Raw genomic sequence first — 72,089 nt, forward strand, 5'->3', positions numbered from 1 at the left:
GAATGTAAATAGCGCCCTCCGTACCAGGCAGATGGAGAGAAGTTGAGCAGAAAAACACCCCACCCTGCAGCTTGCAGAAGCTTGTGGAAAAACACAGAACATTGCTTCACGCACAGAACCCGTCTCAACAAGATGGAGTCAGGAGCCAATGTAAAATGGAAGCAGAGGCCAATGGGCCATCGTATATTACCATGCATATTACTATGCATTATTTCATTGCCCTTAAACTGCACCACTGTTTACCTTGCACGTAGTGCATGTAGCAATACAGCATGGAACTCATACACTACCAATATATTGTCAGACAGTACCTAGATAAACTCATGGCCACTTCACATGTCAGCTCAGCTAAACCCACATGCCAGTGACACTATTCAGAAATATTCACATGAGGATGGCATTGTGAAATACCAATTTTGAACAAGGATTTTAGACAGCTAAGGGCAACATGACCTGGAAATACATGTCCCAAATACAATGGTAACTTTAAATGTGCATTGTGAGAAACACCAAGAAAAAGAACATCACAACAGTTTAAACTCCATTTCATATTTTGCATCAAAAGCTGGGCTATGTATTGCAAAGCAATGAATAACATGCCTGATAGTCATAGTCATAGAAAGACCCTTCTCAAACATCCATTATCCCACCATTACAGACCAAATACATAACAACACATACCTACATTCAGGTGAAGTGCTGATTGATGAGATCTTCCGGGATGGCACCACCTTCATACTTCTAATTGTCATTCTCACACGGTGGAACTGCTGGCTCCCCTTTGCCAGGAATGTATGAGATATGATGCGGTTGTGGAGTTTGCAGCAGGCTACAATGATCTGATACACTTTGGGGGGTGAGTAGAGGAGTGCTCCACCAGACTTATGAATGCTACGGAATCTTGACTTCCGGAGCCCAAAAGTCCGCTCCATGACACGCAGTGTCCTTCCCTGGGCCTCATTGAAGCAGACTTGCCCTGGCATAGTTGGATACCTCACTGGTTTCAACAACCAGGGACAGGTTGGGTAGACAGAGTCTCTTGTAAGGAATCATTACATGTGTGCAAACATAAATCTTGGACATCCTTACATTTGGCAGCAGACATAGGATACTATCTTATATGATATATGTGACTTACCAACAAGCTAGGCCCTCTCCGGGTAGTGTCGTGCTCTGGGATGACACTGTTCCACATGATGAAGGCATTATGGACTCAACCTAGGTACCATGCACATACTTGGATATGTAGAGGTCATCCAAACAGACTACGTGAACATTAATGGAGTAGACTTTCTTCCTGTTCCAATACACCTGATCATTGCCATGTGGGGAAACCAAGGCTACATGGGTACCATCAATGGCTCCCACTACATGTGGGATGTGTGATGTGTGCCAATGTATAATAATCTGTCTTCACATGAGTCAAATCCTCATGTTGTGGAAATCTGACGTAGCTGTCCAGGTGTTTTAACAATGCAGGTAGTACATTCTTCAAGACCAGACTAAACATAGACTGGGATATGCCTACAGTTAGGGCCACAGTATTCTGAAAGGACCCTGTGGCTAGGAAATTCAGCACTGACATGATTTGTACATGATTTGTACAATGGGAGGTATGCTATTTGGACGACCAATGGCAGGCACCAGATCTGGCTTTAACTGACAGCAGAGATTTAAAATTGCCTACCTATCCAGGCGGTAGATTTGAATGACATGTTCATCCTCCATGGTCTGCTGGGCCGCTAGTGGATAATATACTGGAGGTTGTCTGAACATTCTCATTTCAGGGTAACTATGTGAGTGAAAATAAGAAGATATATCCATCACATATCCCTCAATGATGACAAGGAAATGCAAACACATGATTCAGGGAGCCTCTGTTATATGGACATCCAACTATGCATTGCATAAAAAAGCAAAAAAAGTATCTAGCCAATTGCTATGAGAGTGCTGATTCTGCCACGAAAGATACCTTACTTTTAACTTATCACCATAACAACATGACACTTCAATCTGGACATTCATACATTGTTATTTAATGCCAACACTCAAGACAATGCGGTCAATATGTTTCCAATTTTGTGACACATCTTGAAATTAATTTTTCCGACCACCTAAGGGCCTTTAAATGAAGACTGCCTGACCTATTGTGCTGGACAATAGTAAACGACCTGTGACTGCCGGTGGAAGTTGTCATTGCAGTAGGTGGATACTACCACAGTGGACATTGTCATTGAAACACATTGCTGTCTGTGGCTGTCTAGGACCAATGGCGATGTCTGCTGGCTGTGATAGACTCTTACATGGTGGACGTGACGGCCATCTCATACTTCATGTCTCACTTGACTCCTGACACTGTTGCCAGCAAGACCTCCATGACCTAAACTGCTATGTACTGCCTCTGGGAGCAATCATGTATTGTTCTACAGGTAATAGGGCCGCTGCCTTCTCATTTGAGGAGCTGGAGAAACTGGTGGAGGAGGTCCTACCCCTGTATGAATGGCTCTATTGTGCACTGGAGGAACAGGTAGGTGCAACATGTGCATATCTGTCTCATTAGCTAGACTATTATTTGGTGTGCTAAGTAAAGGCTGATGGGCAATGTTTCGGACTGTGTCCTTAAAAGCCTTTGGATGCTAAAGTTGTGCTAGAATGGGTGACTTCCTGGGCATGTAGAAATGTTTGGTGACAGAGTTAGAGTCCTGAGAGATTGTGGAGAGTGTGTGATAAACATGACAGCTGGTGCTGGAGATGCCTGTTGTCTGTCTGTTTCCATATCACGTATGCCCTCACTGTATGTGCTCACTGTCAGAAGAGGTGGGAGGACCTGAGATGCTGGGCCTGGAAGACGCCAGAAACCCAGCTGGGAATGTCCTCCTAATGAGGATGGAGTGCCCGTCGGAACATGATCCCTTTAACCTTTAATGGCCCGCATTTGGGTGGTGGCCTACTCAGAGTTGGATGGGCGTTTGAAGGCAGTACAGCAGCCACACGGGGGTGTGTACACACCTAGCAATTTTCTGCCCCTTTATCAGGTGAATTAGTGGTGGAACAGATGGTTAGGTCTGACAATATGGTAAGTGCAAAGTGTCACAGATGTCATGTGAACACGTTGATGTACAGTAGCCATCTATTGCACACAGGTATGCATATCCAAATGTATATTGAAACATGTTATTCAACTATGTTGTCCACTCAGTACCATGACACATAATGGTGCACATATGGCTGTGTCATATGTATACCAAATATACTGCTTCTTCTACCCTATAGGTTGTCAGTTCCCACCAACAGGTCAATCCTCCCAATCTCAAAGGGGGTCATTACAACCCTGGCGGACGGTGTTAAAGCAGCGGTAAGACCGCCAACAGGCTTGCGGTCTTTTTTTGGGAATTATGACCATGGCGGTTACCGCCATGGTCATCCGCCGCCGCCGGTATTGTGACCTGGCTTACCGCCGTGGATTTCCAGCGGTAGGAACCGCCATGAAATCCATGGCGGTAAGCACTATCAGTGCCAGAGAATTCCTTCCCTGGCACTGATAGGGGTCTCACCCACCCCCCACCCCCACCCCGACTCTCTCTGCTACACCCCCACCACCCCTGCCACCCCCCAAGGGTGGCAGGACCCCCCTCCCCACCCCGACCCCCGACATTAACTTACACATACACACCCGACACGCACGCAGGCACCACCAACACACATACACGCACACACACCGACACACATGCCAACATCCACACACACAGTCAGACATGCACACCCACATTCAAACATACACGTGCACATCCATACAGGAATACCTAAAGACATACTGTACATGCACTCATTCCCAAAACACGCAACACCCCCGCAAGCATACACGCACTCACACACCCCCTCTACGTACACCCACGCACACCCCCATGCACGCACACAACACACAACACCCCCCACCCTCCTCCCCTAACGGACGATCAACTTACCTGTTCCGTCGATCCTCCGGGAGGGGACGAGAGCCATAGGGGCAGCTCCGCCGACACCACACCGCCAACAGAACACCGCCACGGCGAATCACAAGACGTGATTCGTTGGGCGGTGTTCTGTTGGCGTGGTGGTGGAGGTGGAGCAACCTCCACTTCCCCGCCGCCCGTTACTATGGCTGTTGGCGGCTCTCCGTCAGAAAAACGGCGTAGAGCTGCCAACAGTCATAATACACCGAGCGGAAAACCGCCACCACCGGCGGTCTTCAGCACGGCGGTCCCTCGGCGGTCTTGTAAAAAGACCGCCGAGGTTGTAATGACCCCCATAGTCTTATTGCATGTGCAGAAAACACTTGACCAACAGTAGATCACCAAAAATTACTATAAAATACAGTAGACCACACCTATTAGGTCCACAAACGATGCTTCAGCATTTCCAAGGCCACATGCATGCATGCTACATCAACTGTAAACAGTTGCCCACTGTAAATTCTGAATCACAGACAACTCCAATTGCATTAGTGAATGTGTGGAATCACAATATCGATGTAGGAAATCTTGTCATCTTGAATGATTTGGGTCTTGCAGCATACCCCAGTAATCTGTATCGCAATGCACAAGGTCCTGCAATCTGCAAATGTCCATATACCTCATGCCACATCATGATGAAATACAGATATGTTGCAGCAAGATGTACAGTAGCTGGAAGAAGGTGACATGGACAAACATGTGTCATACTATAGAAACTTCCCAAACGTAATTCCTAATATGGCTATCCTCAAAATAGTGTAATGAATGAAGTATTACTGTAGCTTTGCAACATAACGTGTCACACTGAAAGACACACTAGAGATAATCTGCTCAAAATATCTGGGAGATTTGCCTACACATACCCACAGCTAGGCCTAGGCAAATCACTAGTTGCAATTGGTACTGGTGAGAACTCCATTCTAGCATTGCATAGCTAAAAGCTAATAGTCCATTGAATGCTGTTGAGACTCATTGAAGCTCCATTACCTTAAGTGGAAGTTTAATCTCACAATGGAAAGACTCATCACTGCACTATACTGTACCTAATTTTCATGAAAACACAAATTCCAGAGTATTACTGAGTGTACACACTCACATGTGATTTACACATTTCTGCATCTCACTCCCTGATGCACGTCAACAGTCAGTTAATGATCCTTCACCAATGAACATGTGCAAATCACTAAGCTTAATACGTTCACATCAATGGCACGGAAATGCACATTGAGAATAAGTACTGTAGGTCTACCGATCATGGCCTTTATTGATTCAGCAATTGTACATGACAAATGACATTGAGGATGGATTAGGGTATGTGACCCACTAACCAATGCTGACACATTCCTGTCTTTAGTAGTACATGAACTGTATAGCCTTCACATACAACTATTTTCCATTAAATTCATGCATGCACACATATGTGAATCAGACATTATCCCTTGAAGACAGGTTGATCATGTGGGAAATAGTAGTGTAAATGATGCTACTAAAGTAAAAGGTGCACATACCAACATGTGGGCCCAAATATTGTTGGCATGAGAATAGAGAAATTGGATGAGACTAGCAGTGATATTAGCCAACTCATGGAACTGCACACCCCCACCTTACCAAGGGAAGGTATTGCTCAGTAACTGCACTCAAAGTGCACTACATACAACGTCACATGAATGACATACTGAAGACAAGTGGACTGTTGCTACAGCATGAAAGACCATGAGCTTATTGATCACTGTTCTCAATCATGTGTCTGCTCAATAGAGCATATTGTAATGGACTAGACTCTCTTGCATACTTGGGCCCATATTTATACTTGGTTTGCGCTGAATTAGTGTCATTTTGTTTTTACGATAATTCAACGCAAACCTAACTCCATATTTATACTTTGGCACTAGACACATCTAGCGCCACGGTTATGGAGTTTACATTGTTTTCTGGAGGGGAAAAACTATCTTACGTCAATGAGATGCAAGTTAGGGGTTCGCCTCCAGAAAAGGACGATATGGCCTTTGCGCTATATTTAACCCCCTGTGCTAAAATACAGCACAGGGGAGTGGGGGCCTTAAATAATGGCACTAAGCTTGCTTAGCACCATTATTTAACACCTGGGTCTGGGCAGGCATAAAGGGGACCTGGTGGAAGATTTCCATGGTCACAGACCATGGAAATTGCCTATAGGTGCCCTTCCCTCTCCCCAGGGATAACCCTACCCACCCCTACCAACACCAAGAGGTCACCTACGGATGGGGGACCCATCCAAGGTAAGTCCTGGTGATTTTTTTTTTTTTTTTGCCAAATGCCTCTCGGGGGCGCTGACTTGGGCCCCCCTGCACAGTGCTGGCCCCAATGACCATGCCCAGGGGACATTCATTCCCTGGGCATGGCCATTGGGGTGGTGGGCATGGCTCCTGTCTTTAATAAGACAGGAGCCATGTCCATGGGGTTTGTGCACCAGAAAATGGTGCTACACTGCTTAGAGGCAATTTTTTTGCCTCTAAAGAGTGTAGCGCCATAATTTGGCACACAAGCCCTGGTTCCCCCTACGCCTCCCCGGCCCTGCTAGCTTCCTTTCCAAGGACGCTAACAGGGCCTTAGTGCTGGCTAGTGCCATTCCATAATTATGGCACCCGGCGGGCATCTAGGAATTGAGCTAGCCGGTGTTATACTTTATGACGCAAACAGGTTAGCGCTAAAAAGTATAAATATGGGCCTTGGTTACTTCGACAATAGGCAAGGCATATTAGTATGCACCTACTACCAGACCTACACAAACATCAACTCTTCTTGTGCGTCGCACATGAGCCACCTCCAATATTTAGGGGTAGATGGTTACTTCTAACACATAAAGGTGACAATTTAACATGTATGAATCTGTCCAGGACTCACCCCCTTGTAGCTGCTGTGATTTCCTCAAATGCCCATCAAGCTCTGGGTAGGCCACCACCAGTATGGACCTCTCTGATCTTCCAGGCCCAGCATCTCCAGGTCCTCCCACCTTTTCCGACAATGGAGGCTATGTCAGAGGTAGACCCAGCCAGGGCCCACACCTTCTGGGCGATGGATGTCCAAATGGATTGCTTCTGATGGGCATTGACCTGTATGGTACAATAGATGATTGAAGAAATCATAATTGCACGATTTAAGATATCTGTTTGGTTGAACCACATTTTGTAGATCCAGGAACAAGACAGATAACATTGCCAAGACCCCCACCAGGAAATAAGACCCCCCTAAATGTCACCCTTCTGTCCCACTTTGACACCCTGTCCACCCGAAACTGCCATTGTCCACTTCCAATGCCCGATTGGACAATGCACCTGTGAAACAAATAGACTGGACTCTACCATGGACATTCCTCCACCATCACCCCAGCCCATTTTACACCCCCTCCACTTATTTGCACACAAATAAACACACTTGAATCACAAAACAAGCTGGAGTCAGTCCGTGCTTTCACAAATGTGTAATTGCAAAATCTCTGGAATATAGCAATGTCAATGTACTTGTTCACATACCACTGTAACACAGCTGTAGGCCAGCAGTAAACATAGCACAGGGCACAAAGTGGGAGCCAGTTCTGTGAAATGGAAAGCCAAAGGAACAAGTCAGGGTCCATACACTGAGTGAAAATGACAGAATTATACTAGCTCCAACAATAATATGAGATGTGGGAAGCAGTTATATCTTCTCACCTGTGTCTCACTGGAAGTATTGCATGATGATGTTGTTTCGGTTGTCGACATCTTCTTCTTCTGCCTCCTCGTCTTCACTGTCCACAGGCTCCACAGCTGCCACAAGACCACCATCTGGCCCATCCTCCTGCAGAAAAGGCACCTGGCGTCGCAAAGCCAGGTTGTGAGGCATACAGCAGGCCACGATTATCTGGCACACCTTCTTCGGTGAGTAGAATAGGGAGCCACCTGTCAGATGGAGGCACCGGAATCTGGCCTTCAGGAGGCCGAAGGTGCGCTCTATAATCCTCCTAGTCCACCCATGTGCCTCATTGTAGCGTTCCTCTGCCCTTTTCCTGAGATTCCTCACTGGGGTCAGTAGCCATGACAGGTTGGGGTAACCAGAGTCACCTGCAAATGTCGAGGGACAATTGTTAGACACACACTAACCCTTAGGGACAACCCCATACTTAGACACCTATGTCAACTGTGTTGGGACCTTGGCCTCACCTATTAGCCAGACACAGTGCCTCTGGAGTTGGCCCATCACATAAGGGACGCTGCTATTCCTCAAAATGTAAGCATCATGCACTGAGCCAGGATACTTGGCATTCACATGGGAGATGAACTGGTCTGCCAAACACACCATCTGCACATTCACCGAATGGTAGCTTTTCCGGTTTCTGTACACCTGTTCATTCCTGCGGGGGGGACAAATGCCACATGCCATAAATTGCACCAATGATGTTGGGGATATGTCCCAGGGCATAGAAGTCACCATTCACTGTGTGCAAATCCTCCACCTGAGAAAAAATGATGGGGGTCATTACAACCTCGGCGTTCTTTTTACAAGACCGCCGAGGGACCGCCGTGCTGAAGACCGCCAGTTTTCCGCTCTGCGTATTATGACTGTTGGCAGCTCTACGCCGTTTTTCCGATGGAGAGCCGCCAACAGCCATAGTGACGGGCGGCGGGGAAGTGGAGGTTGCTCCACCTCCACCGCCACGCCAAAAGAACACCGCCCAGCGAATCACGTCCTGTGATTCGCCGTGGCGGTGTTCTGTTGGCGGTGTGGTGTCTGCGGAGCTGCCCCCATGGTTCCCGTCCCCTCCCGGAGGATCGACGGAACAGGTAAGCCGATCGTCCGTTAGGGGAGGGGGGTGGCGGGGTGTTGTGTGTTGTGTGCATGCATGGGGGTGTGCGTGGGTGTATGTAGAGGGGGTGTGCGAGTGCGTGTATGCTTGCGGGGGGTGTTGCGTGTTTTGAGAATGAGTGCGTGTATGTCTGTAGGTATGTCTGTATGGATGTGCGCATGTATGTTTGAATGTGGGTGTGCATGTCTGACTGTGGGTGTGGATGTTGGCATGTGTGTCGGTGTGTGTGCGTGTATGAGTGTTGGTGGTGCCTGCGTGCGTGTCGGGTGTGTATGTGTAAGGTAATGTCGGGGGTTGGGGTGGGGAGGGGGGTCCTGCCACCCTTGGGGGGTGGCAGGGGTGGTGGGGGGTGTAGGAGAGGGAGTCGGGGTGGGGGTAGAGGGTGGGGGAGACCCCTATCAGTGCCAGGTAAGGAATTCCCTGGCACTGATAGTGCTTACCACCATGGATTTCATGGCGGTTCCTACTGCTGGAAATCCACGGCAGTAAGCCGGGTCACAATACCGGCGGCGGTATTGTCACCGCCGCCGGGATGGAGACCCAGGTCTCCAGCCCAGTGGTCGTCTCCGCCCTGGCGGGCAAAACGGAGAAGCGGCGGATGACCATGGCAGTAACCGCCATGGTCATAATTCCAAAAAAAGACCGCCAGCCTGTTGGCGGTCTACCGCCGCTTTAACACCGTCTGCCAGGGTTGTTATGACCCCCGATGTAGCTGCGCATGTGTTTCAGCAGGGCAGATAACACTCTGGCCACACGTTAGAGAACATTGGCTGGGACATCCCTGATGCCATGGCCACTGTTGTTTGAAAAGACCCACCGGCCAGGAAATGGAGTACAGACAGAACCTGCACTAGAGGAGGGATTCCTGTGGGATGGCGGATAGCTGAAATCAGGTCTGGCTCCAACTGGGCACACAGTTCCAGGATTGTTGCACAATCAAGTCTGTATGTGATTATGATGTGTCTTCCATTGTGGACAGGTCCACCAGGGTTCTGTACACCGGAGGATGCCGCCATCTCATCACCTGTCCCAGCAGACGTGCCCTATGGAGGAGAACAGTGAGCAGAGGGTCATCCAACATTTAGGTATCACAATGTGTTATTTGCTGAAATGTTGGTAATTCGCAATGTGCCAATATCTGTCTGTATTCCTGGCTGAGACAGATGTGACACAGTTTTTTTCCACCCATGTGGCCCCCTGAAATGGCGGCTGCCTGACCTGTAAGGTGGGACAAGGGGAAATGAGGTAACTGCGCTGGTGTTGTACCGTTGCGGTGGGCAGTCGAAGACCGTGGCTCAATTCAGCATTGGTTAACATTGGGCCCTATGGGTCCCAGGAGCCAATGACGATGTACGCCGGCAGTGACGGTATGCACCGCCGTGGATGTAACCGCCATTTTCTATCTGTTTCCTCACTTGATACCTGACCTTCAACAGGAGAGGACCTACACTTCAAGTGCTGCTGTGACCTCTGTCTGGAAGCGACGATTGCTACAGTGTCTGAGGAAAGGGCCCCTGCCTTCACTTCAGAGGAGTTGGAGAAACTAGTGGATGGGGTCCTACCCCAGTACACGCAACTGTACGGTCCTCCAGACAAACAGGTGAGTACACTGTGAGCATGCTGCATGGGCAATGCCTGTTTTGAGTGGTGTGGATGGAGGATACATGGTGGGGGGGGCTGAGTCCTGCATGTGCGGATGGTGAGTGAAAGTGTGTCAGGGCATGGGTGGAAAATGGTGGGCAATGAGTATGATGGTCCGGACGGGTGAGTAATTTTATTTCCTCCTGTACCTTTCCTCTAGGTCAGTGCCCACCAGAAGAAGGGTATTTGGCGTGCCATCGCCAGTGATGTCCGGACCCTGGAGGTCTACCACATATGATGCACCTACTGCCGTAAATGATGGGGGGACCTGCGCCGCTGGAGCAAGAAGACGGCGGACGCCCAGCTGGGGATGGCCTCCCAACGTGGAAGGGGTGCCCGTCCTACCATGACCCCCCTGATGTACCGGATCCTGGCGGTGGCCTATCCGGAGTTGGATGGGCGCTTGAGGGCATCACAGCAGCCACAAGGGGGTGAGTACACTCTCATTCATCTGACTCAGCGTGCATTACAAGGTGTCTGGGTGGGGGAGGTGGGCAGTGGGTTCCCCTAGGCCAGGGGGGACTTGGTAGGCAAAGTCCCTTGTTAGGCAGGCTCTGTGGCACCCCAACTCCACTAGTGGTAATAGCCATCTACACCTAGTCAGGCTCCTGTGACTTCCAGGTGTGCAGCAATTGGGCTTAGGCCTCCTACCCCATGGGCATGTTAATTTGCCAGGAACTGTTAGTGCATCGCGTAGTGGAGAGGGCTGCTCCCTGTGTGTTGTGTCCGCCAACGGTAGTGGTGGTGCATGCACTGAACATGTTTTTCTTCTGTCTCCCCCCCCCTTTTTGTTTTGTCTCCCTGTTCTTGTGTGCAATAGCATCATCTGGTGGAGGAGCAGTGGCACCGGAGCAGGAGGGAGCTGCAACCTCTTGGCCCTGGAGGGTGAAGCAACCACTGGGACGGAGGGCGAGGGGAGCTCCACGACGGGGACAGGAGCATACACCAGTGACAGCGACTCCTCCTCTGATGGGAGCTCCCTTGAGGTGGCGGGCACCTCTGTGCTCACCGCATCAACAGGCACAGCCGCCACCCCCCCTACCAGCACCGCCTTCCCAGCAGCCCCTCAGCGTGTGTCCCGTGCCTGCTCACCCAGGAGGGTGGGCATCTCCTTCGCCCCAGGCACCTCAGGCCCTGCCCCAGTCAGCCCTGCTGCCCTCATTGAGGAGGCTATTGACCTCCTGAGATCCCTCACTGTTGGGCAATCTACCATTTTGAATGCCATCCAGGGTGTTGAGGGGCATTTGCAACAAACAAATGCATACCTGGAGGGCATTTGTTCTGGGCAGGCGGCCCAACAGAGAGCATTTCAAGCTCTGGCCTCAGCACTGATGGCAACCATTGTCCCTTTGTCCAGCCTCCCCCCTCCAAATTCCTCCACCTGACCCAATCCCCTATACCTCAGCCTATCCCAAGCACACCATCAGACCAGCATGCTCACTCTTCAACACACAAGAGTGGACATGGCAAACATAAGCACCACACATCCCACAAGCACTCACACAAGCACCATCCCCATGCAGACACAGCAACATCCACTGCCTCCACTCTGTCCCCCTCCTCTACGTCCTCCTCCTCCCGCCCTGTCTCGTCTCCGCTCACACCTGCATGCACTATATTCTCAGCCACTACCTCCATCACCAGCACGCCCATCACCACACACCGCTCACGTGCAATCACCACCCCCACTACCATGCACACATCCCTAGTGTCCTCTCCCAGTGTGTCTGTGAGCCCTCCTCCCAAAGTACACAAACGTAGGCACACACCCACCCAACAGCCATCCACCTCACAACAGCCTCCGGCCCATGCACCTTCACCCAAATTCAGCAAAAGTACACCTCCTACAACCCTACCTCTTCCTCCACTCCCAAACCCCCTCCATCTTGCCGTCCCAGTGTGTCTAAAAAACTATTCCTGGCAAACCTTGACCTCTTCCCTTCACCTCTCCCTCCACCATCCTTCCCCAAGGGCCAGGCTTTCCAGGTCCCAGCCCAGCACCTCAGCCACCAAATCCCCAGGCACAGTGATGCGAGCAACTGCGGGGTCATCGAGTGTGCCACCCCTCAGGGCTGCCAGTGTGCCATGTAGCGAGGGCAAGGACATTCCTCCACCTGCCAAGGTGAAGAAGGTGCCCACATCCCGGAGGGAGAAGCCGCACCTACCAGCCACCAAAGGCTCTGCCAAAACAAAAGGGGACAGAGGCAAGACACCTGTGGCACCATCAAAGGTGGGGAAGGGACAAAAGCAGAAGAGCAGGTCAGGAGAGGGCACTGTGGCACCGACTGAGGGACTAGTGTCACCCCTTCCGTCCACGACTCCACCAACCTGTACGCGGCGAACACCGCAACCTGCACCACCCACTAGCACCACCGATCCGACCGCCACCTGCACCGCCACATGCACTGCCACCTGCATACCCACCGGCACGTCTGCAACCTCAGCAACAGTCCCCAGCATCTTCCCCAGTGGGCAGCTGTCCGAGGCTGCAGGAGATGTCCTGCTGTGTCCCTCAACAGGTGCTGACCCACGCACCACCGCCAGCACCGCTGCCACATGCACTACCGCCAGCACCGCTGCCACAGACACCGCCGCAAGCACCGCCACCAGCCCCGCAACATGCTCGGACAGGGGCACCACCGCTGACATGGCTACCATCCCTAGTGGTCAGTCATACGAGGCTGAAGGAAACTTCCTGGACCCTGCCCAGCTTCCATGAGGCATGACTTCCATCACTGTTTGCACCTGCAGGTGGAAGGCGAAGCCGCAGTAGTGTGGGGTATGTCTCTGCCTCCATGGCGTATCATGCTACCTGTTTGCTAGGCAATCACGTGGCACACACACCCAGGTGAGGTAATGGGACCGGCCACACTGCAGGTGGAGCACTCTGGGCACCATGCCCCCTCCAGAATCAGTGGAGATTGACATCCACTACCTCAGTCCTTGGCAGGATGATGCACTCTGGGCACCAGGCCCCCTCCAGAACCAGTGGAGATTGACATCCACTACCTCAGTCCTTGGTAGGATGAAGCACTCTGGGCACCAGGCCCCCTCCAGAACCAGTGGAGATTGACATCCACTATCTCAGTCCTTGGCAAGATGAAGCACTCTGCCCGCTCCAGAACCAGTGGAGACTGTTATCCACTTGAGAGGCATGTGGCTTTGCACTCCCCAGGATAAAGCAGTGGGCAAACCAGCTACTGGAAAGACTTGAGAGACTGTGGCTTTGCACTCCCCAAGATAAAGCAGTGGGCAAACCAGCCACTGGAAAGACTTGAGAGATTATGGCTTTGCACTCCCCAGGATACATCAATGGGCATGGAGCCCCCTCGTGCAGCAGTGGCGTTGTACATTCATCCGGCTGAGGTGCCCCCCTCTTCCCTTCCCCCTGAGGTACCTGTTTATTTTCAATCAGATGCCCCAGCAGTGTTCTCTCCATTTCGAGTCAGGTATCTCGTGTGGGCTTCGCCCATGCACTTTGGGACCACTGGTCCACGGACAATGATTGGTACACTATCTGGACTTGTGTAGTTGGTGTACACATTTGTATATACTGAATTTTGAACTTTCACCATCAGATTTTTCATGATTACAATCATTAGAATCATTTCCTTTTGTCCTTGCGTTCTTCCAGGGGGTGGGGGGGGGTGTATATGTAATGTTGCTGCATGTATTTGTGTGTATGTTGTTGTGGGTGAGGGAGGGGGTGGGGGTATTGCATGTTTCGTGTGTGTGTCACTCTCTTTTCCCTCCCCCCTCCCCTGTGTTGTAGGTGCCGTACTCACCATGGTCGTCAATGGCATCTGTCCTGCTCCTGATAGAGCAGGAGGAAGACCAGCATTGGTAACACCTGTAGTTCGGGCTCCATGGCATCCTGGTTCCTCGTTAAGTGTTGAGAGGTTAGTGGTTTCCCTTCTGTGTACTGTTTCCGCCATGCTTTTGAGAGCTTGGTTCCGCCCCGGAAAAGGTGGCGGATAGGCCAGTTGTGATAAGGTGGGCGGTACTTTGTCCTCCGCATGTCTGTTGGCAGTTACCGCTGCGGTGTTTGTTTCTACTGCCATGGCGGTCCGAGTGTTAAAGTGGCTGTCTATGTTGGTGGTGTCCGCCATGGTTGTGATTCCATTTTTTTTTTCCACTGGCCTGTTGCCGTTATTACTGCCGCTTTAACACCGACCGCCAGGGTAGTAATGAGGGCCTAAATGTGGAAATTGCATATGCTGATAAGTTCAGGGACATACATACCCACTTGTGTAGTCATCTGCAGACTATCCACATCACTAGTCATAAACTGCACTGACTAACCAAACCAACTAACATCATGTAGTCAGGGGCAAACGAACATGAACCTTGATGTGAGGCACTATGAACCATAACACACCATTGAGACCTTCTGAAGGGTAAACTACGTGCGCATGGCTGTACAGATACCTTTACATCCAGCACATTGATTTGTTACATATGGTCCATACAAGCTACTGCCATAGTCAAGACTACGCCCTAAGACTTAGGTCACAATGAAAAGACTGTCATGGGTGTCACTGAGAACTTCCTCTCTGTGGATGTGTGGACATGTGGACTATATAATGGAATCTATTGCTACATCTGATTGAGTTTATCTGTCTGGCACTCTTACAGAGATGACGTTCAACATACCAAGGCATGTTTGGTCTGATTGGTTCAATGTAACAAAGCATCACATGTAAAGATCTCTCCAGAACTAATCAACTATCTGCACGGTATGTTTGTCACTTGTGCAAGAGGCCTGTACAGTGCAAACATAACTTAGGGAAAAGTGACAATTGACCTGTGGGATTGTCAGTAGTAAATGTCACACATTGACAATGTAGGTCAGTTGAAAGACGTAGCAGGTCAGTAGCTTACCTCAGTCACCATTCCAAATGTATGTAGTGTAAAAGCCTCATATATATAATTGTTCCTAATAGACCTGACAGCCTTAGGGTGGTCATCCCTCAACCTTTTGCCTGCCTCCCTCCTCTTTCCTGACACTGTTTTTGCTGGCTTTGGGTCTCTTTGCACTTTACCACTGCTAACCAGTGCTAAACTGCATATACTCTCACCCTTAAACATGGTAACATTGGTTCACTCCCAATTAGCATATTGGATTTACTTATACGTCCCTAATAAAATGCACTACATGTGCTCAGGGCATGTAAATTAATAGCTTCAAGTGGGCCTGCAGCGCTGATTGTGCAACCAAACATAAGTAGCCCCTTAACCATATCTCAGGCCTGCAATTGCAAGGTCTGTGTGTGTAATTTCACTGCCACTTTGACTTGCTGTTTAAAAGTGCTTGCCAAGCCTTAAACTCCGCTTTTTCTACATATGTCACCCTTAAGGTAGGCCCTAAGTAACCCATAGGACAGGGTGCTGTGTAGGTAAAAGACAGGACAGGTACATATGTGTTTTATATGTCCTGGTAGTGAAAAACTCCTAAATTCATTTTCCACTACTGTGAGGCCACCTGCTCCTTTCATAGGCTAGCATTAGGACTGCCCTCATATACCTTTTGAGTGGTAGATTCTGATCTGAAAGGGGTAACCAGGTCATATTTAGTATGGCTAGAATGATAATAGAAATTCCTGCTTATTTGCGTGATTGGATTTTCTATTACTATTTTAGAAAGGCCACTTTTAGAAAGTGAGCATTTCTCTGCATTTAAAAAACATCTGTGCCTTACAGCCAGCATCTTGGCTGGGCTGGTTGACATGTGCCTTGTGCATTTCACCCAGACAACCACAAACACAGGACACTCAGACACACCTGCACTGATCTGCATATTGAATGGGTCTTCCTGGGCTGGGAAGTTGGAGGGTCTGACACTTACATTTCAAAGGCTAGTGCCCTGTCCTCTCAGAATAGACTGCCAAACCCCCTACTGTGACCTTGGCAGAAAGTACTACACTGTAAGGGGAATTGTGCACTCTTTGAAGTCTCCCCAACTTCAAAGGCATTTTGTGCCTATCAGATTAACGCAGCGCCCGTGCCTTCCTCTAGCGCATCAAGAATTTTCACCCCCATTGTCCCTGGGTGTCAAAATATCCCTGCATAGCAGTGAGGAACAAATACTGCACGCTGAAAACAACTCAAGCCCCTTGCATCTTGGAAAGAAACAACGCATCATCTGTGTCCATATCACACCTTATTTTACCATGCATCTCCTCCTCTGCGGTCTCTGCGCATCATTATTTTTGATGCATATCAGGTATTGTGTGGAACAAAGAGATAATTGTTTATTTCCAAGGATTAAGACTCTTATAAGCATTTCAAAAGTGATATTTCAACTTGTGCTCATTGAATATTTGTTGTTTTGAACTTATTTTATTCAAATAAATATTCTCTATTTTGCTAAACCTGTGTGGTGTATTTTCACTGTGTTACTGTATGATTTATTGCACAAATACTTTACACATTGTCTTCTAAGTTTAGCCTGACTGCTCAGTGCCAAGCTACCAGAGGGTAGGCACAGGATAATTTGGATTGTGTGTGACTTACCCTGACTAGGATTGTGGTCCCTACTTGGACAAGGGTGAATACCTCTGCCAACTGGAAATCCTGTTTCTAATGGTGACCCTGAAAGGTTTACTTGCACAGACATGTAAATGTAACAGAAGGAGGTTCTAGGGCTTATCACACCTCAAACATCACATAACACAATGGGCATTTGGAATACACAAAGTACAGGGCTCCACATCCATAAGATGTACATCCTATGTATGGTACAATGATCCAAAAAAGTATCTGGGACTCTGAGGCACATTATAGACCATGGTAACAGAAAGAATGGTTTTGAGCATAGTTACATGTGTGTTTGCTATAGTAACCTTTTCTGCTAGTGAACCACAGAGCTGACCATACAGAGGAAGGACCTCCTTTGGAAAGAAGGCAGGGGCCTTTCACCTGCTTGGCCTGGCATGATTACTCCCAGAGAAGGCACACTGCACCTAAAGTAGCGGAGGTGTTGATGGCAGGCGTGTCAGGTGGCACATGATTATTATTTCCAAACCACGGTGTACATGTGTACCCCATACATGGTCATCACCGTAGAAAGGCACAGCCATTGGTCCGCGACCGTCACAGTCAACACCCTTAGCCTATGACTGGGACTACCGTGGATGAAACCGCACAGCACGCAGTTGACTTCTGGCAGCAGCTTCCAAAAGTCTAATATACAAGATCAGGCATTCACAATTTGAAGGGTCAGAACTACAGTATTGCTGACTGATAAATGGTTCACTATCACTCCAAATGTGTTGTAACATGTACACATATGTGATACTACATTGATGTGTTATTTCTAGTACACAATCATCAGTGTAGTAAGTTACTGATCATAAATGCCATCTAAACAGGGTGTAAAGTACACATCCGGTGATTATATTTTGGGCGGAGAAAACATATTTTGCTCTGCCTAGGTGCACATGAGGACCATATAGGTGTCTGATGTGCACATATATATTGTGGACATGTGTAGACAACAATGGGAATTATAGCTGGTTCTTGGGGAGTAGACAATTGAAATGTGAAATGTGTTTAATGGTTTTTCAGCCAGTAATATTTTGTCACATCACTCTTGTCTTACTCATCATATATCATATATGTAGTTCTGCCTATTTATTTGATTCCACACATAGGTACTATGGGAGAGGGAGGAGATGGCAACTTCCAGTGTACCATCCATTTCCAGACTGTGGAATAAAGGAATGTGATAAAACAATTGTATTTGAATAGGCAAACTGTATGTCTCAAGATGCTAATCTAACATGTATGCCATCCATTCTAAGACTCATGGCAGTACTACACTTTCTGGCCTTAGCATCCTTTCAGTATACAGTGGCAATAGCTGGTGGCATGTCATAACCTATGTTCACTGATGTGTTAAAAGATGTGCTATCAGCAATGATGAAACACATTGACAGTTTATTCAGATTCCCAACACCTGAGGATTTAGCCAATGTCAAGGTTGGCTTCAACGGATTTGGTCACCTCCAAAATATAGTGGGTAGCCATTGTTGGCACCCATATTTAATTAGTGCCCCTGCATGCTAGTGAACAAGTCTACTGGATCAGGAAGCACTTCCATTCTATCAACATGCAAGTTGTCTGCTTTCCAGATCTGTACATTTCAAGCATCTGTGACTGGTTCCCAGGCTCAGCCCATGATTCATTTGTACTGTGGAACAGCACCATACCCCAGCTGTTGTCAAAACTGCAACTTTAGAGGGCCTGAATTGTTGGTAAGTAGCATATGTCCTAACTTTGTGTGTGCAATGTAAGATGCTATGATTAGGAAGTGTGTGACTCATTGTAGCTCTTATGTCTCATTGCAAAACAGGGGGCTTGGCATATCCCAGCCAGCCTTGGTTGTTAACTCTGCTGAGGAATCCAACTACGCCCTGGGAAGTCTGCTTCAATGAAGCCCATGGAAGAACACAGCAGCCAGTTGAGTGGGCTTTTGGGCTCCTGATGGCCAGATTCCCTGCCTGGATAAGGCTGTGGGGGCCTTCCTCTGCTCACCCTGGAAGGTGTGTCAGATCACCATAGCCTGCCGCATGCTCCATAACATCACCCTGTGAAGGAGCTGACGTGCAACAAGACCTTATCAACAGCTTCTTCTCATGAGTGTAAGTATGTCATGAGATATCATGACATTGAGAATACAATGAGCTCTTGCTGTGATAAAGTGAGGAGTATGGTTTTAAGTATGGTATGGTAAGTGTTAGGAGGCTTAAGCTCGGGAAAAATCTGACAAAGGGTTTTTGGTGCTGAAGCTTTTGACACATTCACATTTAGTAAATGTTGCTTTGTTTATGTCAGATTGTTTGTCATGGACTGCATTTTCCAGACATTTGCAATGTAAAGTGTGTCATCTGTATGGTTTCATAACTTTACTCTTTGTTTTTGTGTTTGTTTAGGTACCATGATCATGGCATCTTCATTTGGACATTTCAGAGTTGTGACATTGGCGGGTATTTGATGATGTTGAGACATACAAATTGGACATGGATTTTTCCTGGGAATATATGTCACTGTCTTTGGGTGTACAAGACGTGCGCCAAGACAGATTGCACAGTGATAGGATAGAAGTGAAGGAGACTCCATTGAAGTTGTTCCTTGTCGTTTTTCATCATGTGGTTAGTACTTATGTAGTAGTGGGCCAAATTTGTATTTGTATTTGTAGTGCGTGTTCCAGCTGTAGCTTTGAAGCACTAAGCAACAAAAAAAGAGAGTGACAGAGAAATTGTTGAGAAGGAACAGGAAGCTACTAAAAGAGAAGCCACAATTAATGTGGAAAGGGCCAGGTTTTCAGCTGCTTCCTAAAGGTCATGAAGTTCAGTTCCTTCCTAATGGACAAGGGGAGAGTGTTCCAGCATTTTGCAGCTGCTACTACAAAAGCTTTGTCACCCCATCTGGCCTTATGACTACAAGGGACATAGATCAGGTGGAGCCCTGCTGATCTAAGCTGCCAACCTGGCACATACCATTGTAATAAGGAACAAAGGTATTCCGACCCTACAGAGTGAAAAGCCTTATGTGTTAAACCAAGAGTCTTATAAGTAATGTGCTTCCAGACAGATAACCAATGTAACTGCTTCAGACTGCCAATAGCAGAAGCTGAACGGGGAGATCAAATATCAGACAGGCAGCAGAGTTCTGAATCAGCTGCAAATTGCTGAGTGAGTCTTTATCAATGTTTAGCATCAGGGCATTACAGTAATCCAGTCTGGAGATCGCCAATGCAAGGGACACAGTAATTCTAAGCTCCTTCTGTAAGTAAGGACATTTTTTTTTCAAGATTTTAAGAATCCAAAAACAAGCATTGATGGTGGAGTTTACTTGGACTTGAAGGACAGAGTCAAACATGATCCCCAGATTTCTGGTAGAGGCTATGGGTACAGGCAGGTTGCCGCAAGATAGAAGAATCTCCATTTTCTCACCATTAATTTTGAGCCAGTTAAGGCCCATCCATTTATTGATATCACTCAAGCAGCGGTAGAACCTGTCTGCTGCTTCTTCCCAGTTCTTGTTTACAGGAATAATAAGTTGATTGTCAGCCATATAAGAGGTGGCCAAAAAGCCAAATAACAGGATGAGTCTGGCAAATGGGGCAACATAAAGATTAAACAAAGTAGGGCGAAGGGAAGAACCCTGAGGGACTCCACCAGTAATTGATACGGGGGAGCTCTAAAATCACCACAGCTTACTGTGGTAGATCTTTCACCTAAGAAGGACTTCAAAATACTCAAAGTTTTTCCTCTGACCCCTGCTTGGTGAAGACACTGTGCCATTAACTGTGGCGAGATGGTATTAAAAGTGGCAGATAAATCCAGTAGCATTAAAATAGCTCCATCCCCATTATCAACTAGTCTGTGAATAGTATCCGAGGTGGTAATGAGGGCAGATTCGGTGCTGTGGGCTTTCCTAAAGCCATGCTGGGAGGGAACTAGGCAGCCTGAGTCTTGTAAAAATCGGGCTAGTTCTGCATTAAGATGTTTTTAAAAAGGTTTAGCCTGGAAAGCAGCAGGGCAATAGGCAGAATATTTTTTAGATCGTTTGCGGCTCCACCAGGTTTCTTTTTCAAAGGAACAACAATCACTTCCTTCCATGATGAATGGAAATCTCCGATACTCAGAGCCTCCTGGTACACCAGCACAAGGGCTGAGAACACAAACTCTGGAGAAAGCTGCAATATATGATGAGGGCAGGGAACGGTGAGAGAGACTGACTTAATACTCCTCATAAGCTCTTTAATCCTCTCCATCCGCAGAGGCTGAACGTTAGTAAGCATAGGAGAGTCATTGCTTACTGTGCTAATAGGGGTCTAGTACCCCCAACAATTCAGCAAAGCTAGCTTGAATTTGAATAACTTTGTTTTCCAAAAATGTGGCAACCTTATTGCTAAATATTTGAGAGTTTTCAAGTTCTGGGGGATAGTGGGAACAGTAGGAGAGTGTACAACTCTAAAAAGTTCACTAGGGACATTTTTAGCTTCCTTAATTTTGCGTGAGTAAAACTCGGTTTTAGCTTTATTTATCGCTTCTGTGTGGACACTGATCATAGATCTGAGCTTCTCTTTTTACTTTGGGTTCGAATTTAATTTCCACCTACCCTCCTGTTGGTGGTATATTCTATGTAGGTTCTTGAGATCTTTAGTATACCAGGGACAGCTAGCTTTTTTCTCGTCCTGGAGGCATTGTATCCTTAGAGGGGCCAGATAGTCAATAGCCATTTTGACTCCAAAATGAAATCTGTCAACAGTCGACAAAGGTCGTTCCTTTGCAGTTTCCCAGCCTAGGGTCAATGCCAGGCTAAGATTATTTTCCTTTATACTATTCCAGTGTCTAATAGGCTTTAGGGAAGTAGATGGATGTGATTGGGACAAGAGTTTTGTCAACCTAAAAGTGAGAAGATGGTGGTCTGTCCATTAGAGGGCCCAAATCCATGTTAGTTTTAGTTCGTATTGGCTAAACACTCTTTTTTTTCAAACTGTATGTAGCTGTTGATGTGTTTCATCACTGTAGACCAAAGTGCCTGTGGAACATCACTGACATTTGTTTGTGTCACACCAAATGCAGAAGCACTGAATTATAATGTTCCTGTGATCAGGAACTATTGTACTGCCATCTGTGTGAATGTTGCATTATGTGATGCTGCATTCCTTTTGGAGGTAGGTGAAATGACTCCAGCTGATGACATCAAACAAAATCTTTTTTGGCCTATTTGACAAGACAATGTCTGATATAGCTCTTCCTTCCATGTTCTTGAGGTCTGTATCTGTTATTTGATCACCTACACAGTACAATTCATTCATGTTTGATAGGCCATGTAGTAGATCTCTGACATATTGCAGCCTGTGATTTGAACATTGTAAAAAAGATCTTCTTAGACAAGACACTTGTGTGTATGGGTTGGTGTGTCATGGTTGTGATCCTGAACTAAACATTGTGTACCTGCACTATATCCATGCTGACACAAGTAGCTTGTTTTGTCATTGTATAGTTTGCATGGTCTTACATATCTACCTTGCTAAATGTGAAATTTACTACAGCAGACAATTAGTTTGGGACATGAATTTATTAAAGTGTTAAAGGTGAAGACATACTTGGTGTAAAACCAAACATAAATAAAAGTGAAGGAGTCAGTCAGGGTGAATGAAACCAGACGTGATACCAAATCATCTGAATTCCAAAGATCAAATTACTCCTCCCATCAGGAATGGAAAAGTGTCCAGAATTAGTACACAGAGTGAATGTGTGACACAAAAAGGAGGCTGGCAGTGATGGGTGTCTTGCCATCAGCCCCTACTCTTGCCATCAGCACCTACGGGATAGTTGCATGAATGTCTTTGCTTTTGAGGTAGTTCAGCTGCTGCAGTGGCAGGGCTGTAGACAGTGTTTCGTCCTCTGGCAGGGCCTCCCTGTGTCTGCCACAGATGAAGATGGCCTTGATTTACTTGTACTACAGAAAGATATAGATGGCAGTGGAAAAGCGCTGCTTAGGGTTGTATGGAGAGCTGGTAGGGTGCCCATGTTGGAATTATGGGCCTCCATCTGTTGATACATGTCCCTCTGCAGCTACTTGATTTCCCGGAGCTCGAATACTACCTGTCCTATCACACCTTGGGACTCCTGATAGACCCCCAGGACTTGGCTCATGGTGTCCTAGCCATGAGTGGCCCCAGTGGCCTCAGTCTGCTGGCCCACAGTATCCCTCCCACAGACCCTGCCCCCACAAGCTTCTGCCTTCGGCCCACAGTGCCCTCCCCAACTGGGTGCTGGTCCCTCTGTGTCAGAGGTGGTGATTTGCACTTCAGGATCCAGGACTGGGTGGCATAAGATTGTACTAACTGTGCTAGGTACACAGGTTTGGGTTATGTTGCTGGCTGAGTTGTTGTAGCAGCTGTGGTGGGAGGTGTTGATGTGGGCACAGTGAGACTCACTGTTGCCGTTTGGCCAGACTGGCCAGATGTGCCAGGTTCACCATCCACATGTCCAGGAGTGTCGACATCCCTGAGGACTTTATCCGAGGGTGGGTTAGGAATCTGTTTAGTGGGCAATGTCTTCCCAGGTGCAGTGCCAGTTCAACCTGTTGAGAAATAGAGTACATTGTTATTGGTGGAAGTATGGAATCTACATCCAAATGTTTATACTCACAGAAAGTAAAGATCAGGGAAAATTTTAATAGATAAGGTTTCCTATTGCGATTCATTTCCATGAACATGACATCACACAAACAGTTAAGGCAACACAGTGGAGAAGTTTCATGTATATTTGACCATGGCAAGGCCTAATTGTATAAGATACAGGTAAACACACAGCTTGGTTGTCTATGTAGCAATAGACATCATGTGAGCAGTTCAGAGTCAGTGGGTTACATGGCACTTCCAATCAGCTGAAGCAGCTTAGTACCCTACCACTACTTGATGTACACAGTTGGTAAGGTGTAATTCATGGCATCAATAGTTTAATTTGGGATTACCAGGACAACATGAAGCTAGGTAGGCATACACGTCTCTGAGTTAAGCATATTAGGTAGATTGCTCAGTCCATGATGAGTGAACATCATTTGTGATGTGGTTAAAAAGTGTCTTTGGAAAAATACAAAAGGGCCTCTTGGTTTGAGTTACAGAAATATGTCCTCCTGGTAGTCGTTGTCATGTCACCATCAGACTCCCAACACTAGACAAATGGTGAACTCCATGATGAGTGAACATCAGTCGTGATATGGTTAACAAGTGTGTTTGGGCAAGTGCACAAGGGGCTCTTGTTTTGAGTTACACAAAGAGGGCCTCATGGTAGTTTTAGTCATGTCAATATCAGTCTCCCAAGACTAGACAAGTGGTGAACTCCATGATGTGTGAAAATCAGTTGTGACATGGCAAACAAGGGTCTTTGGGCAAGTGCACAATGGCCTCTTGTTTTGAGTTACAGAAAGAGGGCCTTGTGGTAGGTGCAAACATGGCCCTCTCTCTACTTCCTAACACTTGACAAATGTTTAGTCTGACATACCAGTTGCCACACTGCAGTTAGGGTGGATCATACATTTACGTTTTAACACACATTATGGGTCCTGGGATGGTCTTTTGATATTAAAACACTTACAGATCCCATTCTAATATATGGCATGTGATGGAGATTGGTACATGTGATGGTATGTATGACAATACACATTGACAATCTACCATCTCTGATACTTTCGGTATTGCAGGTTATGAAGTAGATGAACAACACAATGGCAAAAGCTGAGATGTGAGCAGGCAGGACATTGAAACTGTGTGACAGTTTTTGTGGTGTGATTTTCCAGAGTCAGCTCCTCCAGCTTTTCCTGTAAAGCCCTCAGGAATCAGGATGGCCAAGATCTTCTCCTGCCAGGGAAGCCAGTCTTCAGGTGCTCCAGGTGTTGCCTTGAGGCCAGGGAATGCACCTTCCCCTCGGATCACCCCTCGGATCAGTCCACCTCTTCCTAACATCCCTCTTTGTGCTCAAGGTGGTGCTTACAGTATTCACTCTGTCAATTATCCTTTGACATCTTTCCATTTTTCCACTGAGAGGAGAATCAATCAATCAATCAGGGATTTGGAAAGCGCACACCTCAAGGTGCTGAGGAGGGGAGGGGAGAGGGTGTGTGGGGTGCTGCTACTGCTCGAACAGCCAGGTCTTGAGAAATTTCCTGAAGGTAAGGAGGGTTTTAGTCTGGTGCAGGTGGGTGGGAAGAGTGTTCCACATTTTGGCGGCAAGGTGCGAGAATGATCTACCACGGATTGTAGCTCTGCGGACGCGTGGGATGGTTGCAAGAGTGAGGTCAGCGGAGTGGAGATGCCGGGTCTGGGTATAGAAGGAGAGTCGTCTGTTGAGGTATTCTGGTCCGATGTTGTGCAGTGCTTTGTGAGCGTGGGTGAGGAGTTTGAAGGTGATTCTCTTGTTGACTGGGAGCCTGTGCAGGTTTTTCAGGTGGTCTGTGATGTGGCAGTGCTGGGGGATGTCCAGGATGAGGCGTGCGGAGGCCTTCTGGATGCGTTGCAGCCTCTTTTGGAGTTTGGCTGTGGTTCCTGTGTAGAGGGCATTGCCGTAGTCCAGCTTGCTGCTTACGAGGGCTTGGGTGACTGTTCTTCTGGTTTTGGTGGGTATCCATTTGTAGATCTTTCAGAACATGCAGAGGGTGTTGAAGCAGGAGGAGGAGATGGCGTTGACTTGCTGGGTCATGGATAGTGAGGGGTCCAAGATGAATCCAAGGTTGTGTGCGTGGTCGGTGGGAGTCAGAGCGGTTCTGAGAGTGTCAGGCCACCAGGAGTCATCCCATGTGGAGGGGGTGGAGCCGAAGATGAGGACTTCCATCTTGTGAGAATTGAGTTTGAGTATGTTAGACTCCAAACAATTGCAGCTCTGCTCTTATGATTTCACCCACCATAATTCTCAACTCATCCCTTTCAAAACAAGGATTTGTGGGGTGTGACATGACAGAAAGTAAAGTGGTAAAGTGAGTGACAGTGACAAGATAAACAAGAGAAGCAATATTTGGGATAAAAAATGAAAAATCTGAAGAAGTGTGTGAAAGGTGTAAAATGACAAAAATGACAAAAAGTAGTGTGGTTTTGCTGTGCTGTGGTGGGTAAAGGATCATGGTCTGGGATGGGGTGTTTTTTATAGTGTGATTTGCAGGTATTCCACTTGGACAATGGATGTCAGCTATGTTGTTTTTTTAATCTATCCAATGGCCACTCTTCTGGTGCTTTGCTGTGAGCATACCACAATAGCCACAGAGGGCCGCCATGTCAAATGTGTTTTTGTAATAGGCTCAGTAGTTGGTTGCGGCCATGACGGTGACAGAGTACTCACCTCCAACATTGGAGCCAGCTGCACCACTGGCGTGCAGCAGAATGTCTATGCGTTCGGTGGTTCAACTTCCATACATTGTAATGTAAGGCCGGCAGACGGTGCAGAGGACTTCTTGGACCGCCACTGCGGTGGCCTGGTGGTTTAACTGCCAAACTCCTAATCGGGCCCTACGTGATTTGCCTAGAATCACATGAAATTATACCTGTGACAGGACTCCATGCTTGTTTCTTAGTACCATATTTGGCAGATCTCACTATTAAGCCTCATCTCCTCTCCAACAACAAAACAAGCTTTCCATTAGTATACCTTTACCTTAGCACCTTATATAAATAAGTAAGGGCTGATATTATTTCTTTCCTGGCAGCGCCTTATATGGATGACATCTTCATGCTGTTTTTAGTGATTCTGCCCAGGACTTTATTGTGTCTCTCTCACTGCAATGTCTGTCAAAATGGATTATGAGTCCTCACGTCACCATCAATGCCTTCTCAGGTCTGCTGCCACTCAGTTGGGGTAATAGCCCATGGTCTGATTACACATGAATGCATATGAATAGGTGTGTGCACACATGTGCAGGCTGTGTGAGTAGGACTACTATTCCACTGAGCATGCACAGATATCTTGTTACAGAGGGAGCTTTTTGAGATTTAGGGGCATGCTTTGTAGGCCTTTTAATGTGGATGGTCCTTCATAGTATACATCTGTATGGTTTATTTGAAACAGTGTGTGTGATGGGCAAAGGCCGCATCAAAATACAATTTGTCACAATGATTGCACCACATATCTGTACTTCACCTGTCACTAGAATTTTTTTAGATTCTTTGAACCAACTCGTTAAATGAATTCTATCTTTTGGATCTTGCTACTTGGCCAGGTTAATTACTCTACTGGCCAGTTGAGGGATCAATGTTGTTCCCACCCAGTTGTCAAGGATTAGTTCTGATGATGGTAGAAGAAAGGTTGGAGACTGAATCTGTGTGTGCTAATTACCTTTTCACATTCCACCAGGCCTAATCTGAGGGAAAAATAGAAGAAGGCCAACCCTCTGAGCCAATCATGAGGGGAGGGGGTAATCTTTTGAAGTTTTGGAGGATAAGAATCAGGCATCAGCAGCAGTCAGAGGCATATTTACAGGCTCTCAAGGAGCTCTTTCAACACACCTCCTGAAGCTGCTGCCTTGGAAAATATCAAAATACTGTGCAGGAGTATTTAAACTGATGCTGAGGAATTATGGGGGTCATTCCGACCCCGGCGGAAACCGCCCAAACACCGCCCCGCGGTCAAATGACCGCGGGGACCATTACAACTTTCCCGCTGGGCCGGCGGGCGATCTTCAAAAGATCGCCCGCGTGCCCAGCGGGAAAGCCCCTGCAAAGAGGAAGCCGGCTCCGAATGGAGGCGGCGGATTTGCAGGGGTGCGACGGGTGCAGTGGCACCCGTCGCAATTTTCAGTGTCTGCAAAGCAGACACTGAAAATCATTATGGGGCCCTGTTAGGGGGCCCCTGCCCTGCCCATGCCAGTGTACAGGCTGGCGGGAAGGGGGTCGGAATCCCCATGGCGGCGCTGCATGCAGCGCCGCCATGGAGGATTCCCCCAGACGGGGGAAATCCGACGGGAAACCGCCGGACCCGGCTGGGCGACCGCGGCTTCACAGCCGCGGTCGGAATACCTGATGTAGCACCGCCAGCCTGTTGGCGGTGCTACATCCGGCCTCCACCCTGGCGGTCTATGACCGCCAGGGCCGTAATGAGGCCCTATGTATCTTTTGAGGATTTAGCAGAGATGACTACCTTTTAAAGCTTTGCACACCTACTTAAAATGTTCTTCATGATGGAGAGGAAGGACAGGAGAAAAGATGCTAGAGCTCCCCCAGACCCTAAAGAAGAAGAAACCTCTGTGTGGAGTAAGGAGACATTTTTGGCTGGGAATGAATGGGACTCTGTGGATCTACCTCTCCATGGCCAGTGGTGCTGGATCCCTTACACCCTTTGGAGGACTGTAGAAGGGTGGACCTGCTTGGGAAGCCTGGAGGAAGAGGGTTTCTTGGTAATTTCATGAACTGGTCATGCAGGTGAGTGACCATCATCAGAACTATACCCACTCTGTTTTTCTGACAAAGGTGCCTTGCAAATGGCAATAAAAGCAATAGGCATTTAGCAATGAAGACTGTGAAGGCTCTCAGGTGCGGTTCGAAGAGACCCTGGTCACCGAAGAGGGCTGCCATCTAGGCAGAGGACTAGTCATATAGGAACTAAAGGGCAGGCACACAGAGCCTGGTCTCCCTCTTCGCAGAGGGTGCAGAGTGAATCAAAAATTAGGCTAAAATGTAAAGGCCAATGGATCCAAAAAGAAAATCCCAAGTGGCTATAGCGGGCCATCAGGAATAAAAACATTCAAACTACATACAAACTGGCCCATTTCAATAGTCCCATCATTTTGGGACTTGCACACTGCCCTCCAGTGCTGTCAGGCTGAAATTTTCCCTGCATGGTTCACCTGTGGAACCTTTGAGTGTGTGCCCCAGGGAACCAGGCAGCTCTGGGTAATTGTTGCTCTCCCCTTTTAAAAATTAACAACACCCAGGGTAGGGACTAGACACCCAGGGAGAAGATTGCAACAGTGGAGGAAAAGAATTGCAATCTGTCAGATACCTGGATTTGATTTCCTCAGGAGCAGAAGATTGGTCCTCTATCCAGACCCAGACTACTCCCAACAAAACTAATCTCCGTATTTAGCACCCTGGAAGGGGAAAAGGGAATGGGATTTAGAGAGACTGCTCAAAGATGATGCTTCAAGATGCGGTCTGCCACCTCACTATTAGTTTAGCTGGTGAACAACACCTGAAAGATTATTGTCACAATTAATAAGGACATACTATAACATAACAATTAACTTATAAACTTTTCATTTCAATTCAGCAGTACTATAATCACTCACCCTGCTGCTCTCTGGGAAATATATTTTCTCTAAAAGCTCTTTTAATTGTTGTATTTCCTTCTTACCACAGAATTTTCACAAAACCTTTGAATACGTTTGTTTTCAGAATTTGCTTTTTAGGTTTTCGTTCACTGCGACGCTTGAGTTTTATTTCTTAATCATGGTACAGGCAAAGAGGAGTTTTCCTCACAGACTGTTTCTTCACAGATGCGCTCACCCTCCGAACACCTGATTCCTGTCAAAGCGCAGTTGAAGTGCGAAGTGCTCAGGCTTCAAACGCGTATCCTAGCAACTGGGCGAAGGAAGCTCCAGAGTGGCAACTTCACTGTCTGCCTGAATGGCGGACATCTTGGGTTCATGTTCTCGATCTCTGTTTTGTAAAAGGTGGAACACGACTTGACAGATCTTCCTCCAGCCTGGATGATGCTGTCTCCACTGAGGATACTTCTTTATCTGCATCCTCGTTACCTTTTTGGCACCTTTCGAAGTTATGGCATGACAGGTTTGGGGGGTCTTGACACAATCCCTCTTTCAAAGTAAGTATCAAAATGCTTGGTAATGATCTTATTCCATGAAGGTCCCTAGTGCCCTCGGACAGAAGCACTTCCACGTTCAGAACTGCCATGCCCGGGGCACGGAGTTCATCTGTTTGGGAGAATAAAATACAAGCTGGCCACAGAGAAGCTGAGAGGAAGGGAGCAGGCAGGGGCCACAGGAAATGTGGAGCTCTTCCACAGACCCCAGTGGAGTGCCACAGGTATTGCTCTTGGAACAGAGTTATCTGCCAAAAAAAAAAAAAAAGTATTTGCAATGCAATAAGTCTTGCATTTGCTTGAGTTAGATCTATTGGTGTTGTGTATTCATAACTGGACTTGTCTTGCCACATACATTGGTCAACCCTGCCACATAATTGTGTCTTTTCCTGCCACATAATTCCAGTGGCCCTGCATATAACTAAAGCACTTCCATTTACCTTCTTCCTCTATCTGCAGCCAAATATGAAAATGCTTCCATTTAGCATTTTAAATTAAATCTGCCATGCTAATTCCAATAGAATACCACTTTCAAAACCCCACCATCAGAGTTGCTGGCTGGCTACCACTATTCCCCAAAAAAGGACACAAGACAGCCACGGAGGAGTAACAAGAGTAATAAACTAAAAGGGTCACACAAACATATCAAGAGTGTTCAAACAGTCAATGTGTAATAAGGATGTTAAATTGGCCTGAATTATAGTCATAATTGTTAGAAGGAGAGATTAATAAAACATATAAAATTATCATGTAGACCCAATAACAACCTTTATCAGGAATAAACGTTTGTCATTATACTGTAATGCTCTGAATAGCCCCTAGAGGACACCACATTGAAATTAGCATTTGTGAGAAACATGGGCTCTGATTTATACTTTTTGGTGCAAAGCTGCACTAACACAGTTTTGCACCAAAAAGTTTAGCACTGGCTCGCACCATTTCTGTGCACCAGCCAGGCATATTATGGAATGGTGCAAGCCCGTACAAAGGGTGGGCTAGCATAAACAAATGACGTTAGTCGGGTGGGGCTGGCGCTATGGAAGAAGGGAGTTTTACACCCAAAAATTACTTTAGGCAGGTTAGAGTAACAAAAATGACCCTAACCTGCCTAGAGTCATTTTCTGATGCAAAACCATCCATACCACATAACTCCTGTCTTAAAAAAGAAAGGAATCATGCACATCACCCAGTGGCCAGCAGTCACTCTAGTGTGTGTGTGGGGGTGTCCCTGGGGCCTGAGGAGGGCACCTGCGGGCTTATTCCATGGTGTTCTACCATGTAAATAGGCCCACAGGTCCCCTAACGCCTGCCTTGACCCAGGCATAAAAAAATGGGGCAAAGCATGCTTTGCACCATTTTTTGATCCCTCCTCTGCACCATTTTTGCACAGGGGTATAAATATGGTGCTTAGGCCATAGAGTCATTTTTTGCACAGGAACGCCTACCTTACATCTCATTAAGGCAAGATAGGATTCAACTTCCAAAAAATGACTTGAACTCCATAAATGTGGCGCTAGACGGGTCTAGCATCAAAGTATAATTATGGAGTTAGTTTTGCACCAAATTAGAGTAAAAAAATGATGCAAATTTGGTGCAAACAGAGTATAAATATGCCCCATGATCTTGTATCCGTATAGTTAGCCCCTAGCGAGAATAACCACATGAAATGAAAATATCAGAAAGTAATGTACTGTAACCATATTTTTAGCCCCTAGGGGCATAATGCATTATGCATTCTAGGGTTATTAGGCCTAGTGCAATGACATTACAACCAAGGCCTTTAAAATACAAACTATTCTCAACTGCAAAAGAAAACTTACACCCATGAGAGCACTTAAAAACACTGAATAGTGGGAGGGGTTAGTATTTTGTGGTCCACATTAACCTAGTGTGGGGAGACAGAGAAGATGTAGACCGAAACAGCATGTTGTAGTGAATGATTTGAAGGTGGTCCAATTGTCCTAGGACCAACCCAGGAGTTCTGAGCAAAGTAGTTTTATAAACATATTGTACTGCAAAGCATTATGGGATTTGTTTCCATGCTGTGAATATTGTTCTATGTTGATTTGTTGATTGTAATGCTTAGAACAGCCCGTAGAGAACACCACAATTAAAATAGCATTTATAAGAAACATGGCCATGTAAACATTGAATTAGCCCGTAAAGAGCATAACTACGCAAAAAGAAAATGTCAGTAAGTAATGAGGTGTAACCATATATTTAGCCCCTACAGAACATAGAGCCGTAAACATGCTCTGAGCTAACAGGCCTACTACTATGATATTACAAACAAGGTCCTTAAAACACAAACTACTCCCACCTGTAAAACAAAAGTTCCAGAAATGAGAGAGGTTAAACTGACACTGAATGGTGGGAGGAGTTATTATTTTAGGGTCCCCACTAACTTAGTGTGGGGACCCAGGGATGATGTTCTGAACGTTTTGGTGGTGGTCCCATTGTCCTAGGACAGGGTTCTGCAAAGTCATGCCAGATTTTTAGCATATCCACGTTTAGAAAAAAGATGTTTCAGAAATCTACAGTTTTCTCAATGTGGATATGCTATAAATCTGGCATGGACCCGGCTCTCCAGGACCAACTTTGCAGAACCCTGTCCTAGGATCACCACATCGTGGGTTCTGAACAAAAATGCCTTCTAAATGTAATGGCCAGCAAAGCATTATTGGGCAAGTTTCCCGAGTGCATGTATTGGCTCTCCTGATGTGTCGGGAGAGCCGTTTTGAGGATTTCTGTGTTTTTTACATTAAGTATTTTTCAATTACAAGTGTTTTTGTGAAAGCTATGGAATCAGAAGGGGACAGCCGAAAGAAATGAAGTATATGAGCAATCATACACTAATCCATGTAACAGGGTCAGTCTGCAAGGCGGTAACAAAACATGCCAAGGTTGGACAAACGTAAAGCATTTATCAATTACTTCAATGGATTTTTGAAAGGCAAGCCAATGAATAAGTGAAAGTGATGAGCATGAAATGGGTATGGTTAAAAGTCTACAGAATACATACAACAGCTCAAAAAGCACTTGCGCACTCGACCTAAAAGGAAAATCAGTGTTTCAATGTTCACTGATTGCAAAAGAATGAAAAATAGAAAAGAATCACATTGAAGGGAGTTCCTTGGGCCCTGAAAAGCTGTGGCATAATTTTCTCACTGGACATTGGGGTGAGTCAGAAAAATTTGAATATTTGGCTTTCAGTGTCTCAGGGGTTATTGCATGAACCCCGTTGAGGGGCAGTGATAAGTCCACCTAAGATCCACAGGAATCTGCATGACAATTTCCAAAACCTAACACTATGGTCCTCATTATGACATTGGCGTGAGTGGTAAAGTGGCGGAAAAAACGCCAACAGGCCAGCGGTAATTGGCGTCAAATTATGACCATGGCAGTGAGAACTCCCATAGATGACCAATGTACCACACCATCCGCCAGGACGTTAACACCACGCACGCTGGCGGTCGCCATAAACAGCCAAGCGGGATACAAAGTACCGCCCACCATATCACGATACCATACACCGCCATGATTTCCAGGGCGGAACCGATGCCATCAAAAGCCTGGCATAAACAGAACACAGAAGACTAAAGACTCACCTACAGAGACACAGAGACGACCAACACCGCCATGGAACCAGAACTTCAAGTCTTGCCAATGCTCTTCTATTCCACGCTCCACCTGGAACACCAACTCCGACGAAGATGATGATGGTGAGTACAGCCACCTAGCACACAAGGGAGGGAAGAAAAGGAGAGTGACACACACATGCATGACATACGCCGGACACACACACATCATACACACAACCAGCTACAGATGAAAAACAATGGTACAGCAGGTGCCTCCTGGGCAGCCTCTGATGGAGGTGAGGGCTGCACTGTGTTAGCCGGGAAAGGTGCCTCCTGGGCGCCCCGGCTGGAGGTGAGGGCTCCGTGACCTCTGGTGGTGGTGGTAGGGTCACCCTTCCGGCCTCTGCTGGAGTCGAGGGCTTCTTCCCCTTCATGGCAGGAGTTGCGGCCTCCTTCCCCTTCATGGCAGAAGTCGAGGGCTTTGTCCCCTTCATGGAAGGAGGTGTGGCCTCCTTCCCCTTCATGGTAGTAGTCGAGGGCTTCTTCCCCTTCATGACAGGAGGTGCGGTCTCCTTCCCCTACATGGCAGGAGTCAAGGATTTCTTCCCCTTCATGGCAAGAGTTGAGGGCTTCTTCCCCTTCATGGCAGGGGGTGTGGGATCCTTACCCTTCCTGGCTGGTGGAGTGGGATTCATCACTGTCTTGCCTCCACGACTAGGAGATGCCTCCACTGTCCGTGCGGACTGTTTGACTGAGGTACTGGGCTGGATCGTTGGGCCCCTGCTCTTACGGGCAGGACCGGGGCATGGAAGAGGTGAAGTTGGGCAAGGAAAAGCTTCTTAGGAATGGTGGGGCAGGAAGAAGGAGGAGGGATGGGAGTGGAGGTTGAGGGAGTGGTTGTTGGAGGTGTATGTCTACTGGACTTGGGTGCAGGTACATGAGCAGTGTGTATGTGTGAGGTGGATGGCTGTTGGGTGTCTTAGTGCTTGCGTTTGTGTCCTTTAGGAGGGGGGACAGACAGGGTGGGGGAGGACACAGAGGACGCATGCATGGATGTTGTGGAGGTGTCTGCTAGTGAGGTGTGTGTGCTGCTTGATGATGTGATGCAGTGCATGCAGGTGTGAGTGTGGACGTCTCTGTGAAGGAGGTAGAGGAGAAGGAGGAGGGTGAGACAGTGGAGGCAGTGGATGTGGTTGTGTGTGCTACTGTTTGATGTTTGTGTGAGTGCTTGTGGGCTGAATTGTGGTACCTGTTTTTGACTGTGCTACTCTTGTGTGATGTCTTGTGTGCATGCTCATCTGTTTGGGTTGTGTGCCTGGGATGGGTTGGGGTTGAGGAGACTGGGACTGTGAAGTGGTAGATGGAAGGGGGACGGTAGGAACAGGGACAATGGCTGCTATCAGAGAGGAGGCAAGAGTCTGAATCGATCTCTGTTTGGCAGCCAGTCCCCCGTGGATGCCCTGCAGGAATGTAATGCATTGCTGCATCTGGTATGCCAGCCCCTGGATGCCATTCACAATGGTTGACTGCCCTACAGAGATGGATCTCAGAGGGTCAATAGCCTCCTCACTCAGGGCAGCAGGGATTACTGGGGCATGCCTGAAGTGCCTGGGGAGAAGGAGATGCCCACCCTCCTGGGTGAGTGGGCATGGGCTACTCGCTGAAGGACTACTGGGAGGGCAGTACTGGTATGGGTGTGGCGGCTCTACCTGCATCTGGGGAGGTCCCAGAGATGTCTGCCACCACAACGGATCTTCCATCGTAGGAGGTATCTGAGTCAGTGTTGTTACCTCCTGTCCCTGCCGTTTTGCTCCCCTTGCCCTTCGTTCCACTGGTTCCCTCAGCGTCAGTGGACTCTGCCTCCTGGGTCCTGTGGGATGCAGCTCCCTCTGTCACTGGTGCCCCTGCTTCTCCACCAGATGATGCTAATGCACACATGGGCAAGATGACAAAAGAAAAAAGTGGGAGAGAGAAAGGGAGCACTAGGTCAATTACTGCACCAACACCACAGAAGGCATACACAGTCACATCACACATAGGGATCAGGATTTATCACTATGCATTGCACTGTCAAACAATTGGCTATATACCTCAGCAAGATGAGGGCCAACCACCACCAACTGCACCCCTCCTGGCACCCATTAAGCCTTGTTTGACGTGGAATGCAACCTAGCTAGGTTACCTTCTTTTCCATTTCAATCATTACCCTGGAGCTGGATCACGCTGCAATGTCTGGCCTGGCTTTAAGGGGCACCCACTAACTGACACCCACCACCCTGATCCCATGCCACCTACAAATTATTGTTGTAACACCCACTGTACTCACCCCCTTGGCTGCTGTGATGCCCTCAAGCGCCAATCCAGCTCTGGGTAGGCCACTGCCAGTATGCAGACCATCAGGGGGGTTAGGTTCTGATGGACACCGCTTCCTCATTGGGAGTCCATCCTCAACTGGGCCTCAGTAGTGTTCCGTGCTCAGCGTCTCAGGTCCTCCCAACTTTCCGACAGTGGGGGTTCCACCTGCCATAGACCCCCAAGGTCCACACGTCCTTGGATATGGCACACCATAATCCCTTCTTTTGATGGGCGCTGACCTACAGAGGCGATAGAGATGAGAGGACACCATTACACATACAATCCAGCCTGTCACACATATGGCCCACCAATCCTGTTTCCATCACCATTGGCACACACATTGCCCGGCACATACCGTGTACACCACAACATAACATCCTGCCCATGACAGGATGCTTACACACACATCCTTCCCACATGCATTGTGGCCAAGGTGTACTCACCTGTTGGTCTGGAAGTCCATACAGCAGTCTGTACTGGGGTAGGACCTTTCCCTAGTCACACGGGCCATGGTAGGTTCTAGACACAGGTCACAGCAGCACACAGAGTGTAGGTTTTCTCCTGTGGAAGGTCAGGAAACAAGTGAGAAATCAGATAGAAAATGGTGGTCAAGACTGGGCGGTGTACACTGTCACCGCCAGCGCAGATCCCCATTGGCCACTGTACTCCATAGATCCCAATATTATCCAATGAGGAATTGCACAGCGATGCAAGACCGCCTTCTGCCATGATGCCCAACATCGGTGGAGTTACTTCACTTCCACCTGTCACTACATACAGGACAGGCGGTCGTCATTTCATGGTGGTGGACAACAATCAGATTAACCTTGACTGCGTCACTGCCTAGATATGCACATACCTTTGCACATACCTTGCAATTCCCAATGTCCCATCACATAAATGCACAATGTACACTGAAGAGGTGGTTCCATTGTTCAAATTGTGACAGCCTACTCACTCTTGTGTCCCTTAGATACCCACCGCTGTGGATGAATGGGATGAGAAGATGAACCCCCGTGTACAGACCACTTGTGGACTTGGCCACACTGGAGAACAGGCACATTATATTGACTTATAGACTGGACAGGGCCAAAATCACAGAGCTCTGTGCCCATTTTGAGCCTGATCTGATATCAGCTATCCGTCATCCCACTGGGACCCCTCCCTTGTGCAAGTGCTATCAGTGCTCCATTTCCTGGCAACTTGTTCTTTCCAAGTGACAGTGGGCTTGGCAGCTGGAATGTCACAGCCATTGTTTTCAATCGTGCTGGCAAGGGTTTTGTCTGCCCTGGTGAAACACATGTGCAGCTACATTGCTTTCCCTCAGGTGAACAATGTGGCCACTTTGAAGGCAGGATTCTATGCAATGGGGCATATCCCCAATGTTGTTGGGGTGACTGACAATACATATATTGCATTTGTCCCCCCGTCAGAATGAACAGGTGTTCAGGAATCATAAGAGTATCCACTCAATGAATGTGCAAATGGTGTGCCTGGCAGACGAGCACATCTCCCACGTCACTGCCAAGTATCCTGAGTGGGTACATGATGCCTTCGTCCTGAGTAATAGCAGCATCCTAAATATGATGGCCCAACTACAGAGGCACCACCCACTGTATGTCAGTGTATGCCTTCAGGTCTTATCCCCATAGGATTGTGTAAGGCTAAATGTTGTCCCTCAATACTTGCAGGTGACTCTGGCTACCCAAGCCTATCATGGCTCCTGAACCCTGTGAGGAATGCCAGGAGAGGGGCTGAGGACCATTATAATGAGGCACCTGGGAGAACCAGAAGAATAATTGAGTGGATCTTCGGCCTCCTAAAGGCCTCCTGGAGGCCAGGTTCAGGTGCCTCCATCTGACAGGTGGATCCCTGTGCTACTCACCTGGAAAGGACTGCCAGATAGTAGTGGCATGCTGCATGTTGCACAACCTCGCCCTCAGACGACATGTGCCTTTTCTGCAGGAGGAGGGGACTGGAGATGACCCTGTGGCAGCAGTGGACCCTGATGAAAGTGAGGATGACGAGGCAGAGGATGAGGATGAGGACAACAGAACATCAGTTATACACATAGTGAGACAGTGGAACTAAACATTACTCTGACCATTTATTTATCTGTGTGGCTATAGCATGATGGCATTCACTTCCCTTGCATCTCAACTTACTGACACCTATGGCCTCACATTTTCCAGATGTTGATGATGACAACAATGTCCTGATGTGATCACTACAGACAGTTACAGGTCATTATTTGTATGCTATCAGTGTTCAGGTCATTTGCACTAGATGTGAATGCTCCCACAAATGCACATTTTCAAACTATAAAACATTGTCACTCAAATTGTGTTCAAGCGTGTTTATTGTAGTGAACATAAGTAACTGAAAAGTGCAATGGAATGGGGTGATGGTGAAGGAAAGTCCAGGATATTGTTCCAGTCTGTTTGTAGCACAGGTCCAGTGTCCCAGGGGCCACATGAAGGAGAGCAAAGGCAGTTCAAAGTGGACAAGGTGACAGGCTGGGACACAAGAGGGACAGTCAGGAGACTTTTATTTCCTGGCGGTGGTCTTGGTCTCTGGCTTCTGTCTGGTTTACAGGGATTGTTTGCAAGGTGGTTCACCTTCTGTAGGGGGAGAGGTGCTGGTGGCCTGTGGGTCCTGTGGTAGGGCCTCCTGTCCACTAGCTGCAGCAGGTGTGGAGGGCTGGTCAGTACAATGGATAGTGGTAGGGGCCCACTGGTGTGCTGTTCATTCCCTTATGATGTTGGCCATGTCTGCCAGCACCCCTGCTATGCAGATCATGGTGGTTTTGAGGGCCTGCAAGTCCTCCCTGATGGTGTTCCTCCTGCAGCCGCTTGTTCTCATGCATGTCATTCAGGATCTGGCCCATCGTGTCCTGGTATTATTGATAGGCCCCCAAGGACATTAGTGAGTGCCTCCTGGGGAGTCGGTTGCCTGGGCCTCTCCACACCCTGGCGCATGGTGGTCCTCCTAGTGTCCCTGTTGCCTTGTGCCCCTGTCCCCTGAAGGGTGTTCCAACTGCCACTGACCCCAGGTCCCTGATTGTCTCGGGAGCGAGGTGTAGACTGGAGTCCCTGTAAAGGTGGGTACACTGCTGATTGACGTGTCCTGGGGACAGAGGTGTGGGGACACATTGTGGGTTCTGTGATGTCGGATACTGATGGAGGAAGCTCTGTGGTGGACTATGTGTGGGCTGACTGACCAGTGGTCCCTGATGGGCCAGGTTGTTGATCCAGATCCTGAAGTCCAGAGCTACGGTCATCACTGGGGGCATCTTCTGTTGGGGGACTGGATAGTCGTGGCACCTCCTCTCTGCCGACATTGGCTGGGGCACCTGTGGGGATGTCAGTGGTGTATTATGTTTCATGCCTGTGACATCCCTATCTTCCCGTCTATCGTTGCTGTTGCCCTGCAACCTTAGAATGTGTATGGTGATGTATTGTGTGATTTTTAGTTCTCCATGCTGTGCATGTTTTGCTGATGGGTGTCCATGCAGGGCTGGGAGGGCTGTCCATGCATTTGTAGGGCATGCAGAGCTTGGCATTGGGATTAGTCATCTGTGTTGGTGCAGTGTGTGGGATGGAGTGGAGTGATGGGAGTGAGGGTGAGGGTGTGAGATGGCATGCAGGTATAGGGAGTGATAAGTGATAAATGTTGACTTACTAGTGTCTAATCCTCCGGCTACTCCAGTGAGTCCCCCAGGATGCAGTAATGCCAAGACTTGCTCCTTCCAGGCTGTGAGCTGTGGGGGAGGAAGCAGTGGTCCACCACCAGTCCTCTGTATGGCAAGCTGGTGCCTTGCTGTCACGGAAAGTACCTTCCCCGTAGGTCATCCCACCTCTTCCTGATGTCGTTCTTGGATGCTGTCCCACAACATTCACCCTGTCCACGATTCTCCGCCATAGATCCATCTTCCTTGCAATGGATATTAGCTGGTCCTGTGCACCAAACAGCTGTGACTCTGTAGGAAAGTACCATCTTGCCTGGCATCTTACCCCCATATTTCACTGTATATATGTTGTTTTAGTCTATGTGTCACTGGGACCCTGCCAGGCAGGGCCCCAGTGCTCATAAGTATGTGCCCTGTATGTGTTCCCTGTTTGATGCCTAACTGTCTCACTGAGGCTCTGCTAACCAGAACCTCTGTGGTTATGCTCTCTCTGCTTTCCAAATTTGTCACTAACAGGCTAGTGACTAAATTTACCAATTCACATTGGCATACTGGTACACCCATATAATTCCCTAGTATATGGTACTGAGGTACCCAGGGTATTGGGGTTCCAGGAGATCCCTGTGGGCTGCAGCATTTCTTTTGCCACCCATAGGGAGCTCTGACAATTCTTACACAGGCCTGCCAGTGCAGCCTGAGTGAAATAACATCCACGTTATTTCACAGCAATTTACCACTGCACTTAAGTAACTTATAAGTCACCTGTATGTCTAACCTTCACCTGGTAAAGGTTGAGTGCAAAGTTACTTAGTGTTTGGGCACCCTGGCACTAGCCAAGGTGCCCCCACATCGTTCAGGGCAAATTCCCCAGACTTTGTGAGTGCGGGGACACCATTACACACGTGCACTGTACATAGGTCACTACCTATGTACAGCGTCACAATGGTAACTCCGAACATGGCCATGTAACATGCATATGGCATATTGTCATAAAAATAAAGTACCTTTATTTTTAGTACTTCTGTGTATTGTGTTGTCTTATGATATTGTGCATATGACACCAGTGGTATAGTAGGAGCTTTACATGTCTCCTAGTTCATCTAAGTTGCTTTGCCATAGCTACCTTCTATCAGCCTAAGCTGCTAGAAACACCTCTTCTACACTAATAAGGGATAACTGGACCTGGCACAAGGTGTAAGTACCTCTGGTACCCACTACAAGCCAGGCCAGCGTCCTACAGGCTCTACCTTGACTATTTCCTCCACCATTACCCGCAACTCTTCATCTGTAAAACGGGGGTACTTTTGTGGGGCCATGTGTGTTGTGTGGTGTGTGTATGTGTGTGGGTGTTGGGTAGTGTGATTGGGTGTGCGTAGTGGAGTGCGTGAGGGATATATGGGTGTTTCTAGTTTTCGCAGTGGTCTTGATGTCTGTCTGGTGGCAATGATTTGTGTTTGCAAAGGGTTGTGGGTAATGTGGGTGTTTATTTTATAGTGGTGTGTGTGGTGTGTGTATGGGTGTCAGGTGTGGATTGTTTGAATTGCCCAATGTTATGTAGTTTAGTATTTGGGTGTCCATTCTGAGTGTCTTTCCTGCCTTTTACCTACATAGAACCCTGCCCTATGGGTTACCTAGGGCCTACCCTAGGGATGATGTATATGTAGAAAAGGGGGGTTTAAGGCTTGGCAAGTGCTTTTAAATGCCAAGTAGAAGTGGTAGTGGAACTGCACACACAAGCCTTGTAATGCCAAGCCTGAAACATGGTTAAGGGGTACTTATGGGGGTAGCACTATAACTTTGGCAGGTCCACTACTAGCATTTAATTTACAGGCCCTGGGCACACGTAGTGCACTTTACTAGGGTCTTTTAAGTTAATCAAATATGCCAATTGGGAATTAGCCAATGTTACCATGTTTAAGGGAGAGAGCAAATTCATTTTTGCACTGGATAGCAGTGGTAAAGTGCACAGAGTCCTAAAACCAGAGCAAACAGTGTCAGAAAAGTGGAGGGAAGCAGGCAAAAAGTTGGGGATGACCACCCTAAGGCTATCAGGTCTGTTGGATAGACTTAGCCAGGGAGATGAAACCATCTTCTGAGATGGCCTCAAATTTCTCCACAAAACCTCTGGGATTAGCCCACAGAGTGTTGGAAACTGGTGAATTGGTGGGAATATGAGAGGAATGTAAGAAGTTGGCTCTGTATGTACTATTTCAAAGTAAGAAATAGCATGCACAGAGTCCAAGGGTTCCCCTTAGAGGTAAGATAGTGGCAAAAAGAGATAATTCTAATGCTCTATTTTGTGGAAGTGTGGTCGAGCAGTAGCCTTATCAGAGGGTAGTGTTAAGCATTTGTTGTACACGCACAGGCAATAAATGAGGAACACACACTCAAAGACAATTCCAGGCCAATAGGTTTTTATATAGAAAAATATATTTTCTTAGTTTATTTTAAGAACCACAGGTTCAGGATTTACAAACAATACTTTAAATCAAAGGTATTTCGCTCAGGTATCTTAGGAACTTTGAATCATCACAATAGCATGTACAGTTCTAGCAAAAATGGCAATAAGCTATTTTAAAATTGGACACAGTGCAAAATTCAACAGTTCCTGGGGGAGGTAAGTATTGTTAGTTTCACAAGTAAGTAAAGCACTTACAGGGTTCAAAGTTGGATCCAAAGTAGCCCACTGTTGGGGGTTCAGGGCAACCCCAAAGTGACCACACCAGCAGCTCAGGGCCGGTCAGGTGCAGAGATCAAAGTGGTGCCCAAAACGCATAGGCTCCAATGGAGATAGGGGTGTCCCGGTTCTAGTCTGCCAGCAGGTAGGTACCCGAGACTTCGGAATGCAGACCAGGGGGGTTTTGTAGGGCAACGGGGGGGGACACAAGTCAGCACAGAAAGTACACCCTCAGCGGCACAGGGGCGGCCAGGTGCAGAGTGCAAACATACGTCGGGTTCGCAATAGGTTTCAATGGGAGACCCGGGGGTCTCTTCAGCGATGCAGGCAGGCAAGGAGAGGCAAGGGGGTGGGCTACTCAGGGTAGCCACCACCTGGGCTAGGGAGAGGGCCACCTGGGGGTCGCTCCTGCACTGGAGGTCGGATCCTTCAGGTCCTGGGGGCTGCGGGTGCAGTGTGTTTACCAGGCGTCGGGTTCTTTAAAGCAGGCAGTCGCGGTCAGGGGGAGCCTCTGGATTCCCTCTGCAGGTGTCACTGTCGGGGTTTAGGGGGGTCAACTCTGGCTACTCACGGGCTCGCAGTCGCCGGGGAGTCCTCCCTCTAGTGTTGGGTTTCCGCCGGTCAAGCCGGGGGCGTCGGGTGCAGAGTGGAAAGTCTCACGCTTCGGCGGGAAACGTGTGGTCTTTAAAAGTTGCTTCTTTGTTGCAAAGTTGCAGTTTCTTTGGAACAGGGCTGCTGTCCTCAGGAGTTCTCGGTCCTTTTAGATGCAGGGTAGTCCTCTGAGGCTTCAGAGGTTGCTGGACCCTGGGGAACGCGTCGCTGTTGCAGTTTTTCTTGAAGTGGGGAGACAGGCCGTTAGAGCTGGGGCCAAAGCAGTTGCTGTCTCCGTCTTCTCTGCAGAGCTTTCAGGTCAGCAGTCCTTCTTCGTCAAAGGTTGCAGGAATATGATTTCCTAGGTTCTGGGGAGCCCCTAAATACTGAATTTAGGGGTGTGTTTAGGTCTGGGAGGGCAGTAGCCAATGGCTACTGTCCTTGAGGGTGGCTACACCCTCTTTGTGCCTCCTCCCTGAGGGGAGGGGGGCACATCCCTATTCCTATTGGGAGAATCCTCCAAAATCAAGATGGAGGATTTCTAAAGCCAGGGGTCACCTCAGCTCAGGACACCTTAGGGGCTGTCCTGACTGGTGGGTGACTCTTCCTTGTTTTTCTCATTATCTTCCCTGGACTTGCCGCCAAAAGTGGGGGCTGTGTCCAGGGTGCGGGCATCTCCACTAGCTGGAGTGCCCTGGGGCATTGTAACACGAAGCCTGAGCCTTTGAGGCTCACTGCTAGGTGTTACAGTTCCTGCAGGGGGGAGGTGTGAAGCACCTCCACCCAGAGCAGGCTTTTGTTTCTGTTCTCAGAGGGCACAAAGGCCCTCACCACATGGGGTCAGAAACTCGTCTCTCAGCAGCAGGCTGGCACAGACCAGTCAGTCCTGCACTGAACAATTGGGTAAAATACAGGGGGCATCTCTAAGATGCCCCCTATGTGCATTTTTTTATAAATCCAACACTGGCATCAGTGTGGGTTTATTATTCTGAGAAGTTTGATACCAAACTCCCCAGTATTCAGGGTAGCCATTATGGAGCTGTGGAGTTCGTTTTTGACAGACTCCCAGACCATATACTCTTATGGCTACCCTGCACTTACAATGTCTAAGGTTTTGCTTAGACACTGTAGGGGCATAATGCTCATGCACCTATGCCCTCACCTGTGGTATAGTGCACTCTGCCTTAGGGCTGTAAGGCCTGCTAGAGGGGTGACTTGCCTATGCCACAGGCAGTGTGAAGCTGGAAAGCAGTGTGTCTGTGCTGAGTGAGGGGTCCCTAGGGTGGCATAAGACATGCTGCAGCCCTTAGAGACCTTCCATGGCATCAGGGCCCTTGGTACCAGGGGTACCAGTTACAAGGGACTTACCTGGGTGCCAGGGTTGTGCCAATTGTGGAGACAATGGTACATTTTAAGTGAAAGTACACTGGTGCTGGGGCCTGGTTAGCAGGGTCCCAGCACACTTCTCAGTCAAGTCAGCATCAGTATCAGGCAAAATGTGGGGGGTAACTGCAACAGGGAGCCATTTCCTTACACAGGAGCATTGATCAGATTCATGTTGGGGACCATTCTGCGTGCTGACTGGCTCATAGTAGTAGGGGAGGCCTTAATCTCTTCTAAAATTATGTTTATCTTTGCCTCAAAGAATATTGTAAGGTTATTGCATAATTCTTGAGACGGGAATGAGGTCCTTTCCATACAGGCTGGGTTGGATGATTCTAGCATAATATCAAATACCTTTTTCAGTGTTATTTGTGGCAATTAAAATGGCTGAAGCATAGTAGTATACTTTAATTACATTAATTGGTTTCTTATACTTTTGTGAATAGGATTTTAGCAGGGCTTTTTCTTCATCGTAATTTATAAAGTCAGTTGGCACAATGATCGTTTGCTTTGTAATATTTGTAAAATGTAACGCTTTCTGTTCTTGATGTTTCTGGAGAGGAAGGATTTCACAGCTGTCCACAAGTTGAAGCCCACTTTTTAGGCTGAATAGAGTTGTTCTTTACACTCTGAATGTAGTATTGTTTTCTGGGCAAGACATAGTACAGCATATTCATTATGTTTAGAGTAAGAGTCAATTTAACATATCTTAATTGTTTTGCTATTCGGTCAACCCACAGCAACTGCCCAGTTTCCAAGCCTAAGAAAGTATAAAAACACATAATTTGAAAACAAGCCAGGCTCCTTCCCTATCCTCTTAATGAGCAGACTCCATGATGACCTGTTTTAAACTCCGTGGTTTTCTGGTCCTCTCCTGCTCCCTGAGCAGTCCGTATGAAACCTACTCCTTGATTCTTATTTGGCTTGCTAGATTGTAAGCGGTTCCAGTTGATAATTGGTTTAGGGTTTAGATTCTGCTGCCAATGATAATTGCATTACGAGTATTCAGAATTGATTTACTAACCGTTTCATTTTGTCTTCTGTAGTGATTTTTTAAACCTTAAAGATTTTCATCTAGAAATTTTACCCTATGTGTGGATTATCTAGTTTAAATTTTCTTGCATGGATTTTGCAAGGTGTATTGACATTTCCACAGAGCCACTATCTCATGAACAGACTGCAAACAAGAATTTTCAAGAGCATTGGTACAGGCCAGGCAAACACACTATTCTCTAACTAGGTATCTCATAAAACATGTCAGCTAACTGCAAAAGGTAAAGGCATAGCTACTAAATATGTCTTGAAGTGTAGAGTTAAAATTCCAAGCCATCAGTACTACAACTACTGAAGTTTCTTCTCATTTAACAAGGGCTCAGGATTACACATTTGAATGAGATGCAGCATTCCTGGCGAAAAGGAAATTGTATCTGAAATGTGTTTCCTAATACCGTCACTACAAATTAAAGCTGTGGCCTAAATGAAACTACATGCCAAATACATTGTCTCATTTTTGCAGAACATATCCAATCGTTGTTGTGTGAATGTTTACCGCAAATATAAAATGCACAGATTCCCAAGTCAAGATTATAAAGTATTTATGAAAAAAAAACTTTGTTTTAACGAAATTAGTATATAGTCTACCAAAGAAGAATTGCCGATATCAATCCCCAATCAGCATTGCTTTTATTGTACTGCTTAACAACTGTATACTGCCCACTTGTTTCTTATTTGATTGTATTGTCCTGGTAATGAATTTTACCGATATAAAGTGGGGTCAATATGGTATAATCTGAAAATGAGTATGGAAGAGAGTGAGTAGGACAAGACATGATATATTGACCAGACAAAATATACAGTATTTCATAATTCGTTAATTGTGTATGGTAAAACAGATAAATCCTTTTGAGAGAACTAGTTTACAATCTGTTCAGAAACAGATCATGTTCCCATCTGAGAGTGCAGTAATTATTGAGGGATTAGTTGAATGCTATTAAGGAGAAATAAATTGTGAATGAGTCGTCTAAAATTTAGTTGACCTTAAGTTAGTATCAGGTGGGTCAAAGTACATTTAGATCTTCAATGTTTTACATCATATCATAAGTTTAATGATTGGTTGCCTCTAATTTGAGGTCAGCAATATCGGTCCTCCAAATATCACATCCCCTTTATCACCAACAACTACATCATCTTGGTAAGCGTATGTAGAGAAGTATAACTTTACTTCTACGACTCTTAAATCCACATTAATTTACTTTGGTTATATAGTGTAATTGGACATAGTGGACGCAATCATTTCTTCATGTAATATATAATATAACGCATATGATAAAGTGATCTACGAGCAGCCTTAAACCACTTATTGGTATGGGATGATAAAGTTTATCAGAAATACATGAAAGGTTTAAGTTGCAGGCACAGAGTAAAATATTCAGAAAGCAATAGAGTATGTTTTTCAATCAATGCTGTCAATCAATACCGAAGAGCCACAAGGGGCGAAAGCAGAAAATGGAAATTTGATGCAGGTTTGGGGGTTTGTCGCCCTTAAAGGCATTCACCAAGGATTCTGTCATGTGTAATTGTATGGCAAGAAATCTCTTGTGCAGCAGGTTTAGTGCAAGTTAAATGAATATTTACTCATACCACGGTTCAGCCGAAGGAAAGGAGAACAGAGGCTCTAGAATATTTTTAACCCTTAGACTAACGATCCTAAATATTAACCAATGCCCTCTATATGCAATCTATATCATAATTATATCATGGAGCGCACAAATCCTGGAATCCAGGTCCACTCCCAAAACTGTGCTACTTTAAGTTTGTCTTCCATCCATATATATGTTGCTTGAAAGACAGGCATCATTTAACTTTGGTAAGTGGAACCTGGAGTTCACCACTCTAACTTGCAACTAAGGAGATCATGGGGACTTTAATTTCTAAAGTTTACTGCATTGTATTTTTGTTTGTTTATGTTCAGGCAACTAAATACAGCATGGCAGTGAGCTATCTGACATGACACAATGCCCCTCTTAATGAGTTATCCAGTAGATAAAATGTCCTTCTCATTAAAGTGACCCTTGCCAATATCTCCTGTAGATTCTTACCCTACCCTAACATGTCACTCTTTTGTATCCATCATGCCTTGCCACGTCCACATCTATAATCTCATTCAGTATAGTATATATTTGCTTCACAAACTACAGTTAAAGTGAAACTATAGTTAAGATTGATTAAGGAATCTTAAAATTTGCTTACAAAAACGTTTAAATACACTTTAGACAGTTAAAGCAAAGTGATGTTAAAAAACAAAACATAAAAACCACTGAAATTCACCAGTTATGGTAAGGTCCGTAATCCTTACCTCACAGAACAGACACGCAAGCCATCACTCACACAGGAAGGACAATGCTTATGACCACACAATTGATGTGACAGGTGCAGTTGAAAATGCCTTAGAGAATGTTACAGATGAGATAAAATATCACATTACGCCTATAGATTTATACAACCAAATCAGCTTTAGCCAGAGGAGGAATTTAATGCACATTCTAAGATCCAAATGAAACGCAACAAGGAGGAGAAATAATATTTATAAACCTTTTCTGATGTAGTTGTGTTCAAACAAACTGTAATTGAAAATTATAAATTAATAATTTCAAAATCAATTATATCACTCTTCTTATTTTCTAAACAGATAAACAACTGCATTCTTAAGTATTTAGGTTTTGCTTTCCGGAGCTGAGAAATAAAACACTCTTCATAAGAACCCACAGTAATTAAAAGATCTCAGTAACACAGTACGACTATGTTACTTCTTAGGTTACTTTTTCAAGAAACTGTGGAAAATTTCAAGCCTTTAGAATTGCAGATGCTTTTTGTTTTCCCAAACGAAGACTTACAATTTACTTTCGCAGTAGAAACATTCCTTTACCAGCTGCCAGACCATCTGGATCAGCAAAAGTTCAAGCCTGTTGCAAGAAGGGTGGTGTCATATGTACAGAGGAAAGAAAAACGATTAGGGAATCTCACCACTTCATTTTATATGCTAAAATTTTGATTTATTCATTTTCAATACATTATGGAATAATCGTCTCTAGAGCTTAATGCTGAATTAATTTTGTACGAGGTTGTTGTAATATATCAAAAATCGTCAAAAAATAAATACACTTTAAAAGATTTATATTTTAGGGGAAGTTATGTTCCTTTCATTAATACACCGGTGTATTTCTGAGTGCTTGTACTTTAACCGTGACTGAATGTAGGCATCCATAATTTTTTCTTTCATATATTTCTTTATTTACTGTAACCGGAAAACAGAGCACTTTGCAGAATGGCGCATGGTAAATGGTACAAGTGGAAGACAATGTGTGGTTTTAGAATGGTGGTCAGCATAGAAGTGAAGGTTCAACCGAATGCTGACAATTACATGATCTGTCGTCGAACATGGTGTTGTGGCCTCCGTAGAAAATTGAGACTGATATGGCCTTTCTGATGAGTACCGGGAAAGCATTCCTCATCTTTTAACAATGGGTCACTTGTGAGTGGTGGTCTTTTTAAATGTTTGTGTGCCTGGTTTGAGCAGGGCTTTGGAGTCGCTTTATGCTAGCGATCTGAAGTTTTTAATATGGTATTCGTGTTTGTTTATGTGGCTCAACCTGCACGTGATACATACATGTGTGCTGCATGCAGTCTTGAATGAAGTGCAATGTTTAAGTGAAAGCAAATCTAGCAATTCAAAGACAGGTGAGCTGAGCTCAAATATTTATGTATTTGAAATTCGATTGGTGGTGGTAAGAAACACCATTTGAGGAATCGATTCATAGTACTGATTTGGGAAAGTCAGCCTGCAGTGACATTCAGTATGTTCTTTGTGTAATGATTAAGGTTTGAATGGTCTCCTGACAGTACATGAACAAAGATAAAAGAATGAATTGTCAAATGATTTAACCAATGCTTTACATTTTCAGAAGCAGACAAAGTACAAAGGGGCATATTTTGTAAGAAAGTGAAGCATCGGTCCGATGTGCCACTTTTCTTTTGCCACCCCTGCCCCACCCAATGACACCATGGTTGTGCTGTATTTACAATGAAGTTTGATGCTAGTGCAGCAAAGGACAGGAAGGCCTATTGATCAAAATGGGTGCGTCATTTTAGCACCTGTTCTGAGCAGGCATTAAAAATGACAGAAAGAATGGCGCAGTAAAATGTAAGTTTCACTGCACCATTTTTTGGGCCTCCCTGCACCGCAACGTCCCCTTGCATACATCATGCCTGGTGCACGCATAATGTGGCCCAAGGGATTATAAAGTGGCACAATGCAAGCATTGCACCAGTTTATAAATATGACACATGAGTAACGCCTCCATAACGCCGCTTTCACATAAGAAAAATTACACTAGGGTGACGCAAGGTGGTGGTAGGGGCTTGTCAATATGCCCCCAGAATCATAAGATTGCAAGTCTTTACCTACAATTGAAATAAATATGGAGATATAATGATCACTGTCTAGATGTATACATTTGAAAATAACACAAATGTGCTAAAGTATCCAATACAGAGTAAAGTTGTAGAAAAGGGCTCATGCAAATTGACTCATCCTGTAATTATTAAAATTAGGGAATCTGATAGGAAGTTGTGGAAGGATATATGTGAAATTCAAAATATGTATCCACAATACCTGTAGCCCAGAAATCATTCTGGTGCTCTGGAAGCAATGAGAGAAAACCAACATAGGATACATCCTCTTGTTTGAGACTCACTCCAACAAAGGTATCCTTTACATTTGGGGCCAGATGTATCAAAGGATTTTGCATTTGCAAATGGTGCGAATAGGTAAATTCCACAGTTTGTGAATGCAAAATTACCTTTCACAATGTATGAAAGGCATTCCCAGTGCAATATTAAGGAATAGCTAAAATAGTGATTCCTTAAAGTTGCAACTAGATTTTACGAATCGCAAACTGTGATTTACAAATAATGAATCGCATTTCAATGTATCAAATGTTTGCAAATAGCGATTAGTCGCAATATGGGTTTTTGCATGTGCCATTTTCCACAAATTGAAATCAGGTGGTAAACAGGTGCAACCTATATAAAGAGGCCCAGAATGCAACAGCCCTTTTCAACAATGGCTGCACTCTACATAATGGTGAGGAGGATGAGGATCCTTGCAGGTTTGAGGAGATGGAGGAGGAGACAGGAGCACAATTTTAGAGTGCGCATTACCCTACTTGATCGGACACCGGAGGAGATTTTTTACAAATACAGGTTGAACTCTGCAATAATACTTGACATAATAGCTCATTTACTACCCCTACTGCAGCGACACACACACACACACAAAGAACCAATGCCATAACCACTCATGTGCAGGTATTATACTCCCTGCACCTCTTAGCCTCGGGAATCTATCAAGGGGTCAAAGCTGCAGCTGGAGGTGTATCTCAAAGTGCGCTTTCACGCTTCTTTAATGCATTCCTAAATGCAATGTTAACCAAAATCCATCTGCGCATAAAATTCCCTAACACCCCACAGGAATTGTAAAAAACTACATTTGATTTCTACCAGGAAGCCCAATTTCCACACGTCATTGACTGCATTGATGGGACACATTTAGCAATCTGTCCACCATCTGCCACAGAGTATGTACATAGGAATAGGAAGAGTACACATTCTATGGACATCCAGGTCATATGCAATGCCTCCAACAGTATAACTGATACTGTGGCCAGATACCCTGGTAGCACACATGATTCATACATCTTCCGGCACAGCGGAATACACACAAGACTTTTTGCTGGGGAGTTTGGTGAAGGATAACTATTTAGTAATGTAACAGTGAACAATGTTGCACAACGCCTATGTGATGTAACAGATAACAATAACTATTTTTACTCTTCTGTCATGCTAGGAGACAGTGCATTCACAGTGCGGTCCTTCATCTTGACACCTTATCTCAATCCTGCCACAACAAGTAAATGGAGATATAATGCAGCACACAGGAGGACGTGGAGTGTGACTGAGAGGACCTTCGGCCTGCTGAAGAGTCATTCCCGATGCCTGCACAAGAGTGGGGGCGCAATGCAATACAGTCCGGAAACCACCTGCAAGATCGTGGCCACATGTGCAATGTTGCACAACATTGCAACAACAAGAGGCATACCAGTCAAACCCACAGACATGGAATCCGATGAGAATGATGACCTAATGCCACACTTTGAACCAGCAGACAGAACCAGAGCAGCAGAGGGCAGGCAAAACCGTGCTGAGATTACACGCAACTATTTCAGATATAAGTAATGACAACACCACGTCTACTTTCATTTATTTCTGTAGGTATCACATTTATTGCCTTGACTTCAGGTAATATATGTGTGAATAGGACATAGGTATACAAATACACGATCAGGTCCCAATTACAGTGTGAAACTATTGACATAATAGTAACAATGCATTGCTACATGATATGTAAGGGCCCTGTACTTCTCAACTTTACTTTTCACATCCACACACTCCACTTGAACGCTTAGTAGGCTCACTGGCACCTCTTGTTACACAGAGACAGTACTGTGTCTGGAACTGCATGCTTATGATCCATAACAGGGGTTGTGACACAGCTGAGGCTAAAGAGCTCCTCACTATTCCCACCACCCAGATCGCTGTTTGTAGCACTCCGGTCTGTCTGCCTTGTCTCCAATACATCGGTGACTAGCACCGATCCTCGTGCAAAGTCCCGACTGCAATGTGACATTTCCACTTGCATGCCTACAGCACGTCATGACACCAAAGCAGCTGTGGTAGTGAGCCGATTGACAGATCTGCTGAACCCATCCAACCTACCCATCAATTGGTGATGGCGCCTACAGTGAGTGACATGCTCCTGCTGCATTACAGTGCAGAGTTCCTTAATGGCATTTGTCATCTCCCTTACATGTTCTGCTGTAGCTTTCAGTCCCTCATGCAGTTACACATGTTGTTATTGAGAGACTCCAACTGCCTGTGCATTGATCCCATGTTATGATTGATAGACACCAACTGCCTGTGCATTGATGTCATGTGTTTACATTGCAGCCGCTGTACTTTCAACATGGATGCCTCAAGACCACCAAACAGTGATGGGCCCTCACCTTTCTCTGTGTACTGTCTGCCTTCTTCTTGATGCCTCCTGAGCAGAGTGGACTGATGCTGGAACAGGGACTGCTGTATGTCAATGCTTCTACCCTCTGAAGCAATATTTGCCATGGACTGCTTATCACTGTGCATAGTGCCATAGAAATTCTCATTTGTACATGCACATACGGTGATTCAAATCACTACTGCCCTTACCTTTGCTGGTGCTGGGTGCGTGATATGTCAATGTCAGTGACACCACTTACTGCATCAGGCAGCAGTGTTGACTCCACCAGGTCTTCCATGGGGGTGGATAGTGTCTGGGTGGGTGGTCCTTTGCTAGTGCTCCTTGCCTCCTCCAGCCTGCTTGCTACCCCCTCTTTGGCATGTGATCGCAAGTCGTACCAGCGCTTGCGTATCTCCGCAATTGAACGCTGCACAACGCCCATCATGCTTATTTTGGTCTGGATGTCAGTCCACCTTTTCCTCTTCTCACTTTCTGGTATCTGCAGTGAGTGTTTGCCAAAACACTGGTCATGGGTCTTGACCACCTCTTCTGTGAGCACCTCCTATTCCTGCTCACTGAATTTTCACTTTGTCCTTGCCATTACCATCAGTGGCTATTGTGATTTCTGGTCCTGGCTGAATCTCCTGAGTGCCTCCCTGGTGCTGTGCTGGGTCTCTCTGCCGGCTCCTGTGGCTCATTCTTCTGGAAACAGCATGCACTGACTCAGTTCCTGGTTGTGATGTCATCAAACTGCCTCAGAAGCCAGGAATGGCAATTTGTGATTTTCAAATACCGATTCTCTATTTTACCGAAGTGCTAGTTGGTACAATTTGCGATTGCGAATTTTAAAGAATCACAATAAATTCTGAGATAGTGTTGTTACATCGCATTTTGCGAATTCCAGGTAGCAATTCGGTAAAAATCGCTATTTGATATTTGCAAATGCGAACCTTCATACATTTGGCCCTTAATCATTAACTCGGCAGCCACACCGGGATAACTCACACAACTCACACAACCAAGTGAGGCTTGACACTTGTGATCTAAAAAGACCTTAGTATTGTTAGATAGACCCTCACTCATCCTGCTGGTGCCATGCTTCTTCATGGGGTCACATCCTTAAAAAGCAGGATAGGCTCAACCACATTCTGGCACTTAGGATATTATACTGAGGGGGGTCTTAAGATCAAAATACTCAGAATTCCTAGGTATCCCTTTATTATCGGTGTTCCTGGTACAGTTAAGAAATATATTACAGGGGAGTGTCTACAGGGAGAATAATCTTTCACCCTATGTATAAGTTGACATGTTTCATCCCTAAAATGTGATAGTCAGTCTATGAAAATAATATATTGACTGCATTTCTGATGGTAAAGACCGCCATATTACGTCCGTGGCAGTTTGGCCACTGCGAAACTGCTGCTTCCCTGCCTGTCCTGCCGCATTACCATGGCTAGCCGGACTGGAGCTTTCTACCTCCAGGCTCACGGGAGTCGAATAACCGGCGAGGTTATTTCGACTCGGGGCACCGCCAGCATTTTCCTGGAGGTCTCACCTCCACGAAAATTCTGGTGGAAAGTTATCCCGACAACAGGAACTTGTCTTCCTGTCACCGAGATATCCCCAAACACCTCCGCACACATGCACGCATGCACCCACGCACACACAATCACACCCCCACACACGCACTCACAACATTCACCCTATAGACAAGCATACATGCCCATACACATCACACATGCATGCATACACTTCCCATCCCCCCACCTCCTCGCTCACTCATCTTCACACAACCCTCACCACACTAACACTTACACACCGCATACACATCCAAACATACACACACCTGCACACATAGACTCACTCACACCCCTTCCACCTTACTCATTCACCCATGCAAACACCCCAACCCCATCCACATGCATACACACATGCACCTAGACCCACCATACACATTCACTCACACACACATCAACATCACCACATTTACACACAGACACACGCATGCACGCACAAACACTCCCCCCATATTCATGACATGCATACACACACTCACATACACACATTTGCCCACCCCTTCAACCAGCAGACAACACTTACCTCATCCCATGAGGTGCTCCTCCGTGAGGGGACAGGATCCAGCGCTCCAATGACCGGCCTCACCCTGCCACCAGAAGATCGCCACACAGAAATACTGGTTGTAATTCTTTAGGAGTGCTTTTTCTGGTGTGGCAGTGCCAGCTGTGGAGCCCCCTAACTCCCGCCAACCGTCATCACGAATGCCGCCTGATATCCAAACACCGGCGGTGCAGTTATCCGGTGGCAGTCTTAATATGGCAGTTAGAAGACCGCCAGCACTGGTGGTCTTCCGGCGGTCACGGTTGCGGCGGTCTTCAGAAAAGACAGCCGCAGTCATAATGAGGGTCTTTGTAACATCTCCAGCTCTGCTTAAAATTGCCTATGATCAACCACCTATTCAATGGCGCCTTCATATTTAATTTCTGGTCCAATTCCTGTATACTTAGGGACATTGAGTATCATAATTAAAACCAGTATCTAAAGAGTGCATTTAGACCACCAAATTCGAATATATAGCCTCGCAGCATGTTGCTACTGAACTTGAGATAAACTTTTTTATCCTTTAGTTCTGAGTTCTTAACAATCTCTAATAAGTATACAACTTTAACCTGAAATGTTTTTTTTCCGACATACAGCTAGGATGTAAAAGATTGCTAAAACCTGAAGAATTCAAGGACACATTCATTTTTACTTATAAACCTATCAAACTTACACAAAGAAGAAATAAAATGAAAGAAACCCAGGTAATGAAAGTAATCCAGACATTGTCAATCATTGTATCTGAACATTTCATCACTAGCATCGGAATCACCAGCAGCACAGCAGCACATTGGTGTAGGAAAGTGCCATCTTGCCTGGCATGTTTCCCCCATTTTCACATGTATATAAGTTTGTTTTTGCCTTTCTCACTGGGATCCTGCTAGCCAGGACCCCAGTGCTCATAGTTTGTGGCCTGAATGTGTGTATCTGTGTAGTGACTAACTGTGTCACTGAAGCTCTGCTAACCAGAACCTCAGTGCTTATGCTCTCTCTACCTTTAAAATTGTCACTATAGGCTAGTGACCGTTTTCACCATTTCTAATTGGCACACTGGAACTCCCTTATAATTCCCTAGTATATGGCACCTAGATACCCAGCGTATTGGGGTTCCAGGACATCCCTATGAGATGCAGCATTTCTTTTGCCACCCATAGGGAGCTCAGACAAATCTTACACAGGACTGCCACTGCAGCCTGAGTGAAATAACGCACACGTTATTTCACAGCCATTTTACTTTGCACTTAAGTAACTTATAAGTCACCTATATGTCTAACTCCCACTTAGTGCAGGTTAGGTGCAAAGTTACTAAGTGTGAGGGCACCCTGGCACTAGCCAAGGTGCCCCCACATAATTCAGGGCAATTTCCCCAAACTTTGTGATTGAGGGGACACCATTACACGTGTGCACTACATATAGGTCAATATCTATATGTAGCTCCACAATGGTAACTCTGAATATGGCCATGTAACATGTCTAAGAACATGGAATTGTCCCCCATGCCAAATCTAGTATTGGGGTGCCAATCCCATGCATCCCCGGGGCTCCACTATGGACCTCGGATACTGCCAAACCAGCTCGCTGGGGTTTTCTCTGCAGCTACCGCTGCTGCCAACCCACAGACAGGGTTCTGCCCTCCTGGTGTCTGGGCAGCCCAGTCCCAGAAAGGCAGAACAAAGAATTTCCTCTGAGAGAGGGTGTTACACCCTCTCCCTTTGGAAATAGGTGTTAAGGGCTGGGGAGGAGTAGCCTCCCCCAGCCTCTGGAAATGGTTTGAAGGGCACAGATGGTGCCCTCCTTGCATAAGCCAGTCTACATCGGTTCAGGGAACCCCCAGTCCCTGCTCTGGTGCTAAACTGGACAAAGGAAAGGGGAGTGACCACTCCCCTGCCCAACACCACCCCAGGGATGGTGCCCAGAGCTCCTCCAGTGTGTCCCAGACCTCTGCCATCTTGAATCCAGAGGTGTGAGGGCACAGTGGAGGCCTCTGAGTGGCCAGTGCCAGCAGGTAACGTCATAGACCCTTCCTGATAGGTGCTTACTGGTGGTCTTCTGGCAGTCACGGTTGCGGCGGTCTTCAGAAGACAGCCGCAGTCATAATGAGGGTCTTTGTATCATCACCAGCTCTGCTTAAAATGGCCTATGATTAACCACTTATTCAATGGCATCTTCATATTTAATTTGTGGTCCAATTCTTGTATACTTAGGGGCATTGAGTATCATAATTAAAACCAATATCCAAATAGTGCTTTTAGACCACCAAATTCAAATAATCAGCCTTGCAGCATTTTGCTACTGAACTGGAGATAAACTTTTTTATCCTTTAGTTATGAGTTCTTAACAATCTGTAATAAGTATAGAACTTTAACCTGAAATGTATTTATCCCGAAATACAGCTAGGATGTAAAAGATTGCTAAAACCTGAAGAATTAAAGGACACATTCTTTTTTACTTATAAATCTATCAAACTTACACAAAGAAAAAACTAAATGAAAGAAACCCAGGCAATTAAAGTAATACAGACATTGTCAATCATTGTATCTGAACATTTCATCACTAGCATCGGAATCATTAGCAGCACATGGGTGTAGGAAAGTACCATCTGGGCTGCCGAAGGTCACCATATAAGCATAATTATAGTTCTGTATGGTCTTTCTCCCTCCCCATGCTTCCTGGCAGTGGCATATTTGTGCAACTATTTCACTTCACTCTATAAGCTTATATTTTATTTTAGACAGTATATAGGTATTTACAGATTGAGTATACTGACCCACTACATTTTGTAGATCCCTTACCAACCTTTCTATTTGAGTCTGCAGTGCCTTTCTCACCCCTGGTTGTTAAGTAATAGAGATCCCCTTCATATATACTGTATGCTGAGGCATTGCTTAATTGAAATACCTCACTATTTCCCCCTTAACTTGCTCTCTGAACACTGAGTCTAGAAGTGTCAGTGAAGACAGATCTCAGGTGAATGCTGGGCAGCCCAGTCCCAGGAAGGCAGAACAAAGGATTTCCTCTGAGATAGGGTGTTACACCCTCTCCCTTTGGAAATAGGTTTTAAGGGCTGAGGAGGAGTAGCCTCCCCCAGCCTCTGAAAATGCTTTGAAGGGCACAGATGGTGCCCTCCTTGCATAAACCAGTCTACACCGGTTCAGGGAACCCCAGTCCCTGCTCTGGCGCAAGACTAGACAAAGGAAAGGGGAGTGACCACTCCCCTGTCCATCACCACCCCAGGGGTGGTGCAAGAGCTCCTACAGTGTGTCCCAGACCTCTGCCATCTTGAATCCAAAGGTGTGAGAGCACAGTGGAGGCCTCTGAGTGACCAGTGCCAGCAGGTGACACCAGAGACCCCTCCTGGTAGGTGCTTACCTGACTAGGTGGCCAATCCTCCTCTGAGGGCTATTTAGGGTCTCTCCTGTGGTCTTTTCCTCAGATAACAACTTGCAAGAATTCACCAGAGTTCCTCTGCATCTCCCTCTTCGACTTCCGCCAAGAATCGACCGCTGACTGCTCCAGGACACCTGCAGAACTGCAACAAAGTAGGAAGAAGACTACCAGTGACATTGTAGTACCTAATCCTGCCGGCTTTCTCAACTGTTTCCTGATGGTGCATGCTCTGGGGGCTGTCTGCCTTCACCCTGCACTGGAAGCCAAGAAGAAATCTCCTGTCGGTTGACGGAATCTTCCCCCTGCTCCAGCAGGCACCAAACTTCAACATCACAGGTCCAGTGGTCCAACTGTCCAAATTTGGAGGATGTAAGTCCTTGCCTCCCCTCTCCAGACAGTAATCCTATGTACTGCATGAACTTCAGCTGCTAGGGCTTCTGTGCACTTTTACAAGGAATCCTTCATGCACAGCCTAGCCCAGGTCCCCAGCACTCTGTCCTGCATTGCTCAACTTGCTGAGTTGACCTCTGTTTTAGTGTTGAGATGACCGCTTTGCTCAGTTTACTTGAACCTGTGTTCAAGTACTTCTGCAGGTTCTGCCTTCTTGTGCATGGGCTCTCTGTGTTGCTGAGGGCCCCCTCTGTCTCCTCTTTTCCCCGGGGTATTGAACTGGATCTCAGTGTGTAATCTGGTGACTGGGATTTTGCTCAAGGAAAGGGTAAGAATTCAAGGCTGTGCCCTGCAGGTTTTATGCTCTAGGGAGTGGGGGGGCAGGTATCTGGTGATACTATAAGAAAACAACTGAAGGTTCCATTCCTAGGGGATCACCCAGTAAGATTGTCTACCAGGACAGATTTGGTGTGAATGGGCCATTAGTCACCTATAGTGGGTAGGATGATGCGGCTCCTCTTAGAGGAGGACAGCCCAAAGCAGGTGAACACCAGTTCAACACCACCTCCCATCATAGGAGCCTGGGGACAGGGACCGACCTACCTATGGGCAATTAATTTGTATCTATAGGTATTTGCGGCAGGCACAGGACATTGTGCCATGTCATAGTGCAGTAGCAGTATTCGTACATTCTAATATTTACAACAAATTGATGATCAGGCCTGCAGTATCCAAGGTGCCAGTAATTCCTGTTGAGGGTCAATAAATAGGACTTTCTAGATTGTATCAATAAATATCACAGAGTGCTTTGTTGGGGGCCTTTCCAATGGGAGACGCTCACTCTCGCTGATGCAAGTAGTTGATTGACCTATGTACTGGCACTCAATCATTCAATCAACATTCTTGTAAAGTATAAATAATCACCTGTTTGAGTCTCAAGGCACTGGGGAAGGGGTGGGGGGTTCTGCAACTCGGTTGAATCACTGGTCGGCTGGTTCAGTTGAATAGACAGATCTTGAGGTACCTTCTGAATTAAGGCAGAGAGGGAAAGTGCCTGAAATGAAGAGGAAGAGAGTTCCAGGTCTTCACAGCGAGGTAGGGGAAGGATTTTCTCCTGGCTGTGGTCTTGTGGATCCATGGGATAGCAGCCAGGGCAAGGTGAGCAGAACGGAGTTGTTTGGTGAGCTTGTGGTAGATGAGGCGGTAGTTGAGGTATTCAGGTCCGATGTTGTGGAGGGCTTTTTTGGAGTGAGTAAGGAGATTGAAGGAGATTCTTTTGTTGATTGGGAGTGAATGTATATCTCTCAGGTGCCTGGAGATGTGGCTGCAGTCCGGGATAAGTCTAGCTGTGGCGTTCTTGATTCTTTGCATCTTCTTTTGGAGCTTCTGGATGGTACCTGCGTAGAGTGCATTGCCGTAGTCGAGCTTGCTGTTGATGAGCGCCTGGGTGACTATTCTTCTGAAATGGATGGGGATCCATTTGAAGATCTTTCAGAGCAGGTGTGGTATGTGAAGCAGGAGGATGAGACAGCATTGACTTTGTGGTTCATAGAGAGCAAGGAGTTGAGGTACCAGGAGTACCATTTCCTAGGAACTTACACAGGGACCAAAGTTATTGGAAATTGGGGAACAATTTAACAGGTTTAGGGAAAGAGATCTATCACTGGGGGGGGAGTTAGTAGGAAATTTCAATCAAAATTGCATCGAATACCAGGCAAAAATGTGGGGGTGACCATGTAATAAAAGGGGCACTTTACTACAAATATTTAATGAATAATAATATAGGTCATCATCATAATAGTAATGTTGATAGTTGTGTTGAGATGGGTTTTCGAAAGCACAGCTATAAAAAAGAGGAGTCTCTGAGATATTACTGTACTGAGAGAATGAAATTTACTCCTGCAAATGAGGATCACCTGGGAGTAGATGAGGATGTTTTGAAGTAGCAATTCAGTAATTGAGAATTGAGATGTTCAGAGACTGTGCGTGGAAAGGGCTTTTGTGTGCTTGTTGATTGGATTTTCTAGACTTCTTAGAAGGGGAGTTTTAGAGTTTCTGGTTGGATGAGGTTTGTCCCAGACATCCTTGAGGGGACTTTATACATCTAGGGGTTACAGACTTCTATGACATGTTTGTCGTTAAATATTAGCTTTTAAGGTTGGTTCTACATGTCACTGTGGAATTTTCCAAACTTGAAGGCAGTTGTTCAGACCATTGAGTACAGTCATACCTCTTGTTGTGAGTTTCTACTGTAGTTCCTCACAAAATGCATTATGTTTCTTTGTGTGAGTTCCAGGCCTTTAGAGTGTGCTTGAGGCTTCTCGTGTTAGCTCATGGCCCCCTCGACCAGCTAGATTCTTGACACTGTGGGGTGAATTTCTGGCCAGGGAATGGTCAGCAGAAGCAGGAGTAAGCCCCCAGTAAGCCCCCAGGGTGAGGGGGCACAGCTGGGGGTGATGAAGCAGCGCAGACATGTGGTTTTGATTTCTCCAATATTTTGGCACAAAAAGCAGCTTTTAGGGGTTTTCAAAGGATCAAGCCTCCCTCCCTGAACAAACCAGGTCTCAGGTGAGAGCCCTCAACATACAGACACATACTGGTCATCTGGAGTCCCTCAGATTGTCCCCATGGCTCTACATGCTCTGCGCTCCATCAGGCTCCAGGTCATGCATCAGGTACAGAGGCTGCCCACGCCAGCTGCACAGGGAAGCCATATCAAAGACGGACACCTCTGTGGCATTGAAAAGATTTTTGGCTTGTTTTTGTGAGTAAGTTTTAGCCTTGCTAGGTAAAATATTGCACACAATATGCCAGCTTGCCTCAGTTTTTACTTTACTGGGAGACATTCTTGCTGTACTACAAGTAATGTGTCACTGATCTTTTAGTTTAACAGCCCGCTATTTTATTGCACAGTGCAGCTCCTGGTGGAGAGTGAGGTCCTGGCTCATGGTGGGCATGCCAATCTGTGAACAAATCAGGCAGGCAGGATGACCCAAACACAGTTTTTAACAATGTGTTCTACAGTGGTAATATACCATGTGGCCAGTATCCCCAAGTTATTTCTCCTTGAATGAGCCTCCTATTCTTTATTCTTCACTTCAATTACATTTAGTACTTTGGCCATATCAAGAAGCTTTTCACTATGACCAATAATGTTTCATTCAAGAGTCGAGATACAAGATTCTACATCAGGCTGTGCGCAGTTTTTGAAAGCCCGCCCCCTCCTGTGCGTCAAAATGACGCAGGATTATAAATAAGATGCACAGGTCTTAAAGTCATTTTTTGTGTGGGAACGCCTACCTTGCATGCCATTAACGCAAGGCAGTTTCCAGCATCCAAAGAATGATGCACACAGAGGAATGTTGACGTCCACGGGCTTGGGCATCAAAGTTAAAATATGGTGCACTGTTTGCACAGAATGTGCGTAAAAAATATTTGACACAAATTCGGCGCAAATAGAGTATAAATATGCCCCTAAGGGCCTAATTTATATTTGACAGATACCCCATCCGCCAAAATATAAATTCCATGATTTCCCTTGTGATTCATATTTCAGTATACTGGATATCCATCACCATTGTGACAGAGTATTCAGTCCGTCAAAATGTAAATCAGGCCCTGTATTACTATTCAAGATCCGTGAAAAGCAAATCGAGACACAGCCTTTGTGAGGATGAGTATCATGTGCTATTAGCCTTCAAAATCATCAAATCCTATAACCTGAGTAGGGCAGAATACCTATTGGTTGGGTTTCAAAACTCAACATTTTGGAATCTGGAACTTTGAACTTTTAAACATGATTTACAGAAATTATGAACAAGCAAAAATAAAAACATCTTCTATAAAATAAAGCTTATTTGGGTAAACTGTTAAACTGATATCACTCAAAATAAATTGTTAGATCTGGTATCCTTGGCATGGTTTCCCCTAACATTTTGCCCTCTGACTTCCTATTTTCTGACTTAATTTTTTCTGGCTTTTAGGATTTACCACTGCTGACCACTGCTAAAGTGCACGTCCTCTAAACTTGGCAACATTGGCTTATCCACAATTGTCATATGTATTTTACTTGTAAGTCCACAATAAAGTGTACTATATACGGTCAGAGATGGTAAATTAAATGCTGCTAGTGGGCCTGCAGCACTGATTTTGCCACTCACCACAGTAGCCCTGTAAACATGTCTCAGGCCTGTTATTGCAGAGCCTGTGGGAGGAGTTTTTAAAATGCCATTTTGACTTGCCATGTATACCCTTTTTGTGGTGTCCTTCCCTGTTTTACTGTGTTGCAAAAATACTTTACACATTGCCTCTTAGGTTGCACCTGCCTGCTTTGTGCCATGCTACCAGTGGGTGAGCACAAGTTAATTTAGGGTATGTATCTGACTTACCCTGACTAGGATTGTGGTCCCTACTTGGACAGGGTGCATACCTCTGCCAACTAGAGACAATATTTCCATCATATGTGTACAGTATGAATTTTGAAAAGTATTGTAGTTATTAAGAAATTAAATGATGATTTATTACCTATACATTTATCTACTTATTCTATCCACACCCAAGTACTTCCCACATACTATGTTCATACCTTTGGCAACTTGTCCTTTTCCAGAATATAGACAGTGGACACTCTAATACCATAGGCATTCGGGTAAGAGCAGGAGTAAAGGACCCCTAATGCAATGATAGTAGTTGTAAAAAAATATTTACTATTCACTCACCAGTCTTCCCACTGTCAACACAATGTTACATTGTTTTAAATGGATGACATTATTAGAAATGTTCAGGGACCATTGGTAGCCTGGCCATGTAAGGAACATTGGATACATGATGACTGGTCTTTCCCACTGCGTGAGCAATGTTATGTGAATCTAAATGAACTCATTCAACAGCCAGGTTTGGTGGTCACGAGCAGCATGGCCAGGTAACATGTATTTGAAGAAAAGCCTATGTACCTTTGGTTAATCCATAAGGGGAGAATACATGTGTGCAGGATGTTCATTAAGAACAGTGTGTAAGGCAGAGTATAATTTAACCGGTTCTGTGCGTTGGACGAGATGATCTCGTCCAAGGCTACAGTTCCCCTGTGCCTTGGACGAGATCATCTCGTCCTAGGCACAGGGGAACTTGGGGGAGCGCTAGCGCGCTCCCCCGTGCAGCCCCCTCCCCCCCCCAGGCGGGGATGGAAGGGGAAGACCTTCCCCTTCCACCCCCACCCCCCCCACGGCAATCCAATGACATCAGCGCGCGCACAGCATGCTGACGTCATCTAGTGTTGCCGGGCGCGCTGGAAGCCATTTGCTTCCAGCGCGTCTTCGGGGAAGGACGCATAAGGTGAGTCCTCTCCGTTTTTGGGGGGCGGGGGGTGGTGAAAACAGACACGGGGGAAAGGAAAGGGTTTTTCCTTTCCCCCTGTGCCTGTTTTCACCAGATTCCTGCTCCACGATCACGGGCAGAGCCACCAGGGATTTTCTTTTTTGTTTATTTTGGGGGCGACCCCTTGGGCAAGGGTGGCCCCCCCCTAGGGGCAATTATTTGTAGTATTTCGCCCCCCCCCCCCGGGGGCAGATCCGCTGATTTTTCGGCGGATCTGCCCCCGGGGGGGGCGAAGACCACTAGACACCAGGGATATTGTTTTTTATGTGTATTTTGGAGGCGAGCCCTTGGGCAAGGGTCGCCCCCCCCGGGTCAATTTTTTTTTGTATTTCGTCCCCCCCCCCCTGGGGGCAGATCCGCCGATTTTTCGGTGGATCTGCCCCCTGGGGGGGGGCGAAAACCACTAGACACCAGGGATGTTATGTTTTATGTGTATTTTGGGGGCGACCCCTTGGGCAAGGGTGGCCCCCCCCAGGGGCAATTATTTTTTGTATTTCGCCCCCCCTGGGGGCAGATCTGCCGATTTTTCGGTGGATCTGCCCCCAGGGGGGGGGGGGGCAAAAACCACTAGACACCAGGGATTTTATTATTTGTGTGTATTTTGGGGGCGACCCCTTGGGCAAGAGTCGCCCCCCCGGGGCAATTTTTTTTTGTATTTCGCCCCCCCCCCTGGGGGCAGATCCGCCAATTTTTCGGCGGATCTGCCCCCGGGGGGGGGGGGGGCGAAAACCACTAGACACCAGGGATTTTATTTTTGTTGTGTATTTTGGGGGCGACTCCTTGGGCAAGGGTCGCCCCACTGGGGGGCTATTTTTTTAGTATTTTGCCCCCCCCGGGGGCAGATTGCAAATTTTTGGGCTGATCTGCCGCCAAGGGGAGGGGGGGGGCTAAATCCACTAGACACCAGGGATTTTGTTTTTATTGTAAAGTTTTTTTGGGGGGCGACCCCTTGGACAAGGGCCGCCCCACTGGGGGGCTATTTTTTTAGTATTTTGCCCCCCCCCCGGGGGCAGATTGCCAATTTTTGGGCTGATCTGCCACCAAGGGGGGGGGGGGCTAAATCCACTAGACACCAGGGATTTTGTTTTTATTGTTTATTTTGGGGGCAACCCCTTGGGCAAGGGTCGCTCCCCTGGGGAGCTATTTTTTTTTTCTGTTTCGGCCCCCCCGATGGCAGACCAGCCATTTTTTGGACGATCTGGCCCCGGGGGGGTGGAAGCACACTAGGCGCCAGGGATTGTGTGGTGTGTGTGTGTGTGTATGTATGTGTGGTGTGTGTTTGGGGGCACCCCTTGGGCAACGGTCACCCCCCTAAGGTGGGGAAAATTTGTATTGCCGATCTCTGCCCCTAATTTTGTAGGCCCATCTGCCCCCAAGGAGGGCAGAAACCACCAATACGGCAGGGATTTTTTTGTTTTGTTTTGTGTTGTGTTGTGCTGGGGGTGCCCCCTTTGGGAAGGGTCGCCCCCTAAAAGGGGGCACAGAGGTGTTGCCCATTTCTGCCCCCCTTGGGGGCAGATTGGCCAATTTCTTTACGCCCATCTACCCCTGAGGGGGGCAGGATCCACTTAGGTACCAGGGACAACTTCTAAGTTCTTGGTGGTGGGGTGTTTGTCAACTGGCGAAGTATTTGTATTTGTGATTATAACAAGTTATTTCTTCTTTTTCTTCTAGTTCAACGCTTTTGCTTCGTTTGCTGTGGATCTTTGCAGTTTTGGCAGTAGTTGTCCTGTGGTTTGCATAGTTGCATGTTTTAGGTAAGTGAAAGCAATTTACTCAAAAGGAGTATTGTTGACATGCATGAATGACATGTTTGTAGGTGGTGTACTAAATGCAGTATTGTGTGTTTGACATTGTCCTTAGATTTGAGCACAGTGATGTTTGTGTTGTCATATGTCTAATTTGCTTTTTTCTTTTTTCTTTTTAGTGGGATATTATTGGTGATTGCTGTGTGTGTGCAGAGTAGTTGCTTGGTGAGTAGCTATTTCAGGCAACTGAGTGGTATAGTTTTTTGTAGTACATAACTCTTTGTGATAAATCTACACTTTGTTTATTACTTTAGTGTTAGTTGTTGTTGGCAATCCATTTGTTGTTAGGATCATGGCTAGCCGCAAAGTGACCTCTCAGCAGGTTGTTCGCATCCTCTTTGAGTCGTCTTCAGACCATGATTACAACACTGACTCTGCATCTGAGGCAGAGGAGGAAGCAGGAGATTCTGGAAGTGAGTTTTCTGTCCGAGAGAATTCTTCTGATGAGGAAGCTACTCTCAGTGCAGATGAAGGGCCTGTGTTAGAGGAGGACATTGATGTGCCAAGAGTGCAGCAGCCTGGGGCTGAAGGGTTTCCCATTGGAAGACCTGACACCTGGATTGCCCCAAACATGGAGCAGCCATGCATTTACTGGTCTCCCAGGGTGTAGAGTTAATACGGAAAACGTTCTGCCTGTCCATTTCTTTCACTTGTTTATGGACGATGTATTTTTGGAAGAGATTGTGGAGCAGACAAATGTGTATGCAGAGCAATATTTGCGGGACAACGCTGCCAGACTTAAGCCTCAGTCTACAGCTACTCATTGGGTTCCCACATATCTGGAAGAGATGAAAAGGTTTTTAGGTTTGTCTTTTTTGATGGGGTTGATCAGGAAGCCGTCACTGGCTTCTTATTGGTCTACTAGTCCCTTGATGGCAACTGCTATATTTCCTGCAACTATGACACGTAATCGGTATTTGCTTCTTCTTCGTATGCTGCATTTTGTAGACAATGCTTTAGCCTTGCCACAAGATCACCCTGATTGTGACCACCTTTTTAAGATTAGGCCTGTCCTTGATCATTTTGTGGATCGGTTTTCAGAGTTCTATGTTCCAGGCAAAGAGATAAGTGTGGACGAGTCTTTGGTCCTTTTCAAGGGGCGTTTAGTTTTTAAGCAGTACATTCCTAGTAAGAGGGCACGGTATGGGATTAAATTGTATCTGCTATCAGAAAGCAGTACAGGATATGTGTATAATTTCCGGGTCTACACTGGTAGGGATTCCAGTATTGACCCTCCTGGTTGTCCGGCCACTTTTGGAGTTAGCAAAAAAATTGTGTGGGAACTTGCTAGACGGCTGTTCAACAAAGGTCACCATTTGTACGTAGATAATTTCTACACTGGAGTGCAGTTGTTCAAGGAGTTGTTTAGGGTGGACACTGTTGCTTGTGGCACAATCCGTTCTAACCGGAAAGGCTATCCAAGGGAGCTTGTCTGTAAAAAACTTGAGAGGGGACAGTGCAGTGCCTAGCGGAATAATGAGCTGCTAGCTCTGAAATTTTCAGACAGGAGGGATGTGTACATGCTATCGACCATCCATGATGAGAGTACTTCCCCTGTGGCTGTTTGGGGTCAGGTTGCGGAAGTGCGCAAACCTGCGTTCATTTTGGACTACAATAGGCACATGGGTGGTGTTGATAGAGTAGATCAGAGGTTGGAACCTTACACTGCTCTTCGTAAGTCTTATGTGTGGTATAAAAAGTTGGCCCTACATTTATTTCATTTGGCAACTTTTAATGCCTTTATTGTATACAAGGATTGTTCACCTGAGTCAAGGATGACATTTGTTAAATTTCAGGAGTCGGTGATAGAAAGCCTTATTGTGGTTGAACCGGCAAGAGTTCCTAGAGTAGAAGTGGTGGAGGATGTGGCTAGATTGAAAGATCGGCACTTTCCAGATCACATTCCTCCCACTCCCAAAAAAGACATGCCCACAAAGAAATGTAGAGTATGTGCCCGGAGATTAATCCGGAGGGAGAGCCGGATGTACTGCCCCGAATGCCCTTCAAAGCCTGGGCTGTGTGTGCCCAGCTGTTACAGAAGTTACCATACCCCAAAAAAAATCTGGAAAATACCTTGAGCGTAAGCTGTCTGTTTTATATTTTCATATGTTTCACGGTTGGCATCTCTGTCATGTATTTAGTTAGAGCTTTTGTGTTTGTAGTTTTGTGCTTATTTTATAATTAGTGGTTTCTTTGTTGTTTATAAACAAAAAAAGTGATGGTGGTGTGCTTGGGGTGGCGCTTGGCTGGCAGTGTGCGTGGGGTGGCGCTTAGCTGGCGGTGTGCTTGGGGTGGCGCTTGGCTGGTGGTGTGCTTGGGGTGGCGCTTGGCTGGCGGTGTGCTTGGGGTGGCGCTTGGCTGGCGGTGTGCTTAGGGTGGCGCTTGGCTGGCGGTGTGTGTGGGGTGGCGCTTGGCTGGCGGTGTGCGTGGGGTGGCGCTTGGCTGGCGGTGTGCGTGGGGTGCCGCTTGGCTGGCGGTGTGCTTGGGGTGGCGCTTGGCTGGCGGTGTGCGTGGGGTGGCTCTTGGCTGGCGGTGTGCTTGGGGTGGCGCTTGGCTGGCAGTGTGCGTGGGGTGGCGCTTGGCTGGCGGTGTGCGTGGGGTGGCGCTTGGCTGGCGGTGTGCTTGGGGTGGCGCTTGGCTGGCGGTGTGCTTTGGGTGGCGCTTGGCTGGCGGTGTGCATGGGGTGGCGCTTGGCTGGCGGTGTGCGTGGGGTGGCGCTTCGCTGGTGGTGTGCTTGGGGTGGCGCTTGGCTGGCGGTGTGCTTGGGGTGGCGCTTGGCTGGCGGTGTGCTTGGGGTGGCGCTTGGCTGGCGGTGTGCTTAGGGTGGCGCTTGGCTGGCGGTGTGCGTGGGGTGGCGCTTGGCTGGCGGTGTGCGTGGGGTGGCGCTTGGCTGGCGGTGTGCGTGGGGTGGCGCTTGGCTGGCGGTGTGCTTAGGGTGGCACTTGGCTGGCAGTGTGCGTGGGGTGGCGCTTGGCTGGCGGTGTGCGTGGGGTGGCGCTTGGCTGGCGGTGTGCGTGGGGTGGCGCACAGCCAAGCGCCAGTCCACACTCCATCAGCTGGTGTGATTCTTGTATCAGGCATGTGGGCGTATGTAAGTGATGGGCCCTTGAGTGGCGCGGTCTGTCGATGTGAGTGTTGTAATGTGCTGGGCCCGTGGCTGGCGGTGTGAATGGTCTTTTGCTTGTCATGTATGAAAGGTGTGTGAATGGACTGTAAAGCGGTTGGTGCCTTGTCGCGGCTTTACAGCTCACGAGCTGTGAGTCATTGGTTCAGTTTTTTACCTTTCAGTTATTAGCAGTGCATTTCATTTTTGTGAAATCTCTTGTTAATAAAATTTGATCCACTGAACCATCACTCACCCTTGTGCCAAATCCAACCAGTATGTGTGGTAAAAATGACAAAATGACAAAACCTGCCACAGAAATGTGAGGAACATATGTTTTTTTAGCCAAATTTTGAGGTTTGCAAAGGATTCTGGGTAACAGAACCTGGTCCGAGCCCCGCAAGTCATCCTTCCTTGGATTCCCCTAGGTCTCTAGTTTTAAAAAATGCACAGGGTTGGTAGGTTTCCTTAGGTGCCGGCTTTGGGGCGTTTCCTGTCGCGGGCGCTAGGCCTACCCACACAAGTGAGGTATCATTTTTATCGGGAGACTTGGGGGAACGCTGGGTGGAAGGAAATTTGTGGCTCCTCTCAGATTTCAGAACTTTCTGCCACAGAAATGTGAGGACCATGTGTTTTTTTAGCCAAATTTTGAGGTTTGCAAAGGATTCTGGGTAACAGAACCTGGTCCGAGCCCCGCAAGTCACCCCATCTTGGATTCCCCTAGGTCTCTAGTTTTCAGAAATGCACAGGTTTGGTAGGTTTCTCTAGGTGCCGGCTGAGCTAGAGGCCAAAATCTACAGGTAGGCACTTCGCAAAAAACACCTCTGTTTTCTTCCAAAATTTTGGATGTGTCCAAGTTGCGCTTTGGGCTGTTTCCTGTCGCGGGCGCTAGGCCTACCCACACAAGTGAAGTATCATTTTTATCGGGAGACTTGGGGGAACGCTGGGTGGAAGGAAATTTGTGGCTCCTCTCAGATTCCAGAACTTTCTGCCACAGAAATGTGAGGAACATGTGTTTTTTTAGCCAAATTTTGAGGTTTGCAAAGGATTCTGGGTAACAGAACCTGGTCCGAGCCCCGCAAGTCACCCCTCCTTGGATTCCCCTAGGTCTCTAGTTTTCAGAAATGCACAGGTTTGGTAGGTTTCCCTAGGAACCGGCTGAGCTAGAGGCCAAAATCTGCAGGTAGGCACTTCGCAAAAAACACCTCTGTTTTCTTTAAAAAAAATGGGATGTGTCCACGTTGCGTTTTGGGGCGTTTCCTGTCGCGGGCGCAAGGCCTACCCACACAAGTGAGGTATCATTTTTATCGGGTGACTTTGGGGAACATAGATTATCAAAACAAGTGGTATTGCCCCTTGTCTTTCTCTACATTTTTTCCTTCCAAATATAGGAGAGTGTGTAAAAAAGACATCTATTTGAGAAATTCCCTGTAATCCACATGCTAGTATGGTCACCCCAGAATTCAGAGATGTGGAAATAACCACTGCTCCTCAACACCTTATCTTGTGCCCTTTTTGGAAATGCAAAGGTTTTCTTGATAGCAATTTTTTACTCTTTATATTTCAGTATACCCGGTATAGAATGAAAAGGCACTGCAGGGTGCAGCTCATTTATTGGCTCTGGGTTCCTCGGGTTCTTGATGAACCTACAAGCCCTATATATCCCCGCAACCAGAGGAGTCCAGCAGACGTAACAGTATATTGCTTTCGATAATCTAACATTGCAGGGAAAAGTTACAGAGTAAAACGTAGAGAAAAATTGATGTTTTTTTCACCTCAATTTCAATATTTTTCTTTTTCAGCTGTTATTTTCTGTGGGAAACCCTTGTAGGATCTACACAAATGACCCCTTGCTGAATTCATAATTTTGTCTACTTTTCAGAAACGTTTAGGTTTCTGGGATCCAGCATTGGTTTCATGCCCATTCCTGTCACTGACTGGAAGGAGGCTGAAAGCACAAAAAATTGCAAAAATGGGGTATGCCCCAGTAAAATGCCAAAATTGTGTTGAAAAATTGGGTTTTCTGATTCAAGTCTGCCTGTTCCTGAAAGCTGGGAAGCTGCTGAGTTTAGCACCGCAAACCGTTTGTTGATGCCATTTTCAGGGGGAAATCCACAGGCCTTCTTCTGCAGCCACTTTTTCAATTTTTTTTTTTTTAAACGAAATTTTCACTGTATTTTGGCCAATTTCTTGGCCTCCTTCAGGGGAACCCACAAAGTCTGGGTACCTCTAGAATCCCTAGGATGTTGGAAAAAAAGGACACAAATTTGGCTTGGTTAACTTATGTGGACAAAATGTTATGAGGGCCTAAGCGCGAACTGCCCCAAATAGGCAAAAAAAGGCCTGGCACAGGAGGGGGAAAAGGCCTGGCAGCGAAGGGGTTAATGGACACCATGTTCATCCAATACCCAGCAGAGGGGTAGCCCATGAATGCAAGGCTCAGAGTGCCAATATGTTTACTCAAGGCTTGATGGAATGGAAATGAGTTTCCCAAGGCTCATTTGAGGCAAGTCAGAAGACCAAGGCCCATATTTATACTTTTTTAGCGCCGCATTTGCGCCACTTTTTAACGCAAAAACGGCGCAAACTTACAAAATACAATTGTATTTTGCAAGTTTGCGCCACGTTTGCGTCAAAAAGTGATGCAAATGTGGCGCTTTAAAAGTATAAATATGGGCCCAAGTTTTGTAATCAAATCTTACCATTTGGTCACCTTTGTGCTCAAGGCTTTTAAGAGGACAACATTTGAATATGAAATTTATCTGAAAAGGCTCATGTGTAGTTAAAGTGGTAAATTAGATGAAGCTTAAAAGGAAGCTCGTGTGCCAATACTCTGTACTCTCTATATGGCCCAGGTTCAGGAAATGAACTGCCTTTATGTTCTATCAAAATCAATGTGTCAGCTTGCACAGATAAGGCTCCTCAGATGGGCAGCTTGTGCAGCCAAAGGTTGTTTGTTGCACAGGTGCTTATGAGAAAAACAGGATGTGCATCCATAATGTTTGTCCATACGCAGGTGCCACCGCTTGATGCCAAGAATGGGAGTATCATTGACCTTACTCCAGAAATAAACAGAGACAAATGGCTACATTTATAGCTTAACTAGGGAAGGACTCAGGCCCTCATCATGACGTTGGCAGTCAGCTGACCGCAGGCAATGGCGGTAGTACAGCCGCCAGGCTGGCGGTGAAGACTGCCATATTATGACCATGGCAGTGATCCCTCCCATATACAGCCAATGCACCGCCTGAACCGCCAGTGCGGTCCCGCCACCGACCACGGCGAACAAAACTTCAGCCCGGAGGCACACCATTTACTGCCCACCATATTATGACATTACAGACCACCAGAGTTTCCGGGGCGGGACCACTGACACTTAAAGCCTGGTGGAAATGACCCATATAAAAGGAGACACTCACTTCCAGGGACACAGAGGAGTCAGTGGCCACCAGACAGCCAGGATAAATACCTGTCATTCAAACACTGTATTCTGCAGGGAATAGCGCCCACAGTTGTCCATGGCAACCTACAGGGCAACGGTATAGATCCAACCTGACTCCTGACAGCCCAAGTGACTCCACTGGGCAGGGGCATCGATATGCAAGTCAGACACCTCATGGGCCAGGGGGTGGGGTGGGAGTGATTTCTTCTTGGAAGGGGGCTCTTTGGACTTTGGTTTGGGAGGGGTGGGCTTTTGCTCCTCTATTTAGGGGGTGGGGAGTGGGCCTGAAGTGAGGGTTGTGAG

This window comes from Pleurodeles waltl, chromosome 1_2 (genome assembly GCF_031143425.1).
Source record: "Pleurodeles waltl isolate 20211129_DDA chromosome 1_2, aPleWal1.hap1.20221129, whole genome shotgun sequence".
NCBI lineage: Eukaryota > Metazoa > Chordata > Amphibia > Caudata > Salamandridae > Pleurodeles > Pleurodeles waltl.